The sequence below is a fragment of the Hetaerina americana genome, unplaced genomic scaffold (assembly GCF_022747635.1).
Source record: "Hetaerina americana unplaced genomic scaffold, ioHetAmer1.1.p SCAF_9, whole genome shotgun sequence".
NCBI lineage: Eukaryota > Metazoa > Arthropoda > Insecta > Odonata > Calopterygidae > Hetaerina > Hetaerina americana.
In genome coordinates, this window is record NW_027287538.1 from 28,455,291 (window position 1) to 28,516,238 (window position 60,948).

General features: G+C 35.1%; 3 protein-coding genes across 5 annotated transcripts; 1 reads left to right on the forward strand and 2 right to left on the reverse strand.

Annotated features, from left to right (window-relative positions):
- Positions 1 to 16,045: 16,045 nt before the first annotated feature.
- MFS18 (major facilitator superfamily transporter 18) lies at positions 16,046 to 28,771 on the reverse strand. Its single transcript, XM_071597883.1, has 8 exons — positions 28,386 to 28,771; positions 27,869 to 28,215; positions 27,513 to 27,686; positions 27,037 to 27,238; positions 25,722 to 25,818; positions 24,521 to 24,686; positions 23,851 to 24,009; positions 16,046 to 19,307 (listed from the first exon to the last, which is right to left on the reverse strand). The coding sequence occupies exons 1-8, from the start codon at positions 28,463 to 28,465 to the stop codon at positions 19,168 to 19,170; spliced, it is 1,365 nt and encodes a 454-aa protein (XP_071453984.1). The 5' UTR covers positions 28,466 to 28,771; the 3' UTR covers positions 16,046 to 19,167.
- Positions 28,772 to 39,416: 10,645 nt separating this feature from the next.
- On the forward strand, positions 39,417 to 52,201 carry PCID2 (PCI domain-containing protein 2). Of its 2 annotated transcripts, XM_071597643.1 has the most exons (9): positions 39,417 to 39,433; positions 39,532 to 39,635; positions 40,007 to 40,048; positions 40,146 to 40,267; positions 43,141 to 43,407; positions 45,465 to 45,682; positions 46,448 to 46,548; positions 47,863 to 48,062; positions 51,525 to 52,201. In XM_071597643.1, exons 2-9 carry the CDS (start codon positions 39,600 to 39,602, stop codon positions 51,784 to 51,786), a joined length of 1,248 nt encoding a protein of 415 aa, XP_071453744.1. In that variant the 5' UTR covers positions 39,417 to 39,433; positions 39,532 to 39,599; the 3' UTR covers positions 51,787 to 52,201. The 2 variants fall into 2 exon arrangements, with proteins under 2 accessions (XP_071453744.1, XP_071453743.1); XM_071597642.1 differs by lacking the exon at positions 39,417 to 39,433 and having other exon boundaries at positions 39,452 to 39,635.
- Positions 52,202 to 54,685: 2,484 nt separating this feature from the next.
- MED11 (mediator complex subunit 11) lies at positions 54,686 to 57,101 on the reverse strand. 2 transcript variants are annotated; one of them, XM_071597801.1, is made up of 4 exons: positions 56,989 to 57,101; positions 56,767 to 56,851; positions 56,547 to 56,687; positions 54,686 to 55,063 (listed from the first exon to the last, which is right to left on the reverse strand). In XM_071597801.1, exons 2-4 carry the CDS (start codon positions 56,840 to 56,842, stop codon positions 54,807 to 54,809), a joined length of 474 nt encoding a protein of 157 aa, XP_071453902.1. In that variant the 5' UTR covers positions 56,843 to 56,851; positions 56,989 to 57,101; the 3' UTR covers positions 54,686 to 54,806. The 2 variants fall into 2 exon arrangements, with proteins under 2 accessions (XP_071453902.1, XP_071453903.1); XM_071597802.1 differs by having other exon boundaries at positions 56,767 to 56,867.
- Positions 57,102 to 60,948: the final 3,847 nt, after the last annotated feature.

Here is a 60,948-nt window from a genome sequence, read left to right on the forward strand (position 1 = left end):
ACACCAAGCAGGAGAGTGACTTAATTTCCGAAGTTTTACAAGTGGAAAAGAAAGGACCTCAACTCGACTGGTAGTAGTAAGGGTTTTAGGGTTCACCGATAGCTATGGTAAAATCAAATCGGATAAAATACGTCCTCTCCTGTTACTCGGGTCCATTGGGCCTCCCTACAGGGGATCGTGGGCGTCAAAATCGCCCATGAACACAAATGGCTAGGTAACTGACTGACAAGGGCTTCCAAGTTAAAATGTTATAACGGCGCACCCTCCGGTATATAAACGTTATCTTCTCTGAGATGTACACTGAGACGGCCACCGCCAGGAATGGGGTATCGAGTTGCACTCGGGAGGTGTATAAGGCCCCCCGAACTGCAACTGCTACTCCGCTTTGGGTTCGTTGAACACTGGTGTCGTCTAATCTAAAAACAGGGTAATAATGGCCTTGTCAGCCGTCTGAAAATGAGTCTCTTGCAGACAGATGCAAGAGGGATTAAAACTATGAATTAAAACGGCCATCTCCTCCTTGTGCCAATAAAAGCCAATGCCGTCCCACTGCAAAATAAAAGTCATGAATATTATTTAAAAGGAATAAATATATAAATAAAAAAGTAAATAAATACGGATAAAAAGTGGTAATATGTCTGACATATGGAATGATCATCGTTTAAAATGATGTTTCCTCTTCCACTCATTTACAAGGACCTCAGAATCGGAGCTACTGCGGTCCTCGTCTGTTACCTCCGGCTTCCTTAGCTTCGCCGGAAGCGTTGGTGTATGGGTCTTTTCATGCCTTTTCGGCGTTCCCCCTATGGTGGCTTTTGGCGTAGTCTTTATTGAAGGACCCGCCAGATTGGTTCCCTCATTTTGTTTGTCCCTGTTAGTTGCTTTCTCCAGTTTCTTTTTTGGAACCAGTATTTCCGGTGCGTTGCTATTTGCAAACCGTCTATTTGAGTGGCGATGGTACACTTGGTCACTATGGTTAACGCAATGGAAGCAAATGACCGGGAGAATGTTGGGGTAATCAGGGCTCTATTTTTTTCTCCTCGCCTCCAAGTAAGGTATTTCGTCCAGTGTCTTAATCTCCATGACCTTCCTCTCCTCTTTCATCTTCGGACAATCGCACTAGTACACGGCTGCATACCCTCGCAATAGACTCAGAGGTCCGAAGGTTCACTCTTCGCCCTCGCGCGTTCCTTTACCACAGCGCAGGCAGGTGGCCTTACCCTGCCTGACATCGCGAAGCGACGTGGCCAAAGCGTTGGCCCTGGAAGCAACGCACGGGGTTGGGAATGAACGGCCTCATTGGGACTGATTCTTAGCCCACGAACACCTTCTCCGTGAACCTATCGCTCGAGAACGTCAGGATGACAGATGTATTTATCGTCTCACCGCTGCGCCTTTTGTTCAGTCGACGACGATCAACCACACCCTGAGAGAACATTTCTCTCCTGATTTCGCCGACCTCCACGTACAAAAAATTATAATGGCTTATTACCCCGCGACAGGTGTTCAGGGTGCGGTGCATCTCCGCCATTATCGGGATGTAATGGAGCTTCCCCATTCCCATTAGCTTTTCACTCTGTTTGTCGTTGGCGGTCTCAATAAGAAGTGCACTATCCCTTAATTTCTTCACGCTCCCAGTCTTCTGGTACGACATTCGAAGGACTCTTTTAATTAAAAAAGGTGACACCTTTTTCAAGGTCTCGCCTTCCTTAACACAGGACATAATCAGGTACCGCTTAAATGCTGCATAACAATTATCTCCCCCGCCCGTGCCTGGACGGGGTCTTTTGGGTGATGGTAAAGTTTTTTCCTCCATTATAATAAATTCTTCATCCCTCGGCCTCCCAACTCACCATGGAACCACACATTTACAGTTACAAAAATGAAAAGGAGCATCAAATCCCCCAAATCAGGCGAAATAAATGACCCATTAGGTGAAAATTTACTAATTATTTATATTTAGGAAGTTACTTGGATGGCCTATTCTAAAAATCAATGATTAACAGATTAAATCATTAATTTTAATAAAATACAAGACACCAAACAATGACTCACAGATATAAACTGTGAAAACACTAACTCACATATAATATATATTTACCATTCATTAGATTAATAAAAAACTGATTTAGATAACATTATCATGACCATGTAGTAACATAAAAAATGAAGATGTTAAAATTTCTTGCTTTATGATTATTTTTACTTTTTGAAGGAATAGCATTATATCCATAAGAATAAACCCTCACAGTAAATGAAAAAATTGTATTGTACATATCTCTTGAATAATGACTGACTGCATGTGTTCATCAAAATTAATGCCTATTAATGCTTATCACAGAGAAGGGATCCAGGCATTGTCATCCATTGATATAATAACATTCTGGTGCTTAGTCAATATTTTGGCATGGCACATGGTCAACTAGAAGTAACCAAAAACTAAAAAAATACACATGCCCATCTATGATCCATCAACAGTCTTCTGACTGAAGCAGAACTTGTTAGTCCATTTGATGAGTTACTACTATGCAGACTTCTTTGGGGAATGAATTCAATATATCCTTGGGTTTTAGATTGATTTTGAGAAGGATCCAAATGAGTGCTGACATCACTATTACAATTACCAATATTTACATTGTCGCACTGAATTTACCTTGTTGCATTGAATTTACCTGTACAACCTTAAATACCACAAGACTCAAAAAATCAGTTCAGGGAGGCTGACTGGAAAAAGATCCATTCCAAAAAAATCTCATCATGAAATGACTATGAGGAAGCATCTTTTCTGTTACAACACATTAAAGTGACAAAATATGACTTAGATAATCTACAAAAGCACTACATGAGAAATTTAAGGTCGATTAACAAAGCCAAATATAACATTACAGCAGAAGATAAAATGAAAATCTAAAATGTGACAGAGAAATTCAAAAGCCTCAAAATGTTTTCCGATCATGCCATATTCCTCCACTCTCTTCAATATCCACCAATATGGTGAATTTGGGAATTACATTTGCAACTTAAAAGCTATTTAAAATTAAATTAGCCTCCACAGTGTAAGCCCCACTTAGTAATCCAAACCTCAACTTTCCTGTTGAAATTTTTAGGCATCAGCATGAGTCCAACAATTACAAAACAAACTTGAATACTTTCATAATTTTAAATCAAAATATGGAAATCAAATTCCTTTATGTGAGGGCATGCTTTTCAAACAATGAAAGAAAAATTGTATTTTTATTAATAAACTAAAACCAGTGTTCCATTAATGACTAAGAAATAAGAGTCATCTGGTCAGATACATCCAACACAACAAACTGGTAGATTAGGCCTAGTGAATGAGTAAATCCCAACTTCCATTGACTCAATCTGCTTCAGAATTCAGACAATAGAATAAAAACCTCTAAGGACATCACAGTATGTAAGATGATGAATTCCATAGCTTAACATATCACCTACAAGAGTAGATCCACAAAGGATCTTATGAATATAGGTGTATAACATGTACATAACAAATAAAACTTGTAAAATAGTAATTTTTAAGAAAAATATTTTTCAAATAACCAAAGCTCAAAATATGACTAGAGATAATTTATCACATTCAACAAAATAGTGATATCACAATTGAAATGCCCCTAAATTATATTAACCCATTATATGAACAAGTTTTTTATCATATCACACTGTTACCACATCTACAAAATAATAAATTATTGCAAAAAAATGAAATTTGAATGTTTTTAACAACAGTTCAGTACAAAAATTAACTGTCTATTTCCACAAAATTAAAAATATGTAAAGCATATCTTTAACGACAGCATTTTTATCTGAGTATATAATATTTCCTGATTCACATATGACTAAAATATTTTCTATACATAATTGTACTTCAATACACAGTTTAACATTAACATTCAAAAAATTCAAGTGAAAAACCAATAGCTGATCAGCAAGTCCCTCATAACATCTAAGTGAAGATCACATGCACATACATAGCAATGAAATTTGATAAAAGGATGCCATCAAAATGTAGGCTTTCCTTAGAAAATATAAGCATGGAAATTATGACAATTGTCAATGATGGCAGTTTTGTTACTTGCATGATAATAAAAAACTCATTACCATTGATAATGTTAAGGAAAAAATTATATCATGACTCATTAAATCTGGTCAGATATGCTCCAGAGGCCTCATTCTCAACTCAAGACGACAGGGATGTGTCTTCTAGCCTTGATATGGTGTCTGCCTGCGTTTCACTGAATTTGATACTCTAGTGGGCCGAAGGGTAGCTTAGGTAATGAGTGAAAGCCTGTTCTGATGTAACATTGCATACTGCTGATGAAACTCACATATACTATACTGCCCTGGACAAAGCTAAATTGGATTTTTTTTAATGCTGGTGAGTTTAAATAAATTTTTTCCACTACTGTCTATAGTTTAATACTAAAATTACTAATATTGTATGCCTTGATCCTCTTAACACAAATTTTGTGACCCATTTTTTAGGAATTATTTTTAGGTTGTGGAAAATATGGAATTAACTAAATATTTATATTGTTATTGTAATTATATTTCACTGAATAAATGTACGAATGAGAATGTGTAGAACATAGAAATACCTACTGTGATTATAAGACGAATGGACATAATATTACCCATATAAAACCTTGATTACACATGCCCTTCGGATACCAACAAGGGTACCCATATGTAAAATCAAATAAAATGAAGTTGAATTAATCTATAATTATGCATGGAACATGGGTTTTTTATGCGCATCCTAACAATACCTTATCCACCAAAACTATAAGCACTATGAAAGAATTATAATTTGGTGCTATATAATGAAATAATGCTAATTGCCTCCTCTCCAAAACTTTACAAATGATTAATATTTCTATTCTTATTACTATTCCTCCAAAAATTTATAAATAGTTGCTCTGAATTAATCGGTCAATAAGTTGGTGTTTTCAAGTGCATTGTTCCTTTTTGCATCAAATAAATGGAATCTGAGCAAATTGCAATTATGATCAAGAAAAAATTGATAGCTAACTTAAAAATGAAAAAAATGATTTGGTGAACGTATGCAGAGAATATGGAACCGGAATTTCAATCACATCTTAATGGACAAAAATGAAAAATAAACTTGAATAACTTGCTTTGAAGATGCTGCAAACCCTAAACCATGAAAACTGCACAAAATACAAATAAAATGAGGCCATATTTTAATAGTTTAAGATGCCGGGAAAAAAGGGAAAGATTGCAAGAGCCCCACCTATTAAAAAGATAGGCTACAGCACTTTCCAAAGTGATGAATGAGATGAGAAAGGGATACAAAGTTAGTATTGAATCTGGTGACTTCACTCTGTACCTGCTTTTTCATTTTTCGAAGCCTCAAAAAATGAAAAATCAGGTACAGAGTGTGTCAAGTAAATAACTGGGGGGAGATATTACCTGTAGATTTATACACTGTCAGTTATTCTTAAGGCTTCCACGACATTTTTTATGTTCGATGCTTCTGGGTGTCTTCATCGTGTGACTGGGCTTTGTGGACAACAGTTTCACCCCAGTTCTGGAGGATCTTCAGGTTGTACTAACAGCAGACACATCCAGAGCTGAGGGCAAAACTGTTGTCCACAAAGCCAAGCTACAAGATGGAAACTCTCAGAAGCAGCTTAGAGCCTACATATGCTGTCAAATATTTCTAAAAACAAATAATATGATATTTTTCCAGGAGCACACACAAGAACTATATCATGCATGCAACTTCCTCATGAAACCAGATGAAATTTTAAAATATTTTCCTAAAAAATCTAAATTGAAAATGAACAGAGAGCAACTAGAAGGAAAAAGAACAAATCGAGAGTAACCATTTTTAACAAGGAATCATTCCAAGATCACTTCTTCAATCATCTTAAATTATCAAAAAGTAAGCTAGAAATGTAGAAAATTATAAAGACTTCGATACATTTCCTATTACTGTGCCCAATCCTAGAAAGAAATGAAATCCTTTCCTTTGGAGAAACACTGGAACAAATTCTTCAATGGAATTGTGCTCAGTAATGAGATAGAGAAAGAGAATTTGCAATGCATTTTAGGATATTTCTGCATACAAGACTATCACACAGAATGAAGTAAGTAAATGGCTAAATGAGGATCATAACAAACTGGATTTTTATGAGTAAAGGCAGCGGAAATAGTGCAAATATCATTAAAAAAAAGATTGGTGTTTTCCCGGCGTATCAGCTGCGTAAATTCCTCTCGGGTCCTCCACCGGGTTATATCGTCCATATCGGCCGACGTTTCGATGTCAGAAGCCCTGAAGACGATGACCGAGTCAGACATCGAAACATCGGCCGATATGGACGATATAACCCGGTGGAGGACCCAAGAGGAATTTACGCATAATTAAAAAAGGTGATGCAGACAGAGGAATACATAGTAAATGTCACAACACCAGTAGATAGGATTGTAATTCATTATAGCAGAAGTCCCTAAAACTCTTCTAGTTGGGTCAAGCAAGTGTGAGAAAAGAGCTACTTGGGCCATATCAGAAAGAACATTTTTCATTTAACCATGATTACAAAAATAAAAGCAAGACAATTCAACAAATACATGTATGCACACTATTAATGAAAGATGAATAACTCAAGTTTGTATTGCAATAAAATAAGCCAAGGAAAGTTTCAATTTATTTAAATGCACAGTTAAAAAGAAATACCAGAGTATTAAGGTGATACCTAAAGAACTAAATGAATAGTAAAAAAACATATGCCAAGAATGAGACTGCTTTGTTGACCTTAGAATTGATTATTTCATTCATTATTTGACGCCAAGTTTGAAGTACCAATCTATTAAAATTCTTTCAAAAAGTTATGTCGATCTTATGAGGGTTTTGAATTGGCTATACTTCATTCTGGAGAATGCTCGTGCACAAATATAGGTGCAACTTGAACATAGAAATCATTTTCCTTGCTGAATTCTTAATCATGCAGCAACCACTTTCTGACAACAAAGAAGGGGGGGCCTAAATAAATTTACATTGTGAAAAATAGATTGCATAACATCAGTTCACAAATCTATTGATTCTAATTACCTATTTTAATCAATAGCAATGGGATTATGAAACAAAGGATTTGCATGGAAGTATACTACACAAAAGAGGTTATGTAGCTAGCTCATTTTTAAACAAAATAATTTCATTAACACAAAGGTTTAACAAAAAACAATTACAATTCAATTAAGTCACAGCATACAAAATTCAGGAAAATTTTTCTTGCAACTTGTTTTTGGAAAAATCCCAGTTTCAGATGAAGACTTATAACTGATAAATAGTTTGTTCAAAGGTCTTTCTGTTTTCTTGAAGATATAGATTTGGAAAAATTGAGAAGTTTAGTCACATCAGGTATCAGAGTAGCTATTTATATTTTAACCCTTGACAACTGTAAGTGCTGTAGGTGCCATCTGACATTTCCATCTGAACATTTGACCCAATTAACACCAACTTTACAGTGACTCAAAAATTTTGTCTCCTTGAAAAAATTGAGTTAACTCATTTACAATATCATGTGATGATTTTTTATGACTTTCGACATGGATTATCAAGGCAGGAGGGCATGAATCAACTTACTACCACTTTGGGCGATTGAGCCCCATCCTTTGTAACTGTGAAATGCTGGTAAAACAAATATCATCATGACCGCCGTTCACTAAGCAACAAAAGTTGTGGAAGTCATCCAAAATCAGTTGTGCCAGAAAACATTGGTGCCGTGCAGGAACAAGTATAGGAAGATCATAATGTGACTTATGGTGAGATTGAGACATCCTTGGGGATTAGAATGACGAGTATCAATAAGATATTGCACAAACATTTAGCTGTGATAAAATTTGTTCGCGTTGGATCCCACATAATTTGACAAAAGCTCAAAAAGATGCTGGTCTCAATTGGTGCAAAGAAATGCTCAACAAATACAATGGCGGTGCATCAAAAGCTGTGTACAACATCTACACAGGTAACGAATCTTGAATCTATGCATATGAGCCCAAAACAAAACAGCGATCCACTGTAGGGTCTTCTAAGACAAGCCTAATCCGACAAAAGTGATTCGTTCATGAAACACATATAACCAAATAATTGCCTGTTTCTTCGGAATAACTGGACAAGTGGCAACCGAACCATTAGAGCAACGTGAAATGGTGAATTCTGAATGGTACATGAGCATTTGTTTGCCAGAAGTGCTAAGTGAAATACAGAAAAAGTAAAGCGGCAATGAAGGATCACTCTTCGTCATGACAATGCAAGCTCTCACAGATCGGCTGAAACAACTACTTATTTGAGTGGCCAAAACATTAAATTGGTATGTCATCCTCTGCGCAGCCCTAATTTAGTACCTAATGACTTCTTTTTATTCCCGTTCATCAAGAAATAATTGCGTGACCAACGTTTTTCAATGCCTGAAGAAGCTGTTGATGCATTCAAAAACCATGTTTTGGAGGTACCTCAATCGGAGGGGAAAAAGTGTGATGAAAATTGGTTCGAGCGCATGCAAAAGAGTATTGATTATCATGAGTTATTGAAAAATAATAAAGCCATTTTCAACAATAAATCATTCTTTTCATCATTGGGCTGAAAATATAAATAGCAAACCCTCGTAAAATGAAAATTTCCACAAAAAAGCAGAATGGGAAATTTTTTATAGGGGTCTCTCTTTTTTCATTTGTAAGCCTGTCATCTTTGTATTGGATATTAAAAAAAAGTTCAACACTTTTCCTCAATTTAATCATGGTGCTTCATAGTGACACCAAAATAAAATTCTGATTCAATATTACTTAAAAAAGTTTTGAATTAGTAGTGATTTGATCTTTTTCCTGATATAATACAGTATAACTACGCATGCACCATTATTTAATACATAAATATATGTAAATTTATGCATACAGAAATGAATTTCAACATCGTAAACATGAAAACAAGGTCAATAAATTATTACTGATGAATTTCATAATTCAACTGCTCTTACTTTCAATTAATTTATTACAATCAGACAAACACCAATAGAGTCCATAAGTTTTGCACCATCTGTACTTACACAAAGAAGCTTTCCCCAATTCAAGTATATCAATTATTTCCATTATCCTTTAAAATATACTTTCACCAATTTTCTTTCAAACTATTCAAAAATACATCAGTGAGACTCCAGTGTCATGACCATAAAATTTTTCCATATGTAAGTGAGAAATGGTGATGTATACAGAATAGTAGCCCTTTCATTTCTGTGATCAATTAAGAGTAACAGAGTATCACGAACAAGATAAACTGAGGGTTGAATGTACGTATATGATATCTTAAGTGTCTGTGGACCACAAAAAACCGTCACAAGTAAGAACTAGCTCATGGGTCAATAAGAGGATCTCTGTATTAGAGATAAACAGTTTTTCCTACTAATGAAGGCATAACAAACTTAATTAATATTTGGGGTTCCCTTCAAGGTTTTATTTTATTTTTCTGTTAGTGCAATGGTTTCTTGAGCAACATGATGAAACAATGCTATGGATGCCATTCAAAAGAAATAATGGCAAGATATTACACCACGAAAATGTTACCAAAACAAAATTCAGATATTTTCAAATAATCACATATGAAGACTTATTTTGGATATTTATTTTGTTTCTTTACTAAATTTTACAGGCAAATTTCCTAAATTAATATTATTATTTAAATAAATACATGGAGGAACAAGAACCATATAATAGTATATTTTCAACCATTCAGCTTGAAAAAATCAGTTTTTTATCAATGAAAATTATCATCGGAAACCACTTCACAAGGTTTGTACAAAAAGTATTGGCAATGATTTTTTCCAAACGTGCATGGAATGCTGAATTCCGACCATTGGCAAGGTGTGTGCATGATTAGATTATGTTGGCATTGTTAAGATGACAGTGCACACCATTACCACTGAAAATTTGGCGATACAAAAGATCTGCGCTTAATTTATCCTGAAGGTAATGACTGACAAGCAAGCACAGAATTGAGTGTCTGCTTTTGAAGACCTTCTGCAATGGCATTGTGACGATTCCTAATACCCCTTGCTGTCCCAACTTGGCACCTATAATTATATACCATGTATATTGAACAAATTATTACTGTGGTTGGAGGCCAAGTATTTGTATTTTTGCTGCATTGATATGACATTGTTTAAAATTGCTTTCAGTTTTGCTGTTGAATATTGTTATTGTGCAAGGGCCTATATTAAACCTATATTAATTTTATAAGTGGTGATCAACAAGAATATGATTTGGCTCAGTCCTAAGTACACAAACTTGTGCCAAGAAAAAAATTTGTTACACAACTAGTTTCAATTCTTTAGCAACTGCCACTGGGATGGCAAAACTATTATTAATTGTGTCAAGGAATTAAAGAACAAGGATATTTTGCACACATTTTAAAAGCATGAATGTAAACTTATGAGGGAGAGTGCATTACGTAGTTAAGCAAGAATAAAATGTTGCAAGTGAGGCCAGATTGTTACTGTAGTAAGCAACTGATGTTGATACAAGGAATGTTCAAAAAGTAATGGGCATTTTGTAATTTCATGCTTAGTTTTGTCTGATTTGCTCAAATTTTTCAATGCTGTTTTGGTAAGCACGTCTGAAAAGTATCCGTACATTGTTGGCCATGTTGGATATTTAGTCTGATGTCAGCAGTTAAATAGGTTATACTATATGTGTTTTGGTAGGATCGGCGATTATTTATATGGTCAAAAACGGATTAGAGTATTTGCACTAAATTTTCCTAATAGAATGGAATTAAGTGCAGAAAACTATTAGAAATGTTCAAAATAGAGGATGTGGAGCTATTGGCTGTTGAAGAAATTGTCACAAGAAGAGAATCCTATAGCCAATAAAAATAATTAAGAAGAACTCCAATACCGGTATTGGAGTTCTTCTTAATTATTTTTATTGGCTATAGGATTCTCTTCTTGTGACAATTAGAAATGTTGATTATCGCTTTTGGTGGGTCTGCAATAAGTCGAACAAGTGTTTATGAGAGCTATAAGTAATTCCAAGAATGCCATGAAGATTTTGAAGATGACAAACACACTGGACACCCCAGCACACCAATAACTGATGAAAACATGAAAAAAGAATTATGAATAATTGCCAAATTACAATTACAGAAGGTGCTGATATCAACATACTGATTGGATCATGCACTGAAATTTTTTTAGATGTTTTGAGTATGAAACGTGTGACAGTAAAATTTGTTCCTAAATTGTTAAATTTCGCACAAAAACGGTAGCAAAGGGAAGTTGCTCAGAAGTCACTAGCTGAAGTCAACAATAATGCAGAACTACTGAAACATGTCATGACAGATGATGAAACATGGGCTCATTGGTATGACATCGAAGCTAAGGCTCAATAATCCCAGTGGAGGCATTCGGGATCACCAAGAACAAAAAAGTTTGCAAATGCCATGGGCTATGCTTACTGTCTTCTTCAATTTCAACATCAAAGTGCACCATTGCTTAATGCTATAAGTTCAAACGATCGATGGAGTATCACTTACTAGTTCAACACAGTTTGTGAGAAGCATTATGAAAAAAATGCCCATATTTGTGGAAAAACAATTCATGGCCTTTGTACCACAATCATGTATCAGCTCACACTGCTTACTGCGTGTTTATAAATATTTGGCCAAAAACATAACTGTAATGATATCCTAGCCTCCATATTCACCAGACATGGCCCCATGTGACTTTTTTCTGCTCTCAAAAATAAAGAGAACCAAAAAGGATCGTCATTTTAAAACCAAAGACTAGATTAAAAATGCATTACTGATAGAGTTAAAGATTTACCAAAGATTGAGTCCTAGAAGAGTTTCAAGGATTGAAAAGAGCACTGTGTTTAGCGTATAATATCTAATTTCAACTATTTCAAAGGGGATAACATTGATAGAGACAAATGATTAAAAGTCTTTCCGAGTAACTCAAATTCCCATTATTTCTTGAACACCTCATGTACAGACTGAAATATGTCATTCAACAAAATTGTACAGGTTTCACTTTCAGTGCTATTCAGAAAAGCAGTCTATTCAAAGGCCCAGGTGTAGCTGCTTCAGGAAATAAAGCCAAGTTGCACTGAAAGAAATCAAAGTGTTAGCTAATATCCTAATTTATGGTGCGACTGCAGTAGCTATTAACCTAGACATGTCCAGTGCCAAATGAAATTTGGTAAGCGTTAAAAAATAAATCATACTGACTTGGTTAGTAGAGAATTACGAGGGAGGTTAAATAAGTACCCGTGTTTGACAACAAAGGGCGTTCCTGAGGGAAGTTTATGTTATCGTCGTATGCTGTCATCTATCAAATGATGGTGAAACAAATTTCAGACTGATTTAAAGGTTAGTTTAGATTTGGCAGGCATTCAAGGAAGACGTTTCGTGATTTTCGCTAAGATGGAAAAAGAGCAGTATCGTTTGGTAATTCGCTTCTTGTTTTTGGATGGGAAGAAATGCAAGGACATAAAATTCTGTTTATGGGGACACTTTGCTATCTATGACCACAGTTAGATATTGGTTCAACAAATTTAAACATGGGCAAACATCTGTTTTTGATGAGGAGCGACCAGGACGCCTGGCAGACGTGGTTACCGAGGAAATCATTCAAAAAGTCTACACCATGATTTTCGCCGATCGACAAACGAAAGTGCACGAAGTAGCAGAGGCCGTGGGTGTGTCGACCGGAACGGCAATTAAAATTTACATGATAGGTTGGCGATGAAAAAATTGTCAGCCCGATGGGTGCCACGATTGCTCATGGTGGACAACAAGTTGATCATGAGTTGTCGCCGCCAAACTGCATGAACTACGTTATGAATTGCTGCCACACCCCCCATATTCACTCGATCTGGCTCCCTGCAACTTTTTCTTACTCCCTAACATGAAGAAATGGCTCGCAAGAAAAAAATTTAGCTCAAACGAGGAAGTTATTGCCAAGACAGAGGCATATTTTGGAGAGTTTGACAAATCCTCTTTTTTAGAGGGGTTAAGAAAATGGCCGGAACGTTGGGAGAAGTGTATCTTTCTAACACGGGACTATGTTGATAAATTAAAAAAATGCTTATGAAAACATAGTTTCTTCATTTATAACACGGGTACTTATTGAACCGCCCTCGTATATAAGAAAATTACAATTCCTATACATATATTAAACTGAAAACTTATGTAATAATAATGACTATGGTAGTAACAATGGCTGAACATGCTCTTGTTCCTGAGAATTAAAGTATCACCAATGAGGCTGATTAGATTGTTTATGTTAACTTTTAATAAATCTGTATTGAAAGACAATCGGTCACATGAGAGAGCCTATTGCTTTACATGATGAAATTGTATTTTAAATTGGACATGGCATCAAATGTGAATATACTGTCCATGGAAATGTCTGAGAAACTTACGTCAGCTATCTAACTTCAACACTCAGAGCAGCCAATATGCGTTCATGGTTATTACCTCAATCAGTAGGCTAGGTGCATGTCAGTTACTTCCAGTAGACGATCCTAATGCAGTCAATTTGCTTTGTAAGGATTAGTGTCAGAAGTCACACCTAGTAAGGCTAGAGGAAGACATGTTACAGAGGAAACAGAATGCAACTACAAGATATTCCAGCAGGTTTGCCTTAGAAGGTTTAAAACGTTCCTCCTCCAACTGGTGATACACCCTGAGTCATTAGAAATATCAGATGGTATGAAAAATAACATTGTTTTTTATACATGATTATTATGTAAAAGATGCGAAGAATGCTATTCTTTTTTGTTGTCTATTTTATCATTTGCAAGTGACCAAGGGAAACAACATGGATCCACTAGTTAGAATTAAAAGATTTGTAATTCAGATCAACATATTTCAGGGATATAAAATTGTTTTAGTAAAAGAAAATCCATAATATATGAAGCAACTAAAACTGTAAGATAAGTTAAAACCTGATTCAGAATGATGTGTTTCTAAATCTGATGAAAATTTAAAGAATTTAAATTTTAAATGGTCGTTTAGTTTAATCCCTGGAAGAATCTACAATCACTATTCTTTATGTGAAAGAAATGAAGTACAGGAAAATGAAAATAGTGCATGATGATATTATGGTAAAACAGGCCAAGTTACTATGAATAAGTTACAAAAGGAATGTAAAATAAAAACGAGTCATCTTACAGTTTCCAAATGTCTTTACTAAGATGACTGGTCAATTTTTATTGTTGAGTACTAGTGTCCTTAATGAAGTTCTAATGCCTATATTGCTCACTTTTTTTACTTTTACAATGATATTTTAAGACCTTCATCAGCAAAAACTATGCCAGCTCTTGAAAATGTCACTACTTAATTTCATACATACGACCACAGAATATGTTTTGTCCGGGAACCCAAAACAAGGAAATTTCCAAAAACCAGAAACATTCAAAGCTCTAGAAAACCACGTAAGACTCCAAAATCAGTAATGATACTGCTCACAGTAACACTATAAATATACATATGCTTATATGAAAACTGACTTTCTTGGAATTCCACTAGAGATTTCATTCTAATCAAGGTTACACTGCTTAGTAAAACCTTATGCTGCAGGTCATTTTAAACCTAGACCTTGGTCATTCGAGTAAATCTCTAGCTTAAATACAACAAAGCTGTTGTTTTCATTTAACATTCAATACCTGTCTTAAATTAGCAGGACAAATGGAAAGGCAGAAATCAAAGAAATCCTAGTCATCCAAAATGTTTGATAGAGAGGCGAATATTAAAGGCAATGCATTTTCACTTCTGATGCGATTGACTAATATAAAAAATTGAAGAGACTTCTTTTTTAAAATAATGCAAGAGTGCACAAGTTTTTAAGTTATTAAAGATTGCCTAAAATTCTGCAAATTGGAAAAACTAACAGGATTTGCTAATGCCATTTCAGGTACAAAATCCAAATTAATCAACCCAAAGATTAGCTTTACAGGTGAGAGTTTAACTCGCCTAACTAAGCCCAATGGCGTTAAAATTCACTCAAGGGTCTGGGGCCAGTATCTTTCCCAGCACTATCTGTGGTTTTCTATTCGGCATCCCAGGAATCATACTGCTTTCATCTGCATTGGATCTAGAGCAATCACCTGGATTTGAGCCTGGGCCCTTTGGTCGGTAACCAAATGTGCCACACTCTAGGTAACCACACTATCTATTATGCAGCTTAGAAATTCCTGAGAACAGAAAAGTATCAACAAACCCACCATGCCCATGATTAGGACATCAAACAGTAATTCGTTGAGGCTTGCTGACATTTAAACTAGTTGGGTAATTTTCCTGTCACTTATAACTAAGATCATTCACCATATTTTCCAAGTTTACAGCAACCCTGTACCAATCCCGGGACTTAACAGGTGAAAACCTATTGCGTGTAATAAATACATCAGTTCTTAATCTTTTCAAATCATCTCACTGATTGAAGGTACTCTGTTTAACATTTAATTTATAATACTGAACCTGGAGTGTACACTTGTAGGCCAAGATTAAAAATTTTCTTCCTCCTATCCATTAGAATATGGCTACACAATGCATTTGCAGTATCAGTTTTCAATGTAAATTAGTTACACACAAAATTTTAAACCAATAATTCCATGCAAATTAATACCTCATGCCATCATATGCTAATAACCACATGCTATTCTTTCATTAGATCTGTGATTTTCTTTAAATTTATGGACTATTCTATGCTTGCATGCACTTCATGAGTTTGAGACGAGGAAAGTGGAGCTCTGAAAATTGAGTATAATGCCTTTAATTCTATGTTTCATGAAATTAACTTAGAAATATATTTAAGATGCAGTGATGAAAACTCCTAGTGTAATATCCAAGTTTCTTGCCCTCACTTACTCGAACAGGAGAAATTTTTGAAAGTACTATATAGTGGGATAATTTTGGACATTTCAAAGGGTGTTGATGATGGAATGAGTTTCTTAATAATAAAGTATGAAATCAGATATACAGCATCTCCCATTCTTTGTAAACCAATTTCATACCACAATATTTAAACAATAGCACAAAATTCACTTTTTTATAGATAAGCAGAGTTCCAAATTATCAACAAAGTGGGGCAATTTGGACTTTTCAACAATATATTTTTTAAAGGGTAACCATAATAAGAAATTGCTGCAAAACTTTTGATGCAATTTTTCATTAACATAGGGTATTTGGCAATGACCAGGTAGTTAAAATTAATTAGCAGATGAATAATGATATTTTAAAAACTTTTACGAACTTTTTTATTCTGTTTGTCTGACATTAATTCTTGAAGATACTACAAATATTTTCCTTCCAATTGAATTAGATCTAGTCTAGTTTAAGGTAGGTTTTGGATGAACACAGACTACTACCATTCTAGCCCTGCCTAACAAGACACAACCTGACATCCTACATTAAAATAAACCCTTCATCGATCCCACATCCCTTTTTCCCCATTCATTCTGTCCAGCATGCCTATTCTTTTCCTCCCTCCACATCTCCTGCCTAATCTTCTCTCCTCCACTACAGTCTTCAAATTTCCATCACCATTCAGAACCCTGTGCATCCATTTAAAAAAATAAAAACATCCTCGAAATCATGCATAAATTATAAAAACAAACAACAATATATTCTTAAACAACACATTAACTTTAGCACTTCATATTTCAGAAGTTCCTTTGCCTCTTTCACCATTCTTTCTGCTTTTCATTAGGATGTCTACATTAATTTTCATGAAAAAAAATAAACATCACTTTTCCTTAATTTTTCCCAAACTTTCAAGTTAACAAACACTCACATTATTTAAAAACAATAAAAAACCTCAAAAAAAAGTACATGTTAACTGAGTTATAATTGGATTCCTGTCTACTTGTCTGTATAATAAAAAGTTGAGGGTGGAAAAAAATAAATGTTCTCAGACCAATTTTTTTGCAAGAATGTTAACACCACAATTGTCATCAATATCAATTATTGATTTCATTGTGTCAATAGACTTCCTCAACCTTTGTTATTATCAAAATTAACAAGGGCAATATCTTTTTTGTTCCAATCACAGGCTTCATGAAGTGCACTCCACATGCAGTCAACATTCCTTCATATGAGTTTACCAATCTAGTGTTCATAATTGCCACTAACCTTATTATCTTCTAAAGCTCAGAATTAAAATCAACTTCTTAATTTCCAACTAATTCCTACACAATTATGCACCTCAGTGGAAAGGAGTAAAACTTTTTTCATGTCATTGAGGAAACTTGTTTGTTTCACATTCACTGTCTCCCACTTTGGTCTCCATATTGAATTAATACTTTGGGACATGGTTTATTCCTTACTTCTTCATTGACATCTGGATCTTTAAGGTGAGGAACTACACACAAAATGCCTTCTCAATTAAGCTGTAATTCCATCTGCTAAAAGGTACTCTCATCACAAAAAATATGTCCATCTTCCAATTTTAGATAATTGAATGTTTTGGCATTCTTCATAAATGATGGTCTTCGGGACACCACTTCTAGCTGATGACTTTGGAATATTCATAAAATATGACTTTGGATATATTCTTTAAATTTCTTGGCATATTCTTTAAAATGGCATTTGTGACATTTTGTTGCACATATTAGAAATTCCCTTCAATACCAATGTCTTCAATGCATGCAATCCATGTCCAAAATTATCCTAACAAATGCTCTTTTGTTATCTTGATGCTCTCATCATTCAAAAACCATGAACATATATTAAATTTGGCATGAGACAAGTGTAACCTGTGGACTCCAAGCATATGTGCTAGTTCTTCATCAATTTAAGTGGTTGACTTAAGGAGACCAAGATTATTTTCACATAGTTTAGCAAATGTGCTTAGTTATAGCAGCTGTGCATCCTATGAAAATATAACAAAATGGTCACAGAAAATGCATTAAACTATAGATTACCTTCACGATGAGTCTTCTCTCTAACAATGACTACCTTTAAAACTAAAGATTACTTACTATCTGAAAGATAACCATGAAAAAAATTCCTGATTCAATATATGAGGTAATGGATTTAGGTAGTTGAATTACTCAAGGTACATTTGTATGAAATTATCTGCTGTCCGAAATTACCTCACCTTACGGTACATACTAAACTCAATAAGAATAAATTTGACTAAGAAAAGCCATAACTATATATCACTCATTCATTAAGAAGGATTTAATATGCTAAGGTCTGGTCCTACAAACAATACTTTTTCTCTGATAATGTCATAACTCTCCATAGTTTACATTCCATGTACCATTATCATCAACCTAAGAATCAAATAAAATGGATGGCTTTGGTACTAATTATTAAAAAGCATAGAAAAGAAATGTACTTGCCATAAAGTATAATATTTGAAATAGCAGTGGTAGGTCTTACATATATAATGAATGTGATTTCTCAAACCTATGGTGCTCATTAGCAAAAATTCAAATGCTAAAGAAGATAATATTAATTAACGCTTTCATAGATAAAAAGTGGCCCAGAAGTAATTTACTCCCAATTCAACTATTGCATTTCCTAAAAGAATGGGATGGCTTTTGCCATCATAAACGACAATTCCACATTAGACTAAATGTGAGAAGCAAATATAATAAATTTTTAGAGTCGATCAATTTGTCATAAATTTTCAGACAAGAAAAATATATCACAGTTATTTGCACTATATCACCTCCCAAACACCATATCCACCACTCAACTGGCACTTCATGTTTGCAACTACAAGGACAAATACTTACAAATTAATATGGAAATTTAATGGACAATTTTTCCTTGTTTTAGTGAGTTTTCACCAAAGATGGAAGCCTGAACTGATTAGTTAGGCCATGACTTTACCAGAATCATGATTCATAACCTAATCAAAATTAACAATTGCACTTAAAAATGACCTCTCCTAACAATATACAACTTGAGCAATGAGTATGAATAAGTATGATCCATTTGCAGCACACACACAGTTGTAATCAGTCTACCAATAAATTACCAATACAACTCGTTGCAGTGTCATCTCCATGTCATCGAACATCTCACAGAAACCCGACATAAATCTCCTTCAAAAATGTAAACCATCTTTATATTAAAATGATGGTAAGGATTGCCAAGAGAAACTGATAGCTTCTGCAGTCAAATCAAACGATGGCTTCCCCACTGCCAAATGCAGCAAATAGCAGACCACCAATTACATTAATTACAGCTGTAGCTTGGAATACAGCAGCCCAGCTTTTTGTAGTTTCCAATATGAAGCCTGCAAGGTATACACCTGCAAATCCTAAGAGAAAGGATTAAAAAGGCAGTTATACCATTGGAATTACTTAAAATAGCATGAAAATTCCATTTTATCCGGTTATTGACAGCTCCTGAGTTATTACTCATCAACAATCTCTATCATTTAAATGAGTAGTCAAATGTTATACAATTCTAGCATCTTTTAGAGCAATAAGTCATCCACAGTTACCATACCCTGTGGGCAGCAGCAAGAATGTGTGGCAAAGGGTTTCAGTCTCGCAACAATGAACTGAATATTGTGTCTACCCAAATAGAAGCGACCCCTAAAAATTAAAAATTACCGATATTTTTTTTAGAAAATATATCTTTTTTGCAGATTCTAAACCTAAGTTTACCAATTGATGGTTTCTGGCGTAACTTTATGGAACCGATTCATTATAAATAAATGAAAGGACTAACTTTGTAGTTCCACATGAACGATTTATTAATCGTTCATGTGGAACTACGAAGTTAGCTACTGCAAGCTAAGCTATTGCAACACAGAATAAGTTGTGAATCACATACATACAAATATATAATCAAATGCAGCCTAGAATGAAAGGCAATAGTAATAATATCTATTATAAGTACATTGGTACCTTTTTCACATGAATTAACTTTCCATACTCTCCTTGTTAATCCCCAAACCTGTGGTAGATGGCAGATGCAACCAGTAGATCCGTTGTCATTAATATTGTAGTGGAACCCCATACAATGTGCAACACATTAACTAGCCTATAATACCACTGTCTTATGAAGTTACCATCTCAACAGGTGTAGCTAGCGAAAAGATTTCTACATCCAAAAAGACAGAAATTGTTTAAGAACTCAGAGAAATGCAGTGAGGAATTGATGAAATCTCACATTAAACTCATCTGCAGACTTAGAGCAATAGAAAAAGTGAAAAAAGAGTTGGTAAAATATAAAACCTTTTTAAGACAAATGAACAATACCCAGATGACCCAGAAGCCTACTTCTGCTGAGGCCCTAAGTACCTCAAAAGGTAATCACCTCAGGATCCCAGGTGAAAAAAATATCATTCCACCAAATAGTAATACAGTAATCTCCCCGATTGAAGGAAATAACTGAAAATGGCACGTGATACTCAAGAAAATTTGATGAAGGTGATGAATCTAGCCAGATTGGTGGTGAAAATTTAGAAGTTAACAAAAATAAACCAAAATAGCGTCAAAATTGAGCCAGATGCCGGTAAAAGATTATATTAGAATAACCAGGGTTATATATGATAAGTATTTCGAAATTTGTCAAGGGACTGCCAAGTAGGAGAAGAGGAATGCGAGCATTGCTCTGGGTGCCACTGTTCGAAAGATTGCATAAAGCGTGAAGAACAACCATTCGGCATCAATTGCAAGAGAAGAAGAATAATACAATGTAACCATTAAGCAAGTTATCCATGGTGCCCCATTTCTCCCAGAGGAATAGAAAAATGAATTGAGTCTATACACTATGGAGAAACACACTGGGCCACAGAAAATTGGGCAAGTAAATATGCACCAAGCAAAAATGAGCACCTTGGATATTAGAAGGGAGGTGGCCTTGATCCTATTATAGTCTAGGAACCAACACTTACCGTAATAAAGAGATGCAGAAATGGAAATTTACCGGTCTAGGGATCTGAACTCAAGTAATGCTAGTTTTTTACCCAAGAAAAATTTTCAGCCCATATAATATACTTCAATGATGATTACATTATCCTTGGAAAATTGTATATCGATGTACTTTGTGGTCACTCAGATAACTATCAGAAATCAATCCTTGGTACTTATCTCTGGGATTAAATGAGATTAACGAGGTAATAGGAAAGCCGAAGGAAATATTAGCAAAAGTAAAAAGCCAGAAGGTAATTATTGGAATGGACTCAAATGGTAGGAGCGAGACCTGGTTCTCATCTTATATTGAGCTTCGAGGAAGAACATTAATGGATTTTCTTAATTCTAGAAAGCTCTTCAAATTATATGAGCCTAAATTTGCCAACTTTCAGCTCATCAATTAATGAATTAAATACAGTGCAACCCAATATTTGAATTTGCAGAATTTACATTTTTACAAAATTTAAATCTTTATTACATCCCAGGGAATTTCCCATCTTTCCAGTGTATGTGGAACCCCATATGTATCTGATTTCATTTCCAGTTTTCCCACTATTTGCATCACCATGTGCTGGATTAAAAAATTTCAATATCTAAAACAGTATCTCATGTACATCAGGGCCTTCGTTTTGTCCATATACACCTAAAAACAATGAGAAAAAACAGTAATGTGAATGGTTTTAGAGAAGAAGTAGAATATAGTTTCAGGTTGCCAGGAAAAGATTCGTACAATGCAATGAATACATTGCACACCTAGTTGTTAGTAACATAATTTAAACTTAATAAAACCTGAGAGAGGCTATTCATATTATACATTAGTTAAAATTATGAGGAATAAAAATTACTTTCACACAAACATGTTCAAAGGTAGAAAATGCAAGAACTGGTGACTGACAAATTTATACTGCCTTCATGCAACAGATATAAAAGTAATGGGCTCCTGAATAATAAAAATTACTGAAACTTGCTTTAAGGCATCAAAACTACACTTAATCAATAATAATTTGATTTTATTCAAACAATTTTGAAGCTGGTTAAGTTTTCGCCAATTACTCGAGAACGTAAATTTATCCTGCTTTACAATGGAATGCCTCAACACTGAATAAAATAGTGAAAAATTGCTATTAGATTCTGAAAAATGCAACCCAGTAAGAAAATTTGTCGTCAATGAGTCAATATCAAGTCTATAGGGTGCAGCAGGGAAATCCAGACAAATAAACCTTTGTTAATGTATTAAAAATAATACAATTGAAAATAAAAATCCTTTCACATAACGGTAGTGGTATCTGTCAAGAGTAATAATACTCAATTTAACCCCCTTCAGCTGCGATGACCGCCTCCAATCTTGTCCTGAATCGATCGTACACACTCTTTAAAACAGCACTGTCCATATTTGTGAATGCTGCTATAATGGAGGTGCGTAGAAATACCCCATCTTATTGGTAACTCTTTTGAATACGCTGCAAACATAATAGTCGCGGGGGTTCAAGTCCAAGAATTATACTTAGCCACAATATTGTAAATAGTTGATCTGGGGGACCCAAAGAATTGAACTATTTCACTGGGCAAATGCCGAGTGAAAATGCTTTTGATAATAGCGGCTCTTCGATTGCACTTCGCACTTGTACGTAACATCTCCGCCATTTTGAGGCTTTAACTGTTTACTAGATGCCTATAGCTTTCAAGACTGCCAACCACAACTTCCAGTGGAACTATGATATGGTGGGAAATTCATATTGAAATTTGTCCGGAAATAAGCGCCGCACCCTGTATGTCAAAAAATCCAAGCATCAAGAATAACAAAAAGTGGTTTTTAAAAGATAGATCGTCAAGTATCCCCATGAACGGTATCATCATAATAAAAAAAATATCCTAAGTCAAACATGTAAAACATTGTCCATTAAATACACAGCAAATTCCATAGCATCTCAGAAGTATGTGAGGATGAGCTTCATACTATGGATGCCAACATGGTGTCTAAGAACAGGAATATTCGGCTTTTCATTGATCAGTGTCAATCCATCCATCTGAAATGGTCAGTAACAATTTCTTCCGGCAAATTCTATAAGTGAGCTCCAACCACTGGATTTATACATAATTCGTGCATTTAAGGACCATTATCACTGACCGATTATACAGAAATCCATTTCTCTACATGATTTGGTAGCAATAAAGGCAATCAATTTGAATGCACAAGATGTTTTACACTACATTTCATAGACTTAGAGGCAAGTTAAGGTTTCTAAAATAAATAACTACTTCAGGAAGGCAGGATTTAATGTTGATTGCAACGAAGAAATTCCAGTTGAAGTTATTCACGGTGACTATGATCCTATAGACAACGACTTTGGTGTTTGAGCATGTAAAAGAGAAAATTCTCCTTTCCCCACAATTTGCATTTTCCCACATAGTACACTTTTTTCCTTAAAAAAAATGGAAATGGAAAATGGGGTCCATAGAAAAGTGTAAATGAAGGATTTTATTGTAATTAAAAACATTAATCATGGTCCCTAGTGAGTATAAATATTCCAATTTACAAGGGAAAACATAAAAACTATGATTTTCATTTAGTAAGGATTAGTTTCATAAGCATGAAGCAGCATCAATTATAATCGGTCCCTAGGAGATTTTGTTTGCAAGGCAATTGGTAAAGGTCACACTAACTTTTTTTCCCTTCCTTTCTTTCTTCTTACTTTCTTTGCCTTTGCGACACATGTTCACCTTTACCTAATTAAAATTTAGCTTGATTTTTTTTGTTTTCCTATGAACTTAATTGTAATAGAAGACAATTGATAGACAATTTTAAAAGAAAAATAAGATTAAGTGAATGTAGAGAAAAAGAATATATTGTGGATGAAATCACAAACAAAGGTGACAAAATATTACCAACTAAAATCATTTTTTCAAAATGATTTACCTATTTTTATGATTACATACCTGGTATCGCACCAAATGTATTCATCAGCCCGAACACTATCCCAGAATGTTTGGGAGCTAGATCCTGAGGATTGACAACAACAGCATTGCTGTGGAGTCCAGATGCTGCCAATATGATAGTCATGCACATCAGTGAGTAGTGAAAGCTGGATATCCCCGCTATTGAAAAGTTGTTGAAAGTTGGTGAAAGAAAATGTTAGCCATAAAATGACAGTTTAGCTAGAAAAAAAGGTATGAAACTATCAATTGAAATAACCATGCTATTTTCTAAAAAAGAGTTCATGGAAGACCATTGAGGCAATATAGTCCTTCTGATCTCTTGATATGAACGCATTCTCATTTGCTTCATTCCGCGATAGAAGAAAAGATAAACATGGGCCACGATCCCAAACAATGTACATATGATTTACTTTGAATAAACCTAGTACAAAACTCATTTTTTTTCCTCATTAAGAATCTTCACAGCTCATAAAATAGCTCAGATTTTATCACATTTTACATTAATTTAAACGGAAAAAGTTGTTTCACAAATCGAGTGTTTTGCTTGGCAAGAAAGATCACAGAACAAATTATGCTCAGTTTACGATACTCCTCCACTGTATTTAATAATTTTATCAAAACAGTATTAGCCAAATGAACAATCAAACATTATTATTGATAAGTTTTATACCTATAAGACATAAAGCAACAGCTTCCACACTGAGACATAAACTTTCAACTATCTTCCTGGTAGATGTTATAGAATATCCCCCTGTAATCAGCTTTTCTGATAGCCACTTCCCCAGAAATGTAGCTGGAATGGGGAAAAGCCATGGCACAACATTAAAAATCCAACCCTGAAATTAAAGAGGAAAAATATTCATTCATCTATAAAATATAAAATGAAGCCTACAGTGTTAAATCTACATTAGTAACAATAATTTCAATTAACAATTGGTAATTTTCCACAAAATAAAATTTATTAATGCAACTGGTTTCAATGTAACTACATCATTGTCAAGTAACAGTCATTACTCCAAGTCCAGTGATAGCTGTTACCTGACAATGATGTACTTACATTAAAACTGGTTGCATTAATAAATTTTATTTTGTGGAAAATTGCCAATTTTTAATTAATTAAGATATTCCACCATATCACACCTGAAACTTCTCATTTTTACAATTATTTCATCAAACTTTCAGGGTGTGCAAACAGAATTTTAGGAATTAGAAGATATCATTACCAACAGTAACAAAGTCATTAGGAAGATAGCTACTTGGTTACACCAAAATGTTATCTAATCACTGACAAATTCCATTTCTTTTCAATATTTTATATTATGGAAGTAGGAGGCAACAAAGTATCTTATCACAATAATTTTCTTCCACCAAGACTAAAAAATCATTAAGAAAAATATACATTGCCTAATCCTTATGCAGACAGAATAGCTTCATGTATAATGCATATATTATGCATAGAAGGATAGCATGCATATATTATGCATGCACCTTATGCGCCGAAAAACTATTTATGCTATAAAATTTATTTGTAGCAATACAATCATCAAGTACAGACATGACTTCGGTTAGGACTTATTGGCTAACTAAATTAGAAAAAAATGCTCCCTAAGAGTATCAATATTCTTCAATGACTTATTAGAGCTTGTCAGTTCAATTAAAAAGCTTCTTAAGTCTTATAAAAATATTAAGCATCTCCATGTTACACATAATACTAATTGTAAGTTCGGTTATTTTCTGCAAGACATCATGTTTCCTAAAATAAAAATAGCATAATCTTATCTAAGAGAATAAAATGGGCACTGTTAATTAAATAGCAGAATCATTAAATCATCAACTTCAAAGGATATTAGTTCACAAAATCTGCACAATACCTTAGCTGCAGGAAAGGTGTCATGGAAGTAAGTAGGTAGCCATGACAAAAGAATAAAGTAACAATTGTTATGGCATGCATGGCATATCACACACGACCTGCAACAAATATCATGATGTTAAAGTTGAACCACACCAGACAGATACAGGTACAATGAATATACTAGGATATAGGAGCTCAAATGATATGAAATAATATCTCATTACAGAGCACATAAACAAAATGAGTAATTACTATATATTGAGTCTCCATGCATACCTTCATCTACAGTGATGGTTAATTTTTTCACATATTTTTACGTTTAAAATAACTCTGGACAACATGGGTCAAATCATCATCTAGAATTGATCGAGGGGCTAACCAAGACTTTAACTTTGAGGTAAATATCAGAAATTTAAGAACAAAATGGTTTACAATACCCATATATATAGTTAATTCAACTGATAAAGATTAATATACATAATACGTGAATGCGATAAATAAGATTATCTAAACTACAGGTTACATTAGTGTCCTTTTAAGTAAGCATGTTTACAACATATACTTCATGCATATACCTGTTATCTTTATGTAAGTGATTCATTAATTATGGTGTAAAACTGTACTTATTCCTCTATTACTTTTCCATTACGAGAAAATTATAACTTAATCACATACATTCCACATAAATGAACAATATACACCAATTACCAAAATTGGCATTTAAGACAATGAAACTTTGCAATTACAAGCACAATCAGGAGAATATGTTTAACATTAAAAAATGCTGCAAAAGTCTTACTCCACCATAATATGCAGCACACCTTCTACAATACAATAACCACATCTCACGCAACTTTGTAAATATTACAGATATCTACCTGTGATTATCTCAATGAAACACTCAATGGCACTCGAATTATGGGACCCCTGAAGATGATGGGCGAGTCACACATCAAAATATTAGAGGAAAACGTGGAGAACCTGACCCAGTGTGAAACCCAAGAAACTTTCACCCATATAGAAGTTAGTTTCTTTCACCATAAGTTATGCTTCACGTCCATTCCCGAAGCTAAGAAATTATTCACATGAGAAAAAGCCCTCACATAACTCACCTGAACTGAAATAGATCCATCCAAATAATTTAAGTGGGGGTCACAATACTTTTTAAAGGCTAATACAAATGGCATCACAGTTACTGAAATAAGCTGACGGATGGCACACTTCAACATAACAGTTCCAATATTAATTTCATTTGGTCAAAATGAGATAGATTTGCCAGTGTAATTTCCCCTTACTCTAGCAGGTAAATGAAAATATACCCTGTAATACTTTACCAAAATGCAGGCTCTTTGATTATCTGCATCCATGGGACAGCTTCCTTACAAATGCAAAGCTGATCCATGTGGTCTTTACCAAGTAAAACTGGACAATATTGTAGATGCCTTTGAAACTTCTTCCTTATCAACTTTTTCCGTATTCGCTCTGCTTTAGGAGAGAAGCGTACAAAAGAAAGTGTCCAAATCACTCCCAGAAATCCTGAAATAATAGCAATAAAGCAATATCAAAGAGGGAAATAAGGCATTCCATCACACCCAAGAATTGTTCACACAAATAACTTTTTATTCAACATCATAAAAACAGTTCATTTATTTTTATCTCCCAGACTCTGATCACTGCAATAAATATTTATTTTTTTAAATTTTCCACTTTAACATGTAAAATATAAAGGATTACTTGCTTAGAGGTAAATAAAAAAAGCCGAAAAAGATATTAGTTGCTTATTACATTGAAAACAACAAATGAGGTTTACCTAAAATGTGAAATACGGACGGCCATCCGTAATATTCTAAGCACTGAGATCCCAGAGTACCTGTGATTAATGTTCCCATGGCAGAACCACAAGTAAGGACACTAAAAAATGGCGCACGTTCTTTTTCTAAGAGATGCTGGCTGGAAAGACTACTCATGCTAGGAAAATGGACGCCTAAAAATGCAATTAAATTCTGTTACAATACCGGGACTTTGACATATATCAATATGCCAACCACATAAAATACATTTAAATGTTAATGTTTACCTGGCTTTCATCAATTGCAAACATTGAATGATAAATACAGTTTAAAACGCATCAATATTTTTTTAATGATGAACAAATATCAGCCTTACCCTGTAAAGCACCATGTATAACTCTTGTTAGAGCTATAAACTTGACAGAAATGTGAGGGTCTTTGATCATCCTTATAATTTGCGGCATCCAGAATGTTAACAACGACCATCCAACTGCCGCAGTAAGAATTATTTTTTCCCCACCCATTCTGTCACTAAGGTATCCACCTATCACTTGGGTTAAGGTGTAACCCCAGAAAAAACTCGACAGTATAGTTCCCGAATCAGTCTTACTCCACATTCTCTCTTCCGTAACGGCAGGCATTACTAGCGGGAGGGAAGTTCGGCTTGAATATAGCGCCATTGTTCCCACTAATAAAATAATTAGCCACCTTTTCCTTTCGCTCCTAGAAATGAAATTTTAAATAAATATAACACATGCACATAATTGTCATGTCATAAAAACATCTAAAACAATAAAGATCAATTAAACGACTTCTTAGAATGGTATCCACTTTTGCATAAGTTTGGAGGATCCATTCAGGAAAAAATGATAATCAAAACATGAAAACTAAACCTTGTCCAAATGATATGATCATCTTGAAAGAAAGGAGTGGAATCGTCTTTGGTGTTGCTTTCTATCTCTTTGGTCATCATGACTATCTAATATTTAACTCCCTTAAAAAAATATTCATCATCCTTCACATTAAATAGCTTGAAAACCTCGGCCACTGCAAACACCATACTGCACAAGACGCTGAACTGGCCATATCAACTATAGCAATAACGTAAATACAAGGCACAAGCACACTTCCAAAAAGATAAATTTTGAAATCTTGGTCCACTTGGAACTAAATATTCCACTTCTCACGCCATTGCCCCACAAAATCATCAAAGTGATAAAATTCGATGACTTCAAACACAGTCAAATTGCATTTCCTCCGGTCTTTAAGACTGCTATCGTCTGCGTGTTGTTGTTTCGACGGCTCCGAGCGACTAGATGCTCATATGTTCCATACATATGGCGCGAAGAACATCTCCAGCATTATTACCAACTGGGAAATCAAAAAATATTTAATGTGTACATGCATAATGAAGGTTGCGTATCAAGTCGTAGGTTTCTTCGTCTATTTATTTTCCAAGTATTAATTTCCTATTATGGGATGATTAAGTTCTAATGCTGATGAAATAGTGAAAGTAGTGGGTTCTAGAGCAAGCAACGCGTGTAGGTACGATTATTTGAAGTCACGATGACCACAAAATCAACGTCGTGTTCATAAAATGCTTAATCGGCTTACTTCCCGTTTCAATTGCCACATTCCCTTCGATGAGTAACACCCATGACGTGTCATATAGCAAGAAAATTAAGGTCCAAATCTCCCCATCATATTCTCCACGACGACCACGTCTAATTTATTCGTTATCCCTAAAGCAAATTAGAAGTCCTCGAATCTAGAGTCATCGCATTTTCATCACTAGCACGTCACTCACTTTGATGTTTTGTTTATTACTCTTTGATGCCGAAATAGTTGCTTAACTGTCAATTGTCTAATGGTTGCTTTCTTAGTTTTATTTTTTAATGCACTGCTTTATTAAAGAATCAACCACATAGCCATTGATTTTTTCATAAATTTCTATCAATTGTTTTTCTTTATATTACATAAAATACGTTAACTTTCAAAATATAAGTATCCCAGAAAAGGAAAAGCATTCAATTGGCACACAAATGGAAAACACACATTGGTTCAAAATGGAAAATTTCCCTGCAGTTTGGGATAACGGTTTCTCTCAGTTTCGGTAATGCATTGCCATTCTTTGATAGTTAATGCATCAAAGCTACCTACCTATAGGTTTTGGATGGCCTCTAATAACTATTATATAGGTAGCACTTATCATGCGAACTTCTCCTAGTTTGCCCTTTATTATTTCCTGATTTACTCTATGATACTTCCTACCTGCCTTTGTGCAATCTTAAAGTCTTGTTCTTTTCTGTGAACCTAATATTCCTCCTTTTATCAAGGTCTTCAAAATTCCAGTACCCCTAAACAGCGCCAACCATTTTTTTCATTTCCTTTTGACAAACAGTAGCAAATTTCTTTCTTCCCTCACCACATTTTAAACTTTGATGTCACTCTTCCTCTCTTTCCAACCTATTTTCTCGATTCTACTCCATTTCTAAGTCTCCAAAGTTACTTATCTTTTTTAAACCTTAGCCTCAAAGACCAGAATTTAGATTTACTCATTTTTACATTCCATTTTGAACCTTGACTATTTTTTTCCTCAAATCTGTACTTGGCTTAACTTAATTCTTCTATTCTCTTCACTAAAGGGCCCATTTCATTTCAAAATTACTTTCCCAATATGCCAGCTGTTCTACCCTCATACTTCTTTTGTATCTCTTTGTTCGGTGTTCTTGTATTTAATCTTCTTCTTACCGAATATCTCACATTGATCATGACAAGCACTCAACATTAACAGACATCCTGATTAGGCTCTATATTTTTTTTCTATCAATATTCTCAATGCTGCAGTGGTATCATGTGTTCCCCTCCCCTTTCTAAACCTACACGAATTGCATATTAGGGCAAATTTTTGCCCTAATATGCAGCTCTCTACTGACAATTCTTATTGCTACCTTTGCTATATATGGCCCATAATCCTCACATTATTGCAGTCAGGGCGATGGTATTTGGGAGGGGGAGTGAATCAAAAATGATATGCAACACATGAAAAAAGTGAGCCCTGCCATCAAAAGTGTGCTAAAACTATTTGCAGGAACCCCGCTAAATATTCCTCCCTGACCTTTTATCATTTATTCAACTGTGAACACTATTTTATGGTATTATTCCAATACAGTGGAACCTGTGGACCTTAAGCTTAACAAACACCTTGCATAGCAAATTATTTGAATAACGAGCAAAAATACTGAAAATGGCTCGCTGTACGAGCAACTATTTTCTTAGTGATTTTTTGCACAAGCCTTAATAATATTTTGATAACCCTGAAGGAAGAAGAAGAAAGACATATGAGAATAAAAGTAACAGTAGAAATGAAAATTAAAATCACTGAAAACCAGGAACAACCTGTGCATGTGGCTGATCTAGTTTGCACATCAACAATCAGTCAACATCAACAAATGGCTTTTTCTTCAAGAACACCGACAAGACTAAGCAGATAGATGTTTCAAATAGTGGCAAGAGTATCTATACAACATTTACGTATTCCCAATGATGATGAAAGGTTGCTTTCCATATGCTTAAACGAAAACAAATCGCTATGTGGCACCATTAACGAGAATACCATATAATTTGTGAGAAGGGGAAAGTGATTTTCACTGACATCATTAATCAGGAGTCAGGATCATGCAATCATGCAAACGATTGAACAAATGTTTAATGGGAGTCGTGCATAGTTTGAGAAGTTAATGATAAAAACCATCATCAACAGCATTGTAAGGTATGGTGAAGCAGCAAGCTCTGAGTCAAAGGCAGTAGAGTACTTAATTGGTGATGGTGAGCGGCTAATTGAAAATCAAACCCATGCTTCTCTACCATTCAGAAACTTCAGGAGCCTTCAAGAAGTGTGAAGTCCAAAACTGCAGGCTAATGAGATATGTAGATCACGGAAAACCTTTGCATCATGCCATGTATATGAGGCAGTGCCCTAATAAGGCTGTGGCAATGCGTGCCATAAATCTATTTCACAATCATTCTAAATCACATTTTTACCTAGTTTAGATGCAACAGCAAAAAAAAAGTCTCAAGACAGCTTGCTAGTAAAAAGGAATTAATTAAATTAAAAAATCATTAGTTCTAAGCAATATAAATGGGATCAAACTTAAGGCATATTTATTTACAAAATATATTCAGTTGCACTTACAGTTATAATAATACAATACTATCTCACATATTTCACAATGAGCTCAAATTTATTATTGCATTTACACTTTTTATAAACTATATAAATTATACACTTCCAACCTCTTAATGATGCATATTTTGAAATTTAACAGAGCTACTGAGCTGAGTTTGTGTAAGGTAATGCAAGCCATAAAAATAGCTGATGACTGAAAAGGAGAGTACTGTTATTCAGCAGTCATAATCTCCTGCAGTTGTTGCAAATCATCACAAATGTGAAGTATCCATACTAATGTGAAGGTTTACACCAGTTGATTAGTATGTTGAAATACTTCTAGACACTTCAAGTACTTTTAAGGCAATCAGCCATTTGTTGTGTTATATACAAATTAGAAAAAAAACACCTGAGGTTGAAGATTACTTAGTGAATGAAGTTGTTCATTCCCTACTTACCACTAAATACTTACTTTGGCCTCATATCAGTGTGGTTATAGGGAAGAAAGTAAAGTAATTAAATAAGAAAAGGCAAGGAAATAGAATATATGTGTAAGCAACACTCTGTGTGGAATTGTAAGAAAAAAATTATAGCAATATTCAAATTGAAGTTTAAATGTGAGCAGGCAAATTAATATACAAAATACCACAGAATGTGGTCCTAACCAAACTACTTCCAGTGCAATCAGAAATATAGATACTTAGGCACTTCACTACTGCCCTGGGATCAACAGCTAATGCAAATAGATCCTTGAACAACCTTGAAACAACAATTGCTATTTAATTAAGTTTAAAACGGCTTCACATCTTTTGAATTCTCCTATTAAACTTGATCAAGATAAATACGCTTCTACCACCTGGGAAGTGTATGGAGGATGTTCATGAGCAGTGTGGGTAGTTAGAGGAACCCCTAATTCAAGACTGAGGAGAATGCAGACTTTGCTTGGCAAGTCTAGCAAGCTGTTGTAGTGAGTAAGCTGTGAGGACCCAGCAATTGATTTTTCAGCTCACGCAAGTAGGGCAGTTGGGATCTTATTGTTCTCCTTCCACTTTTCATTCATACTTTGGCGGGAAATATGGAACTTCACCACAGAACTACACTTAAGAAATGCTTGTTTAATTTTAATACGTAAACAATTCACACATCTAGTTTAAGATACCAGCGTTTTTTTGTTTGTGATCATTGCTTTCATATTAAAATCATTACTTAGGGGATAATCACTTTGGAATAAGAAAATGGAGAGGTACACATGATGTAGTAGCAGCAATCAGGTCACTAATAGAGAGGAACATAGAATAGAATCATGATTTATTGTTTGTTTAGTAGATTTCAAGAAGGTGTATAATAGAGTGGATTGTGTAAAGCTAATGAATGTGCAACAGGAAATAGGAGTCAGTTGGATGGCTAGGAAATGTCCACAATATTCCAAAAAAATCTGGACATTGTGTGTGGATATTAATAAATGGCTAATCAAAACTTTGAAATGGAGTGTGGTTTGTACAATGCAAAAATATGGTTGTTGAAGCAAGATGATAAGCATAGATTGGTGGCTTTTGATATGTGGGAATGGAAAAGGTAAAATAGACTAATAAATCAAATAAGGAAAGGTTAGTCATTGTGGAAAGGAGAGGGAATTTTTAGGGGGAAATCCATAGGATGCAGGAAAGATGGATGCAGAACATTATGATTATCAATGAAATGTAGAAGTATGCAATAGAGGGGAGAATGTTAGGTAAGTGAGGAAGGTTTTCCACCAATAGGATATGCTGAATTGAATGAAGGGAGGAAGTACGTACGTGGGATTTAAGAGGGGCTCATTGCATGTCAGGGCGTGTTTTGTAAGGAGAGACAAGTAAAATGCATTGTTGCACCATTGTATAGACTGCGTCCATCCAAAACCTACCTTAACTAGCAGTGTACCAATAATAATAATAATATATCTATTTATTAGGGGAAAATACTTTCCGATTATTAATTTCAACACAAATTAGTTAAAGTAGGATGTAGCACAGGGAATAATAAGAAAGACAAGGTAGTTATAGTTACCTACAATTTGGTTTTGTAGGTAATTATAGTATGTAATTACCAATATAAGAGAAAAAACAGTACAAAATAAATTAAGAAATTACATCAATATCAATATAACTTACAGAGCACTGTAGTATACAAGGGTGTTAAAATAATACATTGAAAAAAGCAAGGCCCATAGAAACAAAACATGATACTTATTGGATCAGTCAGATGAATCAATTCTTATGACAATCTTGAATTTCAAAATTGGGAATGAAAAAACAACTATATCATAAAAAATAATACCATGTTATCATTGCCCACCACTTAGAAAATCTCATCAATGTCCCTAGAATAAAATTTCCCAGGGTGAGGTATACACTTTGATGCACTATTGACTATATTTTCTGATAATTCAATACATTCTAAGTTGAATTATTTATTGTAGAATGCTAAATAGCTCTTCATGCTTCCCAATAGAAAATTCATGCAACAGGATTTAAAATTAAGTCCAGCATAATAGTGCTCTGAGTGTTAATTTACCATTATTAAAAATAGAATAATTAATATGGTGCCTAAAGAATTGGCACAGGTCATTTGACCATATTGACCTGAAAAATTTGAAGAGGTGAAAAAAGTCAAAATGTCAAGCTGAACAGACACAACTTAGATCTGTCATATCTGTGAAATCAGCATGGAAGCAAAATAAACATGAAAACCATTTGATGCACTTTGAGAAGAACTACAAGGGGTCTGGAAACCATCTATACCGATGCTGAGGGCCAATCTCTCCTATTACATGGGATTAATAAAGTTACTTAGAAGGTGCCACTGAAATCAATCTGTATTTACATAATACCAGGCAAGCCTCCACAAGACTGGTCTTGGGTATTGGAGCATCATCCATACAAGTAGAAACATTAATAATACTTTATGATTTTGAAAAATGGTGCAACCAAATTAAATGTCGTCTGTATAAATATTACTTAATTTATAAGCAAAAGTTCTTAAATGTCATGAATATTGTCACAAAAGAATTCATCAAATGAGTAAAGTGGTTGAGCAATTAACCAAGTATATACCCTATTCTTGAAATTCTGGATACCATACAATTCAGACTGAGTAGGCAGATAAGTATACAGTCCTATGCTCACATTATGAAATGTGTTTTCAGTTGATGACCATCTACAATAAGTAGTATTTAGATTCGCTTCATCCTTTGAGGTGTAGATATAGATGTAGGGTCTTAATTGGTCCTAGGTTAACTTTCACATGAATCAGTGCCTTAAAGATATATAAACTAAATACAGTCATGATTCCATACCTAACAAAAAAGGTTTGCAGGAATCACGTGGTGGAATATCAACAAGAGAATAAAGAGCTCTCTTTTGTAGAAGCAGAATTTGTTTAACATGCGGGAAATTACCCCATAATTCAAATGACATTGACAGAAGGAATGTTAAAGAGCTAAACGATGCTCATTTGAAATGAGAAAGTTGAGCTTTCTTAACATAAAAACAGCTTTGCTCAGTTAATAACAGATCTGTGGTGTGAGTCTCCCAGTTAGTGTACAATGGGTCTACATTAGTGCATACATGCATTTAACCTTTTTGCATGTACTTTTGCACACATTAATTTTCATGCATAATTTTACTTCCCTCCCTGGACTACAACCTTGACGTGGTGGAAGGGCTTATGTGTTCCGATGACCCCTAGAGCTGTGCTGGTGGGAGTAATAAAAATTGCTCCTGGTAGGGTAACCCATGCCAGATAGGTTGAAGGTTAGGAGCCAGACGAAAGGAAGTCCACGCAGCGTCTGTTCCTCAGTGAGGCGGCTGCAATGGCATCTGACCCCAGTGGGGCGGCCAGTAAGTGATGGTGTCACTTTAAAAACACCATTGAGGAAGGCAACGGGAACCCTCTCAATTATCATTCCCAAGATTTCCATGATGGACAAAACAGAGATTTTGAGTCCTGGCAACCATGGGGCTCGGCCCAATCGGCCGTGTGTTGTGCCCGGCAGCGGGGGAGGCAAGGCTTCCGCGGTCGTCATCCCACGAAACCCTTGCAAGGGAAAACCAGCAGCAGCAGGACAGAAGGCGCAGGAGAAGGCCAAATTAGTTAGAATAGGAACGTGGAATGTTAGGACAATGATGAGGACAGGGAAATTGGAGAATGTTAAGCAAGAGATGGAAAGGGGAAATATAGATATTTTAGGTCTATGCAAGGTGAGATGGAAGGATAGCAGGGATTACTGGAGTGATAATTATAGAATAATATACAGCAGCAGGGACGAGAGCCAACGAGGGGTTGCCATAGTATTAAATGAAGAGGTAGGAAGAAGCCTAGTCAACATAGAACAGGTAAAGCATAGGTCATTACTAGTACAGATAAAAGCAGAACCGACGAACTTAGTTATTATTCAGGTATACATGCCACCGAGCAACCATAAGGAAGAAGAGGTCGATAGGATATACGATCAGTTAGAGGACATGATCGCGTGTGTTCCTGCAGGGAAACATTTGATAGTGATGGGGGATTGGAATGCGACGGTAGGCGAAGGAAGAGATGGTGATGAGGTGGGGGACAACGGTTTAGGCACGAGGAATGACCGCGGGGAGAAAGCAGTTGAGTTCTGCAGGAGACAGGGGTTAGTCATCACCAACACTTGGTTTAGACACCACAAAAGACGCAGGTATACATGGAAAATGCCAGGTGACTCAGGAAGGTATCAGCTAGATTATATCCTGGTTAGACACAGGTATAGGAACAGTGTGATACACAGCTTCCCGGGGGCGGATGCGGACTCAGACCACAATTTAGTTGTTATGAAATGTAGCGTACGTTTCAAAAAGATAAGGCAGGGGCGGCGAGTTAGAAAATGGAATGTAGAAGCATTAAATGGGTTGAAAAGGAAGGAATACAAACAGGCGGTAGAGAAAGTCATGGAGGATGGTAAAGGGCTTAGTACTATTGAAGAAAAATGGGAAATGATCAAGAAAGGGTTGTCTAAAGCCGCAAAAGACACTATTGGGACCGTTAACGCTAAAAGGACTAGGAAACCATGGATCACGGATGAGATGATTACAAAGATGGATGAGCGGCGAAAATGGAAGAATATAAATACAGAATTAGGCAAAATGAAGTACAAAGAATTGAACAATAAATTGAGGCGGGCAACAAATAAAGCAAAAGAAGCTTGGTGGAAGACGCAGTGCGAGGATATGGAAAGTCTGCAGAGGATGGGTGAAATCGGTGCGCTGTACAGCAAAGTTAAATCTTTATCGGGAAGTAAGAAAGGGAGATCTATGCTAACAGTTAGAGATAAGGTGGGTAAGGTAATAGTTGACACAGGAAAGATCCAAGAGAGATGGAAGGAGTATATAGAAGAACTGTATAGTGAAGAACTTCAACCAACAAAGTTAAACATTGAAAAAGAATATGACGTAGAGGAAGATAGCTTAGGTCTAGGCATACTAGACGATGAGATAGAAAGGGCATTGAGGGACATGAAACTATATAAGGCCGTGGGGGTGGGTGACATTCCCATGGGACTATTGAAATGTTTAGGAAAGTTTGGGAGGAAGAGGCTATATGGACTGATTCATAGTATTTACGATGGAATCTGGCCGGAAGACTTTGTGAGATCAGTTTTAGTTCCTATTCCGAAAAAGGCAAAGGCTACATCATGTGAGGGCTACAGGACAATAAGTTTGATATCCTACGCAGCTAAAGTTGTTCTCAGGTTCATAAACAAAAGGATAGAGAGTAGGGCAATTGATTACTTAGGGGATGATCAGTTTGGGTTTAGGAAGGGGAGAGGTACGCGTGATGCCATTGCAGTAATGAGATTATTAATAGAGAGGAATATAGAACAAAACCAGGATGTATTTGCCTGTTTCGTAGATTTCGAAAAAGCGTTTGATAGGGTGAATTGGGAAAAACTAATGAGTATATTGCAGAAAATAGGAATACATTTGAGTGAAAGGAGGCTAATCTGCAACCTGTACATGTCTCAGACTGCTCAAGTTCGAGTGGGGAACGGGGAGTCAAGTTGGGCAGTGCTAGGAAGAGGTTTAAGGCAGGGTTGCCCATTATCACCGTTGCTGTTGAACCTGTATGTAGAGGAAATGATTAAATAGGCATGGGAAGAACTGGAGGTAGGAATGGAAGTGGGCGGGGAATTCGTAAAATCAGTTAGGTTTGCTGATGACCAAGCTTTAGCTTGTCAGTTAGCCTAGGGGTTGTGAGCATTGCTGAGTGAACTGGAAATTCAGTGCGACAGGTATGGCATGAGAATCAATATTAATAAAACAAAGGTTATGCGATTTTCTAGAAAGAAAAAGGCTAAGCTAAACATTAAAATAGGAGGGCAAAAACTAGAGCAGGTAGAACAGTTTACGTATCTCGGTAGTGTTTTGGACCAACACGGTCAAAGTAGTAGCGACGTAAGGAGAAGAATTGCACTAGGCAAAGAGCCTTTCACAAGGAGAACGGAGTTAATGACGGGGACGTTGGGTAAGGATGTTAAGAAAAGACTCGTAAAAACTTTGATATGGAGCATAACTATGTATAGTGCGGAAACGTGGTCATTGAAGCAGGAGGATAGACGTAGATTGGAGGCTTTTTAAATGTGGGTGTGGAGAAGAATGGAGAAGGTGAAATGGACAGAGAAGAAAACAAACGAGGAAGTACTTGGTATGGTGGGCGAAGAGAGGGGTGTGTTAGGGGCAATCCTATGGAGGCAGGAAAAGTGGATGAAGGGGGTGTTGACCGGCAGTGGGATGTTGAAGACTGTGATAGAGGGTTGAATGTTGGGCAAAAGAGGAAAGGGAAGGAACAGGATAGGGTTGTTGGATGGGATGAAGGGAGGAAGAAAGTACTCAGAGATGAAGAGGGACCTGATATAGAGTAGGATGCTGTGTTTTGCTAGGGGTCACAAATTATTTAATTAGTAATTATGCCCATCCAACAACCTACCTTAACCGGTAGATTACCTAATAATAATAATTTTACTTGTCAGATTGAGAAGTTGAGCCGAAGATAATTTAATAAAATTGGTAATCAGAATTTAGCACAACTTTCAAAACACAACAATTATGCCCACTTGAAATACACAATAAGTGGGTTGGTAGTAAGTTTTCTGAAAAAGTGAAGTATTAAGGAGCAATAAGTGGAAAATATGCTTAATAATGGGAGATTTGATAAAAGATGAGTTAGGGACTAGAAAATGAAATGCAAAGGTCTCTATATGCTCCCGGCTTTTAGGATAGGAGGATTTTAACAGAAAGAAATCGATTTGAAAGGCTGTTTTGCTCCCGCAGCTCTGAGGGTTTTTTTGTACACTAGTAATAGCAGGAAGCTGACACTTCCAAATGTATAGGGCACTTTCCTGTGTGACGATATCGAGGTAACTTGGTATCTGAAAAAACCCTAAAAAATGAAGTTTAACAGAAAAGTAAATTACTCATTCTATGGTCTGAAGTCATTACTTAAACACTGGAATAAAAAACCAATTGAATTATATTTTTATCTTTTATATTTACTTTAATAAATAATTTTTCGTAGTAATTTTACGACTATATTGACGTTCGAAGATTTCCATTTCGTAGATGTATCGTTAATACAGAATTATTTGAAAAGTTATGAATAACAAGAGATGGAATACTTTGGCCCTTGCATTCATGATAGCGGGCAATAATAATGAACCTTCAGTGATGGCTGTACTGGCGCGCTGTATCGTAGTGTTTTGTTTGGCGCAAGGTTTGTTGTGTTCCGACAGATTGTTTGTTTGCTTTGTGTAGAACTAGTATTATGATAATTCTTACAGGGCTATGCATTTTTTCTGACTTTATTTCTAGCTCATGTAGTGGAAGATATCGTCTAATATTCATGTTTTAGGAAGGCAGAAATTTATATAAACTGCAGCATGGCCCACATGAGTTTGAATCAATATCTTCAACAGGTAAAGCAGAATTATTTAATCATGAATTCGTTTTTAGCCCTAGTATGTTATTCTTTACGTGTGAAAGGTATTTTTTATAAGCTTTTAAATGTTTATAACTGCTATGATTTAATGTATCTATTGTTTCGAAACAAAACTCGAGGCACATACGAGTGTGATGTTCTTTTAAATAGGCCTCATGTTTTTTGGAGGAACTAATTTTATATATCTCAGGAATATGTTATTACCTCCATTTCTTCTGATCACTCACACGCCCATTTTTGGTTCTGTTGTACTTTCTCTGACAGCTTAGTTATCAAGTTATCATGATACTTGACCTAAAAGAATTGACATTTTGGAATCATTCTAACAGGAAATAATTGTTATTTCAGGTCGATAATGCATGGAGAAACAGAGAAGGCAATTCATTAGCGGTATGAGGTTTATTTCCTGTAGTTTCTGTTATGTCGTTGATATTATTATTGTTGTTGTTATTAATTGTTAACAACGTGGTAAATACTTTCTATGCAGGAATTTCTGTCATTTCGTCATGGTCATGTGGTCAGCAGCAGGCTCCATATAGAAAATCCTGATTCGGCTGTTGAAAGAGTGATAGATCCACCATTGGATGAAATAGTTGCTGCACACCTGCGGTAATTATGTAGTTTAATTTTCCCGATTGAATTAGTCTAACTGATGGGCTATATTGGCATTTCATCGCCATGTAATTTTAATTTGGGTATAACTTTTCATCTCTCGTGTCTTCATCAACTTATGATGTAGTGTTTATTGTGCACTCATTACATTTGTAATAGCCTCAGTATTTAGTAGAGCCTTGTTTACATGGTGTGACCAACGCAATTTTGGTTTTATTTTGAAAATTCTTGTGTCTTTTGGAAGCGCCCATGTTAGTAAGAGACATTTGGGGAGGCAATCGACAGCTGAGGCCATTTGCGCCATTAAGGATGGATGGGCAGTTTGGTGTGGGCTTCTCAAAGAATGGAGGAAGGGTTGATAGAAACCTGGTGATCAATTAGCCTATTATCAGTAAAAGATGCAAAGGGGTCCACAATTTAACGCCCCATCCGACGCACAGTTTACTCCACTTGATGTACTCTCCAAAAGCCACCCCAAGTAGGAAACGGAATACCTCTAAAAACTCCTGTCGTTCGGGGTTTCGAACCCGAATCGTCGGGCTTGGAAGCTAGTGCATTAGCCCCTACACCATCCCAGTACCCTCACCCATGTAATATTTTTAACGTCTTAGTGTTTTGTATGATGCCAATGACCACAACTGTTGAAAGCTTTCCCTAAGAACTACTCCTGCAAGTACTGCAGTTGGAGTTATTTATATATGGAGGGCCAGAGGGAGAGGCTGCTGAATCCAAGGAAATTATGTTTATTGTATTTTTAACCATGCAGTATTGCATGAATGTAATCCAGACGAAAATTGACTCAGAAATACAGCTTTCATATTGCAGCTACTAACAGGACAAGTGTTCGCTAATTAAGATGCAGACAATTTATTTCCTTCAATTTCTAGTAATCAGTCTGTGGCAAATGGATTTCCAGAGCCCTGCCTCTTATTCTTCTTGAATTTCTTCTTGCTTATGGCACTACTTACAAAAGACTTTAGTCTGAATTAAATTCTAAATCTACACTTTTCTGGCCATAAAGCTCAGTTTTCAAAGTTTATCTTCATTGTTGACTTCAGCACATTACATATTGGGGTCAATGCAAGTGCGTTTACTCATTTTTGGCTCAATCATATTTTCAACAATTACTCCTAGAGCAATCCTGGGGTTTTGCTTTTACAAATGACATATTTTATATAATATTCAACAGCTTCCGTGATATGTTCTTGCATTTCTTTAATGTATATTTCCCTCTGATGCCTATAAAAACTCCAGTCCTCGAGACAAATACTGCAAATGAGTAACTCAAGAAATAATGGCTTCTTCTGATAATCTAAAACAAATATTCAATAATCTTGAAATCAAATAACTCCATCCTGCTGAGATCATATTATAAGTGCATCAAAAATGAATGCAATAACTTGGTGATGCATAGAAAACTAAGGAAAGAGAACAGCTTTGTCATTTAAGTCTCCAAATTTGTCAGTTCCTGTGCAAACATAATGTTATGCAGGGTATGAATTCATGGCTCTCTCTCTGCAGATGGATAATTTTTTTACTGCTCCTGTGTACTGTTTTCTTATTTGTGACTGTACATTTGCGTTCAAACTCTAATTGCAATGCATTGTTTGTCTGTAATATTAGCAACCAATGTGACATGTTCCATACATGTCTTTTAGGAACCAATACACATAATTTATATTAAGAGACCCCACCTTTCCTTGGTTCTCAATGAGTTACCTGCATTTATCTATTTGAATAATTTCCCTCTTTTTATTAAACATTTCTTCAATGGCAGTTAGGTTGAATACTGTTTCATGATACCAATGCTGGCTCATAGGACTACACTATTGTGTTGTGTAGTGACCGTAGTGACAATTATTTGTAATGATTTGTGAAATCTAAATGCCTGATAAAGTGTATATTAAATTACATGCTGCCCATTGGGTTAAGAACTTCATGTGACTAGTACTTGGGTTGTATTGAATATGATTTATTCTACCTGCTTAATACTTAAACATGATGACATGAAAACTTCTTGACCTTTATGGATGATCTTATTATAACCTGGTCCCCATTTTTACAAGCAAGTGGATGATTTGCAACAGAGAAAAAGTGCCATGAAATGTCCCAATTGTAGTTCAATAAATCCATTGGTTTCTGCAATTTGCCATGCATATTACCAATATTTATCACAAAAAAAGTTAATGTGTGGGTATTACTTATGCATGGTAACAAACATGAGTATTATGGATGTAATTTTTTTTTCTAGTTTAACAGTATATAGTTAAGCTTCATTTTTCTAGATCAGTTGATTTACCAGGATGAAAAAAGGACAGTCGACCTTAATTATCGTTTCTTCATGCAGAGAGCTAATTTGCAGTGTCTGACTAGACTTTCGACAACTTTCAAATATGTACCCTCACTGTTATGGTAATGTTGAACATCAGTATGATAAAGCCAAATTCTTTGCATTGCTGTACGGCATATGGTAATATTATTGGGGCTTGTAAATCATACAAGAGTAACAAATTAAGCAGTAAATATAATGCATGCATCATTATAAGCTAGAATAAACTGTAAGAAAAATTATCATTACCCTCACCTTCCATCGAACACATAACTTCAAAGTTTTCCATTTGCAGAAAACTCTGCGATAATCAAGTGCATCCTTTGAAGTTCTGTATTTGATGGAAGGTGAGGTTTATCATTTCAATTTTTTTTATAGTCTATAATGCATCATAATGATGTATGTAGTGCAAGTGAGTGTATGCATTTTACGTGAACCATTTGATTCTCCACAGAAGGTATTCAGTACAATGCAGCTTAATTTATTGTAACGTGAATATATTGTAAAGATGTTCACTAGGGCCGATTTTAACTTTTTTCAGCTGTGTTTACTCTGCAACAAATCAAGAATATGTGGAAGCCTACAGGTGGCAGACACAAGCAGTGCAGGCTGCTTGCAAGGCCTTGCAGGCTCAAAGGGATGAGAATTGGCTGTTGCCCATGCTTCTAGCCCTTTGTCTTGATCTCAGACTGCTTGCCTTGTCTGCAGACAGGGAGAGAGCTAAACGTGGTCAGGGACCACCTAGAGAAACTCTGGAGAAGGCTGCAGATTGTCTCATGAGCTGTTTTAGGATATGTGCTGCCGACAAGTGAGTTAATATCCACTTACAGTTTTATGCATATGATCGGCTTAACTTATCTGCATTATGAAAAGTTCATTATATATGCACCTCCTCTTGCCAAGCATAGATAATCTGTGGTGGTTTGGTTGCAGAATTTCCATCCCGTAATAATCTAGTACAGGGATGATGAACCCTTTGACAATAGAGTGCCAGAGTTTATGAAATCAGAGTATACTCTTGACTTTCATGCCAATCTATCTTGTGAGATTATGATTTTATGTATTGAAATTGAATATTTTAATGTCTATAAGGGGCATAGGAGTTTTTATAATAAAACACAACTTTAATTTGGGATTGTCAATTATTTATTTTGAATTTTAAATTTTATTAGAGCTTTTAACAAAGGTATTTGAATGAAATATTATAAGAAATCTCAATTTGTAATTTATTAGAATTTCTTCATGGCATGTAAAATTTTCTTTTGTTAGCAGAATAAGGTAATATTTGCAATTAATATTGTTGATTCTTTTTGAGTTCAGAGAATAAAATATTAATTATTCCCTAAGGAAACTCGTACATTATAAGTAAATAATACGAACTTCAATAAAAGAAAGAGAGCTGGTGGTGTCAAAGCGATGGTCATATATTGACTGATGCGGATGGTCTACTAGTCTTGCTTTTACTAATAGGACATATGAGAAAAATGTTTAGCATGCGTTGATGAAAATAGAAGGATAATGAAGGATCTCAGGCTTTCCCGGCGAATAGTATTCAGGAATTTTTCTCGGGTTTCCAACCGGGTCAGGTTTCGGAGTACCGACGTTTCGATGGCTGACTCTGCCATCGTCTTCAGGGTTGAAGTGCAGAGCATGGAAATTGCCGGGTATTTATACATGCATATATGTATAAATACCCGGCAATTTCCATGCTCTGCACTTCAACCCTGAAGACGATGGCAGAGTCAGCCATCGAAACGTCGGTACTCCGAAACCTGACCCGGTTGGAAACCCGAGAAAAATTCCTGAATAGAAGGATAGTATATGCCACAGAAAATGTTTGATGACTTAAAGTCATAGGTATTGTTCAAATAGCAGAGGCCACTAATATATACAGCACTCTTCTTTGTCTCCCATCTGCGACTTGGATCAATTTTAGTTGCTATTTCAACCCTGTAATCTTAACTCACCATGGAATTGAATTGTCCATAGCACTCTCCCAGCTTTGCATGCCAAAATCAATTCTCCATGTGCCGTTTTAGGCATGCATGCCATAGATTGGCCGTCCTGTTCTAGTGCATAATCTATAACAAAATATAATTTGCTACTAAAAATAATTTTTTGCCACTTTAAGATGTATTGCCATAATAGAAATATGGTGATGACTCTTATGGTACTATGTTTATATCTTTGTTAAATTACCTCTCCCTTTTTGAACTTTAAAATTGATGTTTACCATATCATTATTAAGGAGCCACCAGATGTAATATTTTCACTCATTCATGGTTAAGTTTTCAAATCAATTTTGAGAAATGTCATCTCCCTGTTTGTAAATATTGTTTTATTACTATTTATTTTTACTAAAAATACTTAAGTTTTGTTGAAGTACAACTTGATTTAATTTATGATCTTGTGTCAGGTATGGTTCACTTGTATCAGAATAAAGGTTGGATCAGTTATAATTCAGATACCTGTGGATTTGCAGGACCCTAATTTGATTGTGAAGAAAGCTTGTATGGCTCTGGATCTTTCATGATCTTCTTTCTCATTTGGGTAAAGGTAGATGCCAGTAGGCAATGGTATGAAATCGGTTCTATCAGTATTAGTATTGTGCATGTTTTGCCCAAGTTGGGTAAGACCCATTTTATCCCCTTCTCCAAACTGAGGGCTCTTATAGTTGTTAGTCTCAATGGTATGGCCAACTTTTAAGATTGATAGCACATTTCACTTTCTAACTCTAATGTAGAAGCTCTTCTTTCTATCGATCCTTCCAATTAAACATGGTTTTTGTTAAAGTAACACATCTTGATGGATATTATGCAAGCCCTTATACCCTCCTAAATATTACTTTCACGGAACTTTTTTCAGTCGATCTTCAGAAGAAGATACAAAACGCTGGGGAATGCTCTCACTGGTTAATCAATTGTTCAAGGTGTACTTCCACATAAACAAACTACATTTATGCCGACCATTAATTCGAGCAATTGAATCTACTCCCTTGAAAGAGCATTTCTCCCTGAGCCAACAGGTGACCTACCGTTACTACGTGGGACGTAAGGCAATGTTTGATAGTGACTATGTTCAAGGTGATTCAATTTATGTACCTATACACATATAGTGATTATCTGCTATAATATTTATTTAATTACTTCTCTTATACCAAGTAAGGATGTAAAAGTTACTAAATGTCGTGATTTTTATCCAATTCTATCGCGGGTTTAGTTTGGACTTGACAGTATGACATGGCCTTCTACATTCAAAGGGTGAACTTATTCTAAATTCTCATATACATGCCCATGGTGCAATAATTGATATTAATTTACATGTAAACACCTTACTCTCAGCAATCCATTTCATCTAATCTGCCTCTTGACATGAAATGTATTTATCTTTTAGAACGTTTTTGAATAAATTTAAAAATTACCGGTGGGATAGTCTTAAACTATATATCAAGTTAATATGCATTACTTTACTCATTTATTATTTTGTTCTTCAATTATTCTGGCTGTTTTGCTTAAACATGTATATTTGTGTCATTTTCTCTTTTTTTATTACTACTTGTATACAAGCAAAGCATATGAATAAGCAAATTTGATGATATTTTATTTTATATCTCTTATCACAAACAGTTGTAGTGCTCTATTTAATCTTTTAACATACCCAGTTGCTTTATGAGCTGCAGGATCCTCAGTGCATGTATAACAAAATATCCTATATTTTAGTATTATTGAATTGTATTAAATACAATAAAAATAAAATAATCGTAGCACTTTGAATCTGAAGTTTTGCATGGTGTAATGTGGCTTAGAGTTACTTCTGAATCATTGAATTTGATGTTTTCTTATTTTTAGCTGATGAATACCTATCGTATGCCTTTCAAAGATGCCACAGGCAATGTGCTCGGAACAAGAGACAAATTCTCATATATCTAATACCTGTGAAAGTTCTTTTGGTAAGTTCTTTGTTATTTTTAAGTATGATATGAAACTTCATGCCGAATCTCTATGCTTCTTGACATCATTGAAGCTTCACTATCATGCAGAAGATATTTAAACTTCTATCTCTCCAACCTCTGCACAATGAACTCTTGGACTGGATTCAATATTGCTTGCTAAATGGCTCCCTGCTGTTCACTCCTTATCTGCAAAACCTCCATAGTTCAAAGTCTAAACATGGGCCACAAAATGTAATTCATTTCCTTGCAATGAAACTAATACATAAATAATCATATTTGCTTTTGTATGATACATCAGCATGATATTGCCATAAGGCTGAGCAGAGTGATATTGGATAGGATAGTCTATCACTCATTTTCAGAAACCCGACGGAAGTGTGGTCATTTAGGTATTCAAGTTTTAAGGTTCTACTGCATCACAGTGATAAATATGTATAGGGGTATAGAGAAATAGAGTGAAACAAGTATGTATGAGCATGAATATTTGTGAACAGCTGTAATCATAAGATAATATACAATTTAAATTTTTTAATTATAATGGCAGAGGATTCTAGCTGTTCAATTGTTCCTGGCTGAACTTTGTGGAAGTTCATGTTTATTAAATGAAGAATAAAATGTATCTTTCCACTGTCCTTTTATTCACGTACAACTAGTTTCAACGCTCAAGGGTCATCATCAGGTACGAATGCGACTTGATTAATTTGTACTTGATGAGGATGCTTGAGCACTAAAACTTGTTGTACGTGAATATAAGGACAATGGAAAGATGCATTGTATTCTTCATGTAATATTCTAGCTGTTTGTTGGATTTGGAGAAAAGAATTTACAAAAAGTGAGGTGAAAATAAATTGGAGGGGTTTAATGCATAAATTATGGTTAACTTCATGGGTTAACATATCTATTAACAGACAATTGATTACAGAGGTCAGGTAGACGTTTAATTTTTTCATTAATTATGTGAAAACAACAGCTATGGGAAACGTATAATGGATATTTAAATCTTTTTTTTACGGTATACCTTTGCAAAGTGGTCATTTATGTGATCATCACAGTGTGTCTCACACATCACTGTGATGATCACAGTAAGTAATGTGATCCTCGCAGGTTAAACTCTATTTGTATATTTGGCAGGTACTTTGGAGTCATTGCATTTATGTGTTCAGTTCAGGGAATAATATTCCAAGAAGGAAAATGTTAATGTTGAACTCTATGTTTACTTGTATTCAAGGGAAGTATATTTATTATGAATTGATTCATAAAATGTGCGTGTTCAGTTATATTCTTACTGCGGACAAATATTATTCCTTGTAGGGTTATATGCCAAGTCGCAGAGTTCTGGAGAAGTATGACCTTCTCCAGCTTTGGGATGTTGTGGAGGCTGTGAAAGCAGGGGACATTGGTCGTTTAAGTGCTGCAGTTCAGCTTCATGAAGCCTTTTTCATCAAGTGTGGAATATACCTCCTCCTAGAGAAGCTGAAAATTGTGACCTACAGAAATCTATTCAAAAAAGTGTAAGTGTGAAATGATACTTTTAAAATGAAATTCAAAGTATTTCATATGTTTTTGACCTTTAAGAATCATACATTTCCTGCGGTTCTTAATAGGAACTGATTAAATATTTTGAAATATTCATGTTAACATTATAAATAGGAGTGGGTTGGGCCCAAATTTTGATCAAATCCAAACCCTTTCTTCCACAAATTTCAAAATTAATTTTTATACAACTTTTTCCTTTTCCTCCAGATCAAATTTACAATTTAAATTGTAATAAAATAAAGATAATGACCTGTGATCATAATTTTTTTATCTTTGAAATGCAAATTACTATTGTACACTGATTTTCATTATTGTATGCTTCATTTTAAGGGAATATTTATTTGTGATGTACTATTTTTGGTACACTTAAATACTATATGGACTTTACTATTGGCCAACTCATGTCATATGGATTGTATGTATTGATGTTTATCAATTACATGTAATTATGGAAGAATAACAATATGTAGTTAAATAAGGGATTTTTCATTTCGGTGGACAGAAAATAATATTTCATTGAAAATAGGTGGTTATCTTGCTGAACCAGCCATTGAACAAACAAGTATACAATGCAATCATATTGTCATTACACCTCCAAAGCATCCTAAATTACACAAGTATTTGTGACTTTTGCTTTATGCATGCTCTTGACCGCAAGCAATACATTATAGATTGGCTTAGTACAACCATTTAATCCCTAATAATATCTTAACTCTACATGTCATGGCCAAACTCATACCCGTCTGGCTGTTTTGTTAGGAGAGGCTAGCAAATGTATCTGTGTATATTTGTACAGGCATTGTCCATTCAAAATATACCTTAACCGGATAGAATGCCAATAATAGTAATCTAGATATATGAAATTGTTTGAGAATATCATGGAATGGCAAATGTTCATAGATATTATTAGTGTTATCAATCCTCTTCCAGGCATTCATTTGTAAAAGCAGGCCACACACCTTTGAGTCTATTATGTGCAAATATTAAAATGATTAATTCTGGCATAGGAATTTGGCATTAAAATTAGGAGCACCCTTCATTGTATGCCTTTCTGATATTCCTTCTTGTGCCAGCCACTTGTGTCTTCTCTGATTTGTGTTGCTTTTTATTTTTCTGCCTTTACTTTTTATTTTCAAATATTCCTAAATGTTCATTCTTACACATTATATGAGTAAATACCTTGGTACAATAAGATCAATACCATTGCCTTTTATTTTGTTGAATGATATATCTGCATAGGTTTCTCTTTTATTGTTTTGAAGGGATTCATTAAGTTCCAAATATTATTTGCATGCAGTGACCACCCTAAAATTAAATCAGTTGTTTAGTGTTTACCTGGTAGAAATGCTCACCATTGGTCCTTCAGCCAGCAATGTAATAAGATGATGTTGATAATTTCATGAACTCAACTGCAAACTATCTCATTCTTCTTGACATTCATAAATTTCTCCCTACTGCAATTTTAGGGTAGAATTGTTTAAAAGTTTTAGTAATGATAGAAAACAAACCTTGACTAAAAAAATTTAGCGGTATTATGATTATGTCAAGCATGAAAAGGAAGGCTATTGAGTTATGTTAAAGTAATATACCATATTTTTCATTATACAGGGATCACTTTTTACACAAAAAGAAGTTACTGATCATTTATATCTGGAAAACCTGTAGCACTTCATTTATTTCCATGTAAAAGAGAGTATGTAACTTTATTAAAAGCATGTCCTGGCAGTATGGTATGTTTATGTGAAGGAAAAATTCCAAAATTTCCTGCATTACTATTATCAGAATCACATGAAAGAATTCATTGCTTACAATTGTGAAGTATATTGGCATGTGTAAAATCACTCACATTTTTGAGTTCATGGGGAAGCAATGCTACCCTAAACATAAGTTTCAGGTTTAACTTTGTGGAATTCCTTCATTATGAGGGTAACCATGGTCGTGAAATATTAAATCTAAATTGGAAATGTTAAGTTTCTTTTTACCCTCACAATACTACCCTGTCCAATAAATATGCGAGCTGAGACCATAAAAACTTTATTTTACAAAATTTAGTCTACATCGATTTTGTCCCTTTCTGTGTACTCTCCATTTGTTGCTATGCACTTATTCCATCTTCTTTTCCCCTTTTTAAAGTACCCTTGGAAGTCCTCGGCAGTTAGGATTTTTAGTTTTCTTGTTTATTCTTGCTTTATGGTGTCCTTATCTTCCCAGTGATGTCCCCTTATCACATTTTTGCATTTTGGGAATAGGAAAAAGTCACAGGGGGCGACAAGCTCTGGTGAATAAGAAGGATGATCAAGGATGGTGATTGAATTTTTTTGCAAGAGACTGGTGAACAATCAATGCTGAATGTGCGGGTGCATTCTCATGGTGAAGGATCCATCCATCATGTTTGGTTAAAATAGTGTGCACTGTTGATTTTGCTAAAATCAGTTCATCAGCTATCATTAGGACAGTTTTTCGACTATCTGTAAGGACAAGGAATGGCACAAAATCAATGTTGTGGCAACACAGATGGTTGAAGGTTGTCCCAGACTTGCATCATCCATGGCATCTTGTTGGCCATCTTCAAAAGACTAAATCCACCTGAAAATGGTTAACTAATGTTTTCTTCAGAGCATTATCACCGTAAACAGTTGTCAACATTTCAGTAATTTCTTGATAACTTTTACTGCACTCGCCAAAAAACTTGATGTTGATTCATTGCTCCATGATTTTCTCAATTTACATTTTTGACTAACAGTAAAATCAAGGACAACAGAAACTAACAGACGAAGGTGGTCCCAGAAGTACCCGACCCCACAAAGAAAATGTAAATATTTTGGAAAAAATTTATTTATTTTTCAACATAATCTCCTTTCAGCTCTATACACTTTTCCCAGCGATTTTCAATAAGTTTAATACCTATTTTATAATAAGAACTGTCTTGCTCCTCAATATAGCCATTAACTGCCTTCACTTCTTCACAGTTGAAAAATCTTAGACCACTGAATCATTTTTTCAAGTTTGCGAATAGAAAATAATCCGAGGGGGCTAAATCTGGCGAATAGGTTGCATGAGGTTGCAATTCAAACTTTAATTCATGAATTTTGGCCATTGCAATAATGGATTTATGAGCTGGTGCATTGTCTTAATGAAACAGCACTTTTTTCTCAGCCAAGTGCAGCTGCTTTTGCTTGATTTCTTCGCTCAAATGTAATAATAATCCTTTTTTCTTCATTTTATTAAGGTGGTTAAATCTGTCAATACGAGTTTTGGAAGCGTAACAGTAGGTAGAGGTACTTCATGCTTATATGTTAAATACATCAATTTCTATAAATAAAAGCAGTGACTGGTATGTGGCATGTGTAAATACACCAAGTCTTTTGCCAATAGGGGCATATAACCATGTTATTTGATATTCTTTCACTTACTGAAAAAATTGTTCCTTCTTTCAGGCATCTGATCCTAAACACCCATCAGATTCCAGTGGAAGCATTTGTGTGTGCATTGAAGTGTGTCAGTGAAAAGAGTAAGAGTGGTAAATTGGAACCTGGTACCACTACTGACATATTAGGCCAAGTTGACGCTGATGAGGTGGAATGTATTATTGCCAACCTCATATTTGAAGGAAAAATTAAGGGTTATATATCAAGACAACACCAGAAAGTCGTCGTTAGCAAGGCCAATGCATTCCCTCCTCTTAATTCTATAAGTTGAAATGGCCATGATTATTTATTATATTTCCATAAAAATGTGTTCTTCTTCAGTGGGGTTTTACTTGCGTCTTGTGGTAGAGTGCATTTGATGAGGGAAATCGGATAGCATGGTCATATGTGGAGAGGGTGGCTGGAACTAAATATCAGCTAAAAGTTTTGGAATAAAAGGAGACTTGAAGGAAAGAAACATACTTCATTCAGCAGGCATTCAAATAATGCTTGGCCTGGAGATTATAAAATGAATTGCTGGTGAAATGTATGTAAAACTTTTTAGTATTAAAAAAGACGAATGTAGTTCTTTGTGCTTTTGTGGAAGTGATTTAAAATTCAAGCCTGAAGTAACCATCATTACTACAAGGAATTGAATTTCCATGTAATTCAGTGTGTACTTTCAGTGTATTTTTGAATGAATACAACCTGCATAACATTCTTAATGAAGAATTTTCTTTTTATTTGTGTGACATTGAATTGCCAATCAAAGCTGAAGTCTTCTTAAATTTAATAATAAATAAAAAGTGTCGCACACACTACTTTAAAAGGCGAAGTCACAAGCATTGGTTGTTTCAATCCTTTTTACAGTACAGATTTACATGCTTTCTCTATCACTGATAATTACCTGGGCTACTTTCATTGCACTTATATATGTTGCTATATTTTTTAACTCTCTGCTGGGAATGTTTCAATTTTTGAATGTTTTAACCTTGGTAATGTTTTAGACATTCAGGGGGTCACCATTTATAACCTGATGAAGGTAATGTTTAACTTTCGACTAGATAGGATTAGACTTTAACTAGTTTCATATTTATTCAAATCTCTTTTTCAAATTGTGCAATTTCAGGGGAACAGTAATTGAAGTTGTTTCTGGATTCATTCTGTTGTTTTCTTAACCGTGACTATGGCTCCTACATTAAAAAGATGGAGAGTGTTTCTGTTCCAATGGAATTATGTACAGGGTACAGCACTAAAATCCGGACAAATGAAACTTTTGTTTAAAAGCAAATTTATTAAAATACTAATGAAAATGAAAATCCTTTTACATACAAGTAGTGGTATCTGTCAAGAGTAACATAACTCAATGTAACCCCCTTCAGCTGCAATGACTGTATCCAATCTTGTCCTGAATTGATCGCACGCACTCTTTAAAACAGCACTGTCCATATTTGCAAATGCTGCTACGATAGCGGTGCATAGAGATGCAACATTAGGATGCCTTGTCTTATTGGTCACTCTTTCGACTACGCTGCAAACATAATAGTTTGTCTCTTCTCAAAGAAATGTGGTGGCATTATATCAACTAGACACAACATGACCTCACTGGACACAACACCTAGAAAGTGAACTCTAGCCTTAAATTTTGTTCGAGCAACATTCAGTGGGTCATGGGCGAGCCAGCGATCATTTCTCCAACTGATCTTCAGGTCAACGGTGAAAATTTTTCCATCAGAAAAGAATGTGATTCACCCTGAAGCTTCATTTTTAGAAAACACAATAGCTGGTCGCAGCAAGCAATCCGCTTTGCACTGGCAGCCTCAGACAGCATGTCTCACACCTTTATTGTGTAAGACTTGTATCGTGGGTCCTCCTCTGCCATCCGACACATTGATTGTTCCCTAACATTCATTTCTGACGCCAATTTCCTCAGCGATCGCCCCGGGTCCTCAACACCTGAGCCTTCTTGACGACTGCTGCCGTTTATAACATGCATTTCCTCGAATGAGGTTTCCTCGCTGCGTTAGCAAAACCTTCCCCAGACTTCTCCGAAACAATATACCTAGCCACAATAATGTAAACAGTTGATCTGGGGTAGCCGAAGAATCAGAACTAATTTACTGGGCAAACGCCCAGCGCGAACACTTCCGATAATAGCAGCTCTTCGATTGTTCTCCACAGTTGTACTTAACATCTCGGCCATTTTGAGGTTATAACTGTTTACTAGATGCCTATAGCTTTCAAGAATCCCAATTGCAACCTCCAGTGGAACTACGATATGGCGGGAAATTGAAATTGTCTGTAGAAAACCACCACACCCTGTATATTTCTCAAACAACCCAAGTTCTTATGCTACACAAGTGATTAAGTATGTGTTCAATACAACCATCCATGTAACAACATATTCAACCTCCATTAAATATACAAGCGGTCAAGCAAGTGGTTGTAGAGGATTGTGGGAGAGGGTGAAATGTGTGAGGTCATTACGGTAACTATATTCCTTAAATTTGTTAGGTTCCAGTGAAAATGTTCCTAGCTCATGTATGTGTTGCTTATACAAGGGTAGTGTACAGGTGGATTGATTTGTAATGGAACTTAAGGGATGTTTGCGGTGGAGATTACAGGGATGTATGGTAACCTCCAGTTTCAAAGAGAGTAAAATATTATACTCTTCCAAGGCATCTATTCTAGCTCCTTTAATTTTTTGGTTGAATTAAGGAACTGCTATATGAAAGATGGAAAATTGGTAATTGCTGATATTTTAAATGAAATTTGGTCAGTATTAGTTCACTTTTGTCTCAAGTTTCTTCGGTTTATCCAAAATTGAATGATTTTCAAAGAGTGCTCTTGAGCTATTAAGTATATTTTTTTAACTTTTTCAGTCTTTAAACGTACCTATTTGGTCGTAAGAAAAATTAGGTTAGATTATTGAATTCATACTTACTGCAAATTCTGCCTTAATTTTGGTTTTGGGAAACAGGAATATTATTGAGGGGTTTCTTCAAATCTTCTAAATAACTGCTATCAAGATAAATAAAATGATGTTTATTTTGTTCCAAATGGAATTTCTTGATTGCATTATCCATGGGCTTTATTATTAAATTCAGTTGAACATATAGGGTTGTGATTTATTATCCTTAAATGGAAGAAATTCCAATAACTAGCCCCAATTGGGATTGAATCGCAGTATCTATGAACTCCTTCAAAAATTTTTATTGACAATTTTATTGCTTAATTAAGTAAACATATAAGTACAATATTAAATACAGATATTATATAATTCAATCAAAAAACATGTATATCAGATGTGGTTCACCCTGTAGTGCCAGACATGCCTTGAGTCTGACCCACTTGCGACTGCATGCCAGCATTAGTAGACTGTGTCTGCTGGCATGCACCACCACTGGTTAGAGCTGCCTGCTGTTGCCGCAACACATGTGCCCTCCCCTGAAGGTGTTTGTTCTTTATCCGCTCCAATTCATTGACTCTTGACCTGGCATGTTCCAGTCGATGCCATGCCATTTGCAAAACCTTCTGTGATGCATAACCTGACCCTTCATGGGGTTGACCTGGAGAAAATAGTTACATTTAATTATCAAATTACATATTTATCGATGGTAACAACTTAAGCCTATATTTGTTACTCTGACTGTTCCAAACCTATTATATATTGATTGAAATAAGGTCAGTAGAGTTAAACCTTGAAGCCAGAATGAAATAGTGAATTCAATCTTACATGCTAGCAATCATTGTAAATTGAACCATTCCAACTAAATTTTTGGAAACTTTCCATGCACACTTTTCTAACTACACCATTACATGTCAAAACAAGAGTGGAATACTTTTCATTTGGATTCTCATTAGATACTATTTTGAAATGGACGTGATATGTGATGTGACAGGATTATATACAATTCTAAGTACAACATCATAAAATATTGTTTCTTGAAACATTGAAAAAGTAGTTTTCTAATCTGTGAAAATGATTTTCTCTGACGTATAAATATATTCCATCAATCCTGAAAGAGGAATTAGAAAAACTGCAGATTTCAACAAACAATTGTGGTACCAGTACCTCAACCAAGTTTTTCTAATTCCTCCAGATGCAATTTAGCAAGGATGAGATTGAAACCCTAAAAGCTTCAAACTGGGATCATCATTTTTTTACTAAAACAATGTTTTACAAGATATTCATGAATTACGATGATTCATTTCCTCACCTTTTTCATACAACTAATAATATTGGGTCTTCTTGGAAAGCGAAAAACCAATATATAGTTACAAAGATACCATTAAACAATGATAAACAACAATCTATCAGAAGGAAACTGCTAAAACTAGCTACATCTTGAACGGTAGGATGTGGGAATTTCAATATTTTGGAATAACGGTGTCATATAGAGCAATTTGATTCAGGATTTGACACACATTTGAGATGTTTTATTTCAAGTATAAGTAACTACCTTTTCAAATAAAAGAATTACCAATGACTTCGTGAACAACAATCCTGTCACGTCGCATATTATTTAAGCCCATTTCAAGATCTGATTGCAATGAGACGTCTATAATCTTAACACATGTCAAACATCGATCACTTAACATGTCCAAATCGAAAAGAAAAATTATTTCACTCGTTATGTTTGGCAAACGGCAAATAATAATAATGAATATCTTTCACCTGCTGTCACTAAACAAACGAGGCTGAAAAAAAATTAAAAATCCAGTTCCCTGCGGATACCATATTTCCCATTTGAATACCGTACGTTTAAGGCTGACTATAGTGAGAATCAGTGTGAATTCGTTGGCCTTCACCTGATCGTTTACCTGGTATTTAAGATTGTTGGCAAGGAACAAAAATTACTAGCAAAGAAACCAAGCTACGTAGCATTTAGACTCAGAACAAAATCTTATTCCAAGTCTTTTTTAAACACCCCGCTCAATAGATAGGTAAAGGTAAACATTGTGTTCAATGCATTAATTATCATTGTAGTGACGCAACAGTTAAATTTAGAGATAAACATGCCAAGTAGAAATGGTCATTTCATTGCATACCTGTCGAAACTTGCGTCAAATAATTGATTTGCTCAGTTAACTTTGACTCGACGTGTGCTAATGTTTTCAGAAATGTATCTGTTTGTCCTTCGGCATGCTTTTGGCTGGATTTTTCTTTGCTCAGTTCCATAAGCGCCTGACCTGAAAATACAAAAAGCAAAGATAATAGTTTGCAGTTTCATGCAACGGAAGTTCAATTCAACTTGTCCTTCGTACTAACCTGCACTCATTAAACAATTAATAATATCCTTTTCTATTAGATCAAGGGTTTGTATTCTTTCCATAGGCGCAGTCATTTTGATGTTCTGTAAGCAGAAGGCTCTAAAGTAATTTAACTATCTATGCTATACTCAGTCTCAATATAAACATATTTTTTAAATTATAACACACAATTTCGTAATCAGAATAAATATATTATGGGCTCTTCATATTCATGTCTAACCTCAGTATAAAAACAATTCTTCAAGAAATGGAAGAACTGGTTCCGAATTTCCGTTATTATGAAATATAAACAACACGGTATGGAGAAACCCGAATACAAATTGGAGGCTTATAATGGCGAGCGGATAGCGTATTTCTTCTGGAAACATTTGAGTAGACGAAATGAGAGGGGTGTAATGTTCTGGCGGGTTTTCATGTTGGTCGATTCGTAAAACATATACTTTACATCTATTTTGGTTTCGTGATCTAATGGATTGTTTCTTCGTAAATATATTTACTATAGCTGATGCTATAATAAAACCTTAGTTTATTATTATGTTAATTAAATATATATTTTTTAAAGAATTTTAATTAAGTACAATCAAAATTGAAGTAAAATGTCATCTTAGGTTCCCAAATGAAAAAAGTTATTTGTTAGATAAGGAATTTAAATATAGTTCAACAACCGAAATGAAGTCTTTGTGACGACGACCATTTGACAATTCAATAGAGAAATAACTTCTTCATGATTTAAAAAAATGTGCATTGCAAATTTTGCCCGACTCTCATTCTGATATTCAAAGGGTATAAACCATTTTCCATAAAAAAACTAAAGAGCTTTATTGTTATCGACCAATATGAGACATTCTATGCACTTGATGTGCATCATTTTTTAAACGTCTTCATTGGATGTATTGGATTGGATGTATCATAAACCAAAGAGCACCTTTGTGGAAATTAATGCTATTCATGAAAAAATTTTGTATTTTCCACATTTATTTTAGTGAATATATTATTCATGTATTTCATCATGATATTACATCACCCTATTCCCTAATAAATTCCTGTCCTTTTCTTACTTGCCAAACATTCTCAATATTATCAGTCTTCAATATCCTATTGCCAATCAAAATATCCTAATCCACCCTCAGTTGGATTTCTTCAAACAATCCTCTCTCCTCCCCCATCTTACCAAGCCCTTCAGTTGTTTTCATTTCTGTCCACTGCATCTCCTTCTCAACACCCATATTTCAAGCCTCCAATCGACGTCAATCATCCTGCTTCAATGACCATTTTTCCATGCCATACAAAACTATATTCTATATAAAAGTTTTGGTGAGCCTTATCCTAACATCCTTACTCATAGACCCTGTTATCAATTCCCTCCTCCTAGTCTTATTTTGGAGTATATATAGGATTGGACTTCTTTGCCTGATGCATTTTATATAATGAAATTAAATTTAAAATACTTTGCCTTTCCCCATTAAAAACTTTTATTTACGACCTAGGTTTCATTATGGTATAACATCAACAGGTGTTGACCTGATGATGTTGTACTATAATGTAACCTAGGTCGTAAATAAAAGTTTTTAATGTGGAAAGGCGAAGTATTTTAAATTTAATTTCAATATGAAGAATTTCCACCAAGTGACTACAGAAACTGTTTCATTTTTCAATTTATGTAAGCTTGGTTTAGGGACTATTGAAAGTTCGTCTCCAATAAGGCCTACTCCGTTTAATCACCATGATACAAAATTTCCTGGGCACAAATGATCTGAGTGCTCAGTCAAGCCTGAGCAGTCGAGCCTGAGACAGTGATCATCTCTGTACATGAACTATTGTTTAGTGGTGAATAAACAGAGTAACCCTTATTAGTAACTTTAATTCCCAATAGTCCCTACGCCAAGCTGCTATCAATTGGTGACCCCGGCATGATCTAAACATGCTATCTTCTCAAATCTTCTTCTTACACCCCAACTACTTTGACCATTTTGTTATAAAACACATCTGGGATACGTTACCTGTTCCACCTGCTAAAGCTTTCGTCTTCCTATTTTAACATATAACTTAGCCATTCTCTTGCTGAAAAACAACCCAAACTTTTTTGTTTATTTTCAATCCATACCAATCACCTGCCTTCTAATACACTCAGCAATGCTTGCAGCCCCTTGGCTGACTGATAAACTAAAGCTTGAGCATCAGCAAACCTAACTAATTTTTTGATTATATGATGATAATGTTAGCATATTAGTGGATGACTCCATTAAAAGTTACTATTGCGGCATTTCCCATAGTTTCTTGTAATTTTATGAATGGCTCAACGATTTTTATTCCAATCTCCAGTTCTTCCCAACCCTCTTTAATCATTTCCTCCACACACATGGTGAACAGCATAGGTGACAAATTGAGTAGCTTCAGGCATGAGGTGGTGGAAGTCGAACGTAATGGGAAAAGAGCTACAATCAGTTATTCAGCACAGGTGACTTTGGGTACTTAGTCCCTCCTCTCCCTATCACAGCCCATCTGGACTCTTTATCCCCCATTCGCACCTGAGACATGTACAGGTTGCAGATTAGCCTCCTATCCCTTCAATCTAATCCTATTTTCTGCAATACTGTTCCAAATTCACTCTATCAAACATCTTTTCAAAATCTATGAAGCAGGCAAATACTTCCTGATGGTATTCTATGTTCCTCTCCATTAATGCAATGGCATCACATATGCCTTTCCCCTTCCTGAACCCAAACTAATCATACCTTAAGTAATCATTTGCCCATCTCTCTATCGTATTTTTGATGATCCTGGGAACCACTTTTACCTGTGGGCAAAAACTGACTTATGGTTCCGTAGTCCTCATATTATTATTATTATTACTTTTTATTTGCCCAGAGATCACAATACAAAAATACCAGGTGGGTGGAGTATGTACATGATATAAGGCACGTCAAATGAGGAGCAAAGACACAGGCTCAGTTAAGATACATAAAAGAATAGATGCTCATAGTGACATAAGTGTTTGGTACAAATCCATGAACATCGGCTGTAACATGCACATACAATATCAAATTCAGAAAAATCATTGATCACAAACATGAATCAGACCATGACCATTGCTAGAAACTAAAAGTATGAACTTACTGGTTGGGAATATTGTTGAGATATTCATCAACCGAGTAAAACATATTGCGCTGTAGATATCTTTTTTAATTTATGCCTGAATGCAGCAGTTCCCTGTGTATCCTTGATACTTTTGGGTAGTTTGTTAAATAATCTGATGCCCATTTCATTGGGTCCTAATTTCAATGCTTTAGTTCTTATATTCCCATAATGGAAGTCATTCCTGCCTCTGGTGTAATGATGATGATAGGCAGAGTTAAGAGAATAGTTGCCGATGTAATTTTTTATATATAGAATTAAAAACATAATGTAGATGCATGGTAGTGGTAGCAAATTTAATTCACGGAAAATAGGCCTTGATGGAGCATTGTGAGGTTTCCTGGTGATGATTCTAATAGCTTTCTTTTGCATTTTAAAGATGGTTTGAGAAATAGCAGCTGATTCCCATAATATTATACTGTAGGTTATATTTGAATAAATTTCCCCATTGAGTAGTACAGTTTTACTTGTAGTTTCATACAGGTGTCTTAATAAGTAGCAAGTTGAACTGAGCTTGTGTTGAAGGGCTTTTACATGAGTATCCCAAGAAATATTTGCACATAGAGAAATACCTAGAAATTTGCATTCTGTCACACGCTCAATTGATAGGTCATTGATTTTTACCAGCAGATCATCTGACACGTTCTTATTGCGTGTAAAGTTTACTATTCTACTTTTATTTACATTTAAGTCTAGAAGGTTGTCTGTGCACCACTTGTTTATTGCAAGTGTGACAGACTTAGATTTATCCACAAGGCTGGGATATGTTTGTGTTGATATTATTACATTAGTGTCATCAGCGTACAACACTGGTATTATTCCATCATTATTTGGTAAGCAGTTAGGTAGGTCATTGATGTAAATCAGAAAGAGGAGTGGCCCAAGGGTTGAGCCTTGTGGAACACCTTTGTTAACTTGGTATGCTTCGGATGAATATTTTGACCCATCAACTGATAACACTACTTTCTGAGTGCGATTATGAATATAGGACTTCATCCAGTTTAAAGGAATTCCTCTAATTCCTATTCTATTGAGTTTAATTAGT

Bases quoted from the DNA above. Each gene is read 5' to 3' on its own strand.
- MFS18 (XM_071597883.1), bottom strand. From the start codon at position 28,465: ATGATGACCAAAGAGATAGAAAGCAACACCAAAGACGATTCCACTCCT. The intron at 27,239-27,512 runs GTAAACCTCATT...CTATTATTTCAG, and splicing joins GTCCGTATTTCACATTTTAG to GATTTCTGGGAGTGATTTGG. The intron at 19,308-23,850 runs GTATGTAATCAT...CCTTTCTCTTAG, and splicing joins TACATTTGGTGCGATACCAG to GATTTGCAGGTGTATACCTT.
- PCID2 (XM_071597643.1), top strand. From the start codon at position 39,600: ATGGCCCACATGAGTTTGAATCAATATCTTCAACAG. The intron at 40,049-40,145 runs GTATGAGGTTTA...CTTTCTATGCAG, and splicing joins GAGAAGGCAATTCATTAGCG to GAATTTCTGTCATTTCGTCA. The intron at 43,408-45,464 runs GTGAGTTAATAT...AACTTTTTTCAG, and splicing joins AGGATATGTGCTGCCGACAA to TCGATCTTCAGAAGAAGATA.
- MED11 (XM_071597801.1), bottom strand. From the start codon at position 56,842: ATGACTGCGCCTATGGAAAGAATACAAACCCTTGATCTAATAGAAAAG. The intron at 56,688-56,766 runs GTTAGTACGAAG...TTGTATTTTCAG, and splicing joins TAATTGTTTAATGAGTGCAG to GTCAGGCGCTTATGGAACTG. The intron at 55,064-56,546 runs GTATGCAATGAA...TATTTTCTCCAG, and splicing joins TTTGACGCAAGTTTCGACAG to GTCAACCCCATGAAGGGTCA.